Source organism: Aethalodelphis obliquidens, unplaced genomic scaffold (assembly GCF_003676395.1).
Source record: "Aethalodelphis obliquidens isolate GAN/ISIS:26980383/991018 unplaced genomic scaffold, ASM367639v1 scaffold72, whole genome shotgun sequence".
NCBI lineage: Eukaryota > Metazoa > Chordata > Mammalia > Artiodactyla > Delphinidae > Aethalodelphis > Aethalodelphis obliquidens.
Window position 1 is genome coordinate 1342542 of NW_020838016.1, and position 72089 is coordinate 1414630.

Genomic DNA, 72089 nt, shown 5'->3' on the forward strand with positions numbered 1-72089 from the left:
AAGGAAAGAGGAAAGGAGGGAAGTTAGAGGAAAAAGAGGAAAAGTTCAGAAGGAAGAAAATGAGAGTATTATCCTATTTTACAGATGAGGAAACTGAGGCCCAGAGGCCCAAGGTCACTTGTCCACTAACAGCTCCTCATGGGAACCAGACACTCTGGAAAGAGTGACATGGAAATGCACCTTGCTAGTGAAGTGGCACAGCACAGGGGAGCCATAGAGAGAGGCAGCCACCCGCCAGCCCTCACCAAACACTAACGCTGTTCTGGGACTCGTCAGCCTCCAGAACTGTGAGAACTAAATGCCTGCTGTTTAAGCCACCCAGTCCATGATATTTTGTTAGAGCAGCCCAAGAGCAGACTAAGACAGTTGGCAATTCTCTCTAAATGATGGAGAAATGGTGGAACTATTTTCCACGTGGCTGCACCATTTTCTATTCCCATAATTGATGTCTGAGGAGGGAGTACCAGTGTGGAGTCCCAGAGTCCCCAGCCCGAATCTTAGCTCTGCCACAGACTCAACTGGGTGACCTTGTTATGTAACCTCTTAGAGTCTCAATTTCCTCATTGTAAAATGGGGACAACAGGCTTGAGGGAAGATTACATAGGTGACATACAAAAAGCTCCTAGCACATGGTGCTCAGCAAATGTCAGGGGTTACCTGGTCAGTGTGGAGAGAATCACAACACCTCAGTGTGGGAGGGAGCCTGATAGGTACAGCACACAATGCTGCTTCCTGGGTTATCATAGCAGGGCCCCCTGTCCTGTGTCCTACCCAAATATCCCCATTGTTGCTCACCATAGGGCATCAGGGGAACAAGCTCCACAGCACATAGGGAGGCATTTCCCAGCATTTCTTGGAAACCTGGCTTTCACAGGACATAAAGGAGTGCTATAAGGTGGGGGTAGCGGGGAGGAATTCTGAGGTCAAATAACTGGGAAACACTGGGTTAAATAACATTGAAGCAGGTTTCTCTTCTGCAGGACTCCTCAGAGCATTGAGCAGAGTCATGCACTTTGAAATCCCCAATGAGGCATGGAGTCAACAGCGTTTCCTAAACCTCTCTGTCCTGGGAAAGGAAAATCTGCATCCAAACATAAGGCATCGTCCACACAGCAGGGAAACCACATACAATCACCAAGGTCAGCCTCAGCTGCGAGTTCTAAATATTCACTCCCAAACCTCTGCATTGTAGCAATTCTCGCCTTTCCTGCTTTATCCCAAATGGCAACTTAGAAACTGCAGCCACTGCTACTCTGCCATCTTCCTTAATGGCACCATTCATCCCTGCTGCATGAAGCCAATATCCAGGTTTAAGTTCAAGGTGTTAGATAATCTTCTGAGGCTGAATGAAGAGAGTCACCTTCTCAGGATTGAGGGAGTTTGCCCTCCCCACTCCCATGCTGAAGCAGGTCTTGAACACAAGTGGGCAGAATTAGGTATCCCTTCTCAACCAGGTTTCTCATCTGAGTTCAGTAAATTTCCAGAAAGCCAGCTTTCTTGGGTCCTGCAATTGCCCTTTTGTATGTTTATGCAGTTTTTTAAAAAGCCATGCTGTTTAGAGGCTGTAACTAAGAGATGTAAGAAAAGGTCAGGATCTAGGACAGAACAAAAGCCTTAGCAATTTTTTGAGGCCCTGGGGAAGGGGCTGAAGGGATTGTTCCAGAAGACCTGACCTCTAAAGTTCACAGTAAAGCAAATGCAAATAAGTTATACCCTTCTGTTGCTGCCACCTCCCAGAATGGCAAATAATTCCATCTCAGATGGTGATCAGATAAATGACTCTCACTTCACGTGCAAGCTTACCCTGAGTCCTTTATTCTCAAGGGCACTGAGGAAACTGAGGATTTTTCCTGAACTCTTTTAACTAGAATGAAGAAAACAGTCCCAAGATGACCACGAGACAGGAACAACTGGTGCCAATGAATCTTTATTAAGCACCTACTATGGGATGGATGCATATAGTCCAACAGCTGGAGAGAAGAGCCAACTGCACAAATGCATATGGCTGGGATAAATCCAACCCAGCCCTGGGACCACCACAAGCTCCTCCAGACTGTCTGCTCAGCTGGAGTTTGGGAAACTCAGCAATGTCTGTGTAAGGAATCTGATGCACCCAGCCCTATCAACCCTGTCTGAAGACTGCAGCTGCAGCAAGGCCCTTAGAACTACTTACTTAAGTATGAAGTTAGAAGTGGGTTCATCTTTCATCAACACACTTGAAGGCAGTAGGCACTGGAGACAGCAGAAGAAAGGCTGACCCAGCTCTATGGGTGGGTAAGGTGGACCGCTGCCTGGGAAGCAGGGGGCCTGGCTGCAAAAACTATGGCGTGGCAGGTAGCTCAGAACTTTGCACGTCCCTGGATCTTAGCTTTTTTGGTAGGGCCTGGGTGTGGGGGAGCAAGGATGTTGAGGAAGAGAGGCAGCCTGCTATGGCAGGCTGGGGGTCACCAGCCTTGTCTTTACCCCTGACAGGCTGGGTGACCTCACCAAGTCATTTCCTCTTTCTGACCTCAGCTTCCTTATCAGTAAAAAAAATGAGATGGTTGTTCTAGATCTGTTGATTGGGATCTTTTTTAATTGTTGTATTTTGTAAAATTCATATAACATAAAACTTGTCATTACTGACATTTAGTACATTCACAATGTTGTGTGACCATCACCACTATCTAGTTCCAGGACATTTTCATCACCTCAAAAAGAAGTCCTGCACCCATTAAGCAGTCACTCCCCATTATCCCCTCCCCCTTACCCCTGGCAACCACTAATCTGCTATCTGTCTCTGTCTCTGTGGATTTGCCTATTCTTAATATTTCATATAAATGGAATCATACAATTATGTGGTCTTTTGTGACTGGCTTCTTTCACTTAGCATAATGTTTTCAAGGTTCATCCATGTATCAATACTTCATTCTTTTTTCTGGCTAGATAATTTCATTGTAGAGATATACCACTTTTATCCATTCATCAGTTACCAATTATGGACATTTGAGTTGTTTCCACCTTTGGGCTATTGTAAAGAGTCAAACATTCAATGAACATATGTGTACAACAATCTATTTGAGTATCTGTTTCCAATTCTTTGGGGGTATATATCCAGGAGAAGAATGGCTGGGATATAGGGTGTTATGGACTGAATGTCTGCAACCTCCCAGATTCATGTGTTGAAGTCCTAACCTCCAATGTGATGGTATGTGGACGTGGGGCCTGTGAGAGGTAATTTAAGTTTAGATGAGGTCATGAGGGTGGGGCCCCCATGGTGGGATTAGTGTCCTTATAAGAAGAGAAAGAGACCAGCGATCTCCCTCCCAACCCCCTACTCCTGCCCACCCGTGTGAGGACACAGTGATCTGTAAGTCAGGAAGGGTGTCCTCACCAAGAACCTAACCCTGATCTTATACTCCCAGCCTCCAGAACTGTGAGAAATAAATGTCTGTTGTTTAAGTATGGTATGGTATTTTGTTACAGCAGCCTGAGCAGACTAAGACGTATGGTAATCTATGCTTAACTTATTACAGAACCACCACACTATTTTCCACAGTGGCTGCATCATTTTTCATTCTCACCACCAAGGTTTGAGGGTTCTATTTCCTCCTCATCCTCACCAAACTGATAATATCTTTAAGCAGGAAGGGAATTTAGTAGTAAAACCTTTTCTTCTAATGAAATCTTTCTTGGAAAGCTACTATAGTAAAACAGATCAAAGAGAAACTGCTGGGGTGGAGGTAATAGCACATCTGAGGAACCCCCTAGGGTTTGAAGAAACACAGTTTGAAGAAACACAGTTTGAAAACCATTTGCTCCAGGTGGGTTTGTTATATCCTTCCTGGCTTAGTATCTGAATATCCCATCTTGATCCCCTTCCAAGGTCCATCCTGGTCTCTGGAGGTTTGGCTTAGAGAGGACTCTCCCCATCTCTATTCTATACTTTTAGGAAAGGCCTGAGATTACAGTGCTCTTCAATGTGTGGTATAGGGCCAGCCACCAATGAAGGAATCAGCTGGTTCCTTTTATTTTTTGGCCGCGCTCCGCGGCATTTCAGATCTTAGTTCCCTGACCAGGGATTGAACCCACGCCCCCTGCATTGGCAGCTCGGAGTCGTGACCACTGGACTGCCAGGGAAGTCCCAGCTGGTTCTTGTTAAAATAAAAATTCTGGGATCCCACCCCACACTTGGAGAATGGGAATCTTTGGGGAAGAACTCGAGATTTTTGCATTTTTTTACATACTTCCTAGATGATTTTGATGCCCCCAAATCTGAGAACCACTGAACTGGAAGGGACTGAGAGGTGAGGGTTAGGAGAGTAAACACCTAAGATTGATAAGGCCACCGTCTTACTGAACTGTTGTGAGCTTCCTCCTCTGCTCTTTGAGTGGGAGAGAGAAGTTGGAGTTTACTTTGGGATCCAAGTGCCAACTGGGGCTACCCAAAGGTCATATTGGCACCACCTCTGGCCCACAGGACGGGGACGTTCCAAAAGATAAGGACACTCTTATGACCTCAGGAACTGCGCAGAGTGTTCAAGCATTTCCAAGTACTATTTTTTTTTAATGATGGTTATTATGGTTACTTTTTGAAATTTAAAAATATAACACATCAGTAATAAAGCAATGACTGTTTATGTGAGTTTTTGTAGCATTAAGCCATGCCTTCTTTGTGCTGAGAATCAACATTATTTACTTTGAGAATCTTTCTGTCAACTCATTTACACACAGTTTCTCCTCCCAGACTTGTGACTCAATGAAGTTTTCCCCATCTGGGGCAGGGAACAAGGAAAACTGTCATCTATAGACCCAGCTTAGTGCACTGAGTTTGTAAGGATCATCAAAGGCCCCCTACCCCAGTTACACCCCAAGAGGAGGAACCCCCTCTTCAGGCTCTACTGGGATTCATCCAAGAATGAGTAGCTCCTCACCTGCTTTGGTTACCCATTGCTACATAACAAATCTTACCAAAAGTCAGTGACTTGATACAAAAACTATTTTATTATTAGTTCTCACCAGTCTTTGGATTGGCTGAGCTCAGCTTAGCAGTTCTGCTACTTGTGATGTTGGTTGAGGCTGCAGCCAATTGGGGGCTCGACTGGGCTAAAGAGTTGGGCTGCAGGGTCCAAGCTGGCTCACTCACATGGCTGAGAGCTGATGCTGGCTGGCAGCTGGGAGCTCAGCTGGGGCTGTTGGCTGAAATGTCGACACATAGCCTCTTCATGTGTCTTGGGATTCCCACAATATGGCAGCTGGGCTAGGAGAGGGAGTATCCTAAGAACAAGTGTTCCAAGCACTGATTTGGCTCTAAGGTCTTGGATAAATTACTTAATCTCTTGGAGTCTAAGCTTCTCCATCTTCCAAATGAAGATAATACCTTCCCTATCCGATTACTGTGAAGACTAAATGAGACAATATATGTAAAGTCCTTCACACAGTGCCCCTAAACAAGAGTGGTTTATGATCATGGCCACACCAACACTTAATCCTGGAGCATCCTTGATAGTACATGCTGAGTGTCTCCATTCTTTCTCCCTGGTTCATACAAATTGCTGAGCTGTCACTCCTTACTTGAAGAAAAGGAGATTGCCTTCTTTATTGGGGTCCTGTAGGACTAGATGCAGAAATCAGAAACTATGACATGACTCCTTGGAATGTACCTTTTTTTAATAAATTTATTCATTTATTTTTGACCATGTTGGGTCTTCGTTGCTGTAAGCAGGCTTTCTCTAGTTGCTGCAAGCGGGGGCTACTCTTCATTGTGGTGCACGGGCTTCTCATTGCAGTGGCTTCTCTTGTGGAGCACAAGCTCTAGGTGCACGGGCTTCAGTAGTTATGGCACGAAGGCTCAGTAGTTGTGGCTCACAGGCTCTAGAGTGCAGGCTCAGTAGTTGTGGCACACTGGCTTAGTTGCTCTGTGGCCTGTGGGATCTTCCCCGAAAAGGGCTTGAACTGGTGTCCCTTGCGATGGCAGGCAGATTCTTAACCACTGTGCCACCAGGGAAGTCCTGGAATGTATCTTAAAGGGAAAAAAAATATCTTACAAGTATTCAAAGATATTTGAATGTTCTTTGCAGCAATGTGCATAACATCTTATCAATAGAAGCTTATCAACCTAAATATCTATCAATAAGGGATGGAATATGATACATCCATATTCTACTGGATATTTGTTGCTTTTAGAGTATCTAGCATCTGATCATCCTTCCTTTTAAGGGAAAATTCTAAAATAAGAAAGAAGCACCCCTGCTTTCCACTACAGAAGCAGGAAGAAGGCGGATATGCCTACTCCCTGCTCCCTGGAAGGCAAGGTACAAGTGTGTGAGCTGAGTGCCCAGTGTGATGCTCCTGCCTAAGGTTTTGCCCACAAAGACACAGGGACAGTTAGTGCCTTTCAAGATTGCCATGTTGGCAGTGGAGCCTAGATTCCAGCAACATAGAGGTAAGTGTCTGGTGGGGCAGAGCTGCCTCAATGAGCTAGACTACTCACCTTGGAACTGTTACGTGTGAGAGAAATAAACTTCTATATTCATTAACTCACTCTTAGTTGAGCTTTCTTTGTTATGGTATCTTAACTTATCCTAATTATGGTGATTTTAGAACATGGCCACAAATTCTCTGATACTCCTCCCATTGAGAAGTAGAGAGTATGTCCCCTCCTTTTGAATCTGGGCAGGCTTGTGACCACTTCAATCAATGGACCTTGGTGGAAGTGACTTCCAGGGCTAGGTCATGAAAGGCCATGCAGCTTCCTCGCTGCTTGCTAGGACACCAGCTCCTGGAGCACTGAGCCATCTTGTAAGAAGTCAGACTACCCAGAGGCCGCCACACTGGAGGAAGCCCAAGCCATGTAGAGAGACCTCATATAGGCACTCTGATCAAGAGTCCCACTCAGCTCATAGTCCAACTCATGTCATCCCAATCTCCAACATGTGCATGAAGAAGCCTCCAGATGATTCCACCCCCACCCCACCCCAGCCTTTCATTTCACTCCTAGTTTGAGTTTTCCCAGCTGAGGTCCCAGATACTGTGGCATCATCCCTGCTGTTCCCTATTGGAATTCCTCACCCACAGAATTTATAAATATATTAAAATGGTGATTCTTTTATTCCACTAAGTCTTATGGGTTGTTACACAACAATAGCTAATGGAACTCTAAACTGACATATCGTAGATTCTATGGGCTATCCAATACCCTTCAAAAAATTTCCTTTTTTGCTAATTAAGTTAACCATGGTTTGTTTCTGTTGTTGCCATCAACAGTCTCAGTTGGTAGATATACAATGAAACACTATGCAACCCTTAAGCTGAGTTAGCTCTATATTAACTGTCACAGAAAGATGTTCGCAATGTAGTTTTAAGAGAAAATGGCAGATTCAAAAATAGTAGGTACAGAATGGTTACAGTTCTGTAAAATAAAATTATTTTTCATAAATTTATTTATTTTATTTATTTATTTTTGGTTGCATTGGGTCTTCGCTGTTGTGTGCGGGCTTTCTCTAGTTGCGGTGAGCAGGGGTTACTCTTTGTTGCGGTGCACGTGCTTCTCATTGTGGTGGCTTCTCTTGTTGCGGAGCATGGGCTCTAGGCATGTGGGTTGCAGTAGTTGTGGCTTGCAGGCTCTAGAGCGCAGGCTGAGTAGTTGTGGCGCACGGGCTTAGTTGCTCCGCGGCATGTGGGATCTTCCCGGACCAGGAAGATCCCCTGAATTGGCAGGTGGATTCTCAACCACTGCACCACCAGGGAAGCCCCAAAATTGTTATTTTTGCATAGAATAAATTCTAAGATGCTATGTACCAAAATTATACAGTATTGTCTTTAGGGATAGGAATTGTAGGTTTTTTTCTTATGCTTACCTGTATTTTCTATTTATAATGAAGCTCATTACAGTTACATGTGTAATTTTTAAACTAAGAATATTAAAAAAAAATAAAGCCAGGGTTATAGATACAGAAATTTAAGAATGCCTGGAATACTTCTCCACCCCTGGGGATTTTGCACATTTGCCAATGAGAGGCCTTGCAGCACAATCTTTGGGGAGTGGTAGCCCCATTAGGCAGTGTAGTAGCCCCTAATAATTTCTCCCATTCCTATAAATGTATGCTGTTCCTCACATCAAGAAGTATGGTTTATTTCCCCTTTCCTTAATCTGGGCTGTCCCTGTGACTGCTTTGCCAGTGGAATGCAGCATAAGCTGTTGGAGGACTTCTGATCTCAAGTCTTAGAAGATTTGGCAGCTTCTGTTTCCTTGCTCTTACACACTTGTTCTTGGGATGTTCCCTCTCAGAACCTAGCCCAAGCCACGTGCAAAGGTCGCATGAAGCAGAACCAAGACGTTCCCATTGGCAGCCTTAGGTGAGCTCCTAGCCAACAGCCAGCACCAGCTGCCAGCCATGGGAATAAGTCATTTGGGATTCCAGCCCAGTTGAGCCCCGAAGACTGCAGGTCCAACAGACATCATGTGGGACAGAAGAAACACCCAGCTGAGCCCTGTTAACCCACAGACTCATGAGAGATATTAACATGGTGGTTGCTTTAAACCAATGAGTTTGGGGGCCTCCAAGATGGCTCCACTGATCCCCACCTCTTGATATTTACACCTTGTATAGTCACTTTGCACACTGTACCAGGGCTCGTCTGTGTGACCAATAGAATAGACCAGAAGTGATGTACACAGTAGGTTACTTCCAAGATTAGATGATGGAAGACCTCATGGCTCTTGTCTTGTCCACTCTCTCAGGTCACTCTTCATGTTCTGAGCAGCCCCTGGGAGACAGGTCCACACAGGATGACCAACTTGTCCCCAGGTTGCCCAGGACTGAAGTTTTAGACTGAAATTCTCACATCCTGAGAACGCCCTTAGTCCTGGGCAAACCAGGATGACTGGTCACCCTACGCCTATGTGGTGAGGAAGTGAGGCTTCTGGACAACAGGGAGCAAGAAACCAAGGTCTCCTACCAACAGCCACATGAGGGAGGCATCTCAGGAGCAAATCTACCAGCCCCAGTCAAGCCTTGGGCCAACTGCAGCCCCAGCCAACAGCTCAACTGCAACCTCGTGAAAGACCCTGATCCAGAGCCACCCAGGTAAGGTGACCCCCAGAGACTGTGAGACAATAAATATTGATTATTTTAAGCTGCTCAATGTGGGGTAGTTTTTTAAACAGCAATAGGTAACTTATGCAGGTGGTCTGATACCCCCTAATAGTTAACAGGAACAGGGGTGGCTAACAGATATTGATCTCCCCCTGTTTTAAACAGTTGTGATGGTCTTTCTGTTTGGGGATTTCTTTTCCTTTCCTGAAAATCAACCTGAGGGAATTCTGCTTCTAGAATTCCTGAAGAACAGTGCCTGGCAGGGCCCCTGGTTGCTGCTGCTTGAGCTCATTCCAACTCTTAATTGTTTTCCAAGCTTTAACAATGAATCTCTTGGGCTCACAAAGTCCTCCTGCCTCTCCATTTCTGAATGCTCTGTGAGGCTGTCCTGATTTCCCTGAAGGCCTGAGGTGCTTACCTGGGCTGCTTAAATCACCTTCTCTGCTAGAAAGTATCCCTTGATCTCTGGCAACATGGATATCTGTGTGCAGAGAGCAATGCACGGGGCACATGGTCTGTCAGATATGCAGATATCCTGTGGGGGCCTGAGGGGTCTTAAACTAAAATCTCTTCTAACCAGGCACCAAGGTTTCTGAGATTTCACCTTTCAAGTGTGATTAATTCATTTGGGAGGCACAAATTATCCACTAGCACCTTCTTCTGAATGAGTTTATTGAAGACATTCTGCCCTGCCCAGGATAGCATAAGAGTACAGTAGTTGGAACTTAATCCAGGGAATCACAAAAGGCAGGTGGGATCTTGAAAAGCTGACCTTGGTCCACTTCCTAATATGTTAGACTGACTCTATGTACAGTTAGGTTGCAGGGCTGCACGTGTGCAGAGCACCCAGCGTGCTCACTGGCAGGCTACCGTGTGCACCCAGAGAACCAGAGACACATTGCAGAGTAAATGAAGGTACATGTACCATTCACTGACCTATTAGATCCCCGGGGCCACCGTAGCAAAGTGCCACAAGCTGGGTGGCTGAAAACAACAGAAAGGTATTCTCTCATAGCCCTGGAGGCTAGATGTCCAAATTAAGGTGTCAGCAGGGCTAGTTCCTTCTGAGAGCTGTGAGGGTAAATCTGTTCCAACCTTCTACCCTAGCTTCTGGTGGTTTGCTGGCAATCGTTGGCATTGCTTGGCTTCTTGATGCATCACCCCGATCTCTTCCTTCAAGTTCAGATGGCACTCTCCCTTTGTGTCTGTCTCTGTGTCCAAATTTCTCACCCTAATTACCTCACCTTAACTTCATCATCTGCAAAAACCTTATTTCCAAATAAGGTCATATTCATAGGCACCATAGGACTTCAACATCTCCTGGAAGAATACACTTCAACCCATAACACTGAGCAGTTAGTAAAAAGTTAATATCCATGAAATGCCAGGCACTTGCCATGATAGTAATTTTATCTACATTATTTCTAATCCTCCCAAAGAGTTCCCAATTTTATACGCCAGGAACTGAGGAGCAGAAAGATTACAGGGCTTGTCCTAACTCACACAGCTGGAAAGAAAGTATAGGCTCTGGAATCAGATAGCCTGGTTTCACCACTTAGCTGGGAGGTCTTGGGTAAGTTACTTAATCCTTCTGTGCCTCAGTTTCCTCATTTGTAAAATGAGGATAACAACAATCATACCTCCATCCATATAGAGTTGTTGTAAGGATTTTAAAAGATGTACAGAGCCTGGTACATAGTAATTACTGAACTCATGGTAGCTGTTATCCTAGTTGTAGAGTCAAGTGAAATAAGACAGAAGGGGAAAAACAAAAGCCATGTGATATCACTCATATGTGGAATCTAAACAAAGAAAAAAAACAAAACAAAAACAGACTCACAGACTCAGAGAACAAATTAGTGGTTACCAGAGGGGAAGGTGTTTGGGGGGTGGGTGAAATAGGCGAGGGGGCGTCAATCGTATGGTGGTGGATGGTAACCAGACTTTTGGTGATGATTGCTTTGTAGTGAACACAGATGTCTTATCATAAGAAAAGTAGTGGAGTCAATATTTAAATCCACATCTCCTTAGCTCAATACCTTCATTTATTCCTCTGATTCAGCATAGCTGGGTGTCAGGTACTTCTGCATCCATGGTCTCACTGAATCCTCACAATACACGAGGAGGTGAACACTTGTGGTTATAACATTATAGATGAGGGAACTGAGACACAGAGAGGGGAGGTGACTGGACCAAGGTCACCCAGCAAATAAAACATTCTCATCTAGCTCTGCTGCTTCTAATATTTCTTCCACTATGTTATCTGTCATCCCAACGTATAGACATAATAGAGTAGAACATTTTCCTCTACGAAGGTTTGCTGATAACCTCAGGATGCAAGGTAATCAGCCAAGATTATGAGTTCGGTCAGTGGCCTCCCTCAAGTCTACGGCAGGCAAAGGGTTCTGTTTCCATAAAGGTCAGCTCCTGCCAGGTCCAGAAAGCCCAGCACAGAAGATCTGCTGTTAATTCTGAATTCTTCAGAAGCAAGAACTCTTACACACACACACACACACACACACACACACACACACACACAAATGCTTATGTGAGGCCTCACCCCAGGACATAGAAACAAACCACTGAAAGAGGATGGAATAAATAAGACTTTTTAGTGAGAAGGCCTGAAAAGTGAGAACCAGCTGCCAGGCCCAATCCAAAATTCCCTGGCAAACCAGCCCTAGGGTAGAGACGATTCCAAAAGACAAAACCAAAAACATATGCAAAAACTCTGGAGATGAATTCCCTCGGCTTTCTTCGGCAGGATAGAAAGAGAACAAAAGTAGCTAAGTTCTCTGGCTGTGTCATCCCCTGGTCTTCCCTCCACCCCCTCTGCCCCAGCCACCCTTCCAAACACAATTCAGCCCTACAAATATCCAAGGAGAGCCAACACCCACAGGCCTCATCTGGCCCATAGTTTTTACGTATTGTAGTGGTCAACATTTTAAAAGTGAGAAGTTTTGGGACTTCTCTCATGGTCCAGTGGGTAAGACTCCGTGATCCCAATGCAGGGGACCTGGGTTCGATCCCTGGTTGGGGAACTAGATCCCACATGCATGCCACAACTAAAGAGTTTGCATGCCGCAACTAAGTCCGCATGCCACAACTAAGAAGCCCATATGCCACAACTAAAAGATCCCGCATGCTGCAACTAAAGATCCTGTATGCCTCAAATAAAGATTCTGCATGCTGCAATGAAGATCCCATATGCTGCAACTAAGACCTGGCACAGTCTAAATATATATATATATATATATATATATATATATATATATATTTTTTTTTTTTTTTTTTAAGTGAGAAGTTTTCCCTAAGAATCTGGATTTTTTTTTAACTTCTTTTGAAAAATCAAAGGTTCTGGCCAAGTGGCTTCATATCCCTGAATGGTAACTATGACAAAGTTGAGTAGTGGCTGCCTCCAATTTGATTATTTTTATACCCAGACAATTTGACTCACTTATCATCCCTGCCTGACCCCTGTTGGAATCTTTTTCACTCAGGCCAGGTGAGACTTTCCCTCTGCCTATCAAGTGAAACAGATCTAATCTCACCCTGGCAGTCAAACACCCTTCACAGCACAGCTTACTGAGACTTACCCCTGTGACTATACCTCATTCCGAATCTATCTACTCCTTCATGCCCAAACAGGTCCCTTACCTTCCCACATTCACACATTTGCTGGTGCTTTTTTATTTCCTCTAAGATGCCTTCCGTCCCAACTGGACCTGGGGACTCTCCCACACCCTCAAAGGTCCATGTGAGGGCCTTTTCAGAATCTCTCACACAGATATAAGCTTTCTTTCATTTGAGGCTCCAAAGTACCATGTTATTTTGAAGTATGCACATACCTCATTTATTGTGCTTTACAAGTATTGTGATTTTTACAAATCAAAGGTTTGTGGCAACCATGCTTTGTCAGATGATGGTTAGCACTTTTTAACAGTAAAGACATAAAGCCATTGCACACTTAATAGATTACAGTATAGTGTAAACGTAAATTTTATATGCACTGGAAAACCAAAAAACTTCATGTGACTCACTTGATTGCAGTATTTGCAGTGGTCTGGATTGAACCCACAATATCTCCCAGGTCTGCCTGTACTTGCTCTGGACTTTCACAACTTCACACATTTGCATATTATAAGTTTTCCTCCTGTGATTCACTTCTGTCCTGGCCAATAGTCCGGCTGAGCCCAGCCTGCCAGTCATCTTCACCAAGGTGTTAACCGGTGAATGAGGAAGCTGTCTTAACCCTCCTGACCAGCCCAGTCACCAGATAAATACCATGGAGTGGCCTCAGTTAATGCCATGTGAAGCAGAAGAACTGCCTGGGTGAGATTTGCAGGAATTCCTGACTTTTGTGACAATTGTGTGATATGATAATAGTGAAACAGGAGGGAAGGGGACAGGGCACAACCTTTGAAAGAATGACATAGCCTGAGGACATGACATAAACTGATTAGAACCAAATGGGTCCAAGATGGTGGACAAGGAGACTTCCACTAGACCTTGAGCTTCCGTATATGTTCACTGTAACACATCAGCAAGCTAAATGACATACCCACAGGTGCCATGACAGTTCCAAGACCGACCATAAGGGTCAAAAAGTGGGTGGTGGCCCAATTCCTAGAAATCCCTGCCCCTTCCTGAAATAGCTGGAATACTCCTCCCACTCATTAGTCTATGAAATTACCCACCCCTATAAAAACTGACAACCCCATACCCTGGTGCCTTTCTCACCTTCTGAGATGGCCCACACTCTGTGGAGTGTTTCTCTCTAAATAAATCCACTTCTTACCTATCACTTTGTCTCTCACTGAATTACTTCTGTGAAGAGACATCAAGAACCTGAGCTTCATTAAGTCCTGAAACCAGGTGTGTGATCTCAGTTGGAAGACTGTGGGTTTTGGCCGGGTTCGAGTCCCGGCATGTGGGTTCAAGTCCCAATCTGAGGTGCACGGTTTCAATAAGGTTTTGTTTTAAGCCACTAGGTTGTAGGCTGCTTTGTCACACAGCAACAGATAACTGAAATGGTTCAGAAAATAAAAGTCTTTAATTTTGTTAATTATTTTCAAGTCTTTTTACAAAATTAAAAATATACACACACACAACTTAGAGAAGGGGAAGGGAACTAATATTTACTGAGCTCCTGTTTTGATTTCTGCCTGGCAATTTTATATGCATTATCTTATCTAACACTCAAGACAATCTAGCTTGTGTTACTATCTACATTTCTAAAAAAGAAGAAACCAAAGCCCAGAGAAGTTAACTTGCAGATGATCACACAGCTTGTGAGTGGGGAGAGTAGGGGCGATTGAATGGCCAGTCTTTATATCCAGCTAAAAAATCCATGTTTTTGTCGCCATCTCACATCCCTACACCACCTCTCTTGTCTCAGACTGTGACCTACATTCCACTTAATGTGACATAATATGCGCTTCTTCATGTCGCAGAGTCTTCAAAACCTTGCTTTTATTTTTTTAAATTTTATTTATTTATTTACTTTTGGCTGTGTTGGGTCTTCGTTGCTGCATGCGGTCTTTCTCTAGTTGCGGTGAGCGGGGGCTACTCTTCATTGTGGTGCGCGGGCTTCTCATTGAGGTGGCTTCTCTAGTTGCGGAGCATGGGCTCTCGGCATGAGGGCTTCAGTAGTTGTGGCACGTGGGCTCAGCAGCTGTGGCTCACGGGCTCTAGAGTGCGGGCTCAGTAGTTGTGGCGCATGGGCTTAGTTGCTCCGCAGCATGTGAGATCTTCTCGGACCAGGGCTTGAACCCATGTCCCTTGCACTGGCAGGTGGATTCTTAACCACTGTGCCACTAGGGAAATGGCCCAAAACCTTCCTTTTAAATGGCAGCATATTATTCCAACCATAGTTTACATACCATTCCCCTATTGTTGAGTATTTACATTCCTTCCAAATCTTTTTGCCATTAAAAGGAATTCTGACAGTTGCATAGTGTTGATATAGAGTAGGAATTTTAGAGGGAGGGGTGGGCCATTCTTTGGTATTACTAGGAATCTCATTTACAAGACTCCACCTCCAGCCCCCTCCACAGTCCTCTCCACCCTGACTGCCTTAATGAACCTTATCACCAGCAGTCACCTAAGGAGAGTGTCACAGGCAGAGCAGAGAAGGGGGCGGGAAAAAAAATTCCCTTGGAATTCATACCCATTCAAGCCAGATGAGTTAATCACCTTTTAACAATTTAATGCAGACCTCATAGATCTTAAATAGTTTTGACAGCTGGAAAATTAAGGTTGTGTCAGGATTCTTGTTGGTTTTGAAAAGATTATAAATCCTCTTATTTCAAAAGGGCCAGGTGAAAGGTTTTTAAATCCTGTTAAGAATTTTAGCTGGTATCCTGAGAGCAATGAGTAACCTTTGAATGGTTTTAAACAGGGGAGTGATAACCTGATCTGATTTTTTGATCCAAAAAAAAAAACACCCTGGTTTGGAGAGCAGGGTTTAGTGATTAATGGGATGGAGGTGAGGAACAAGGAGTACTCTAGCATGACCCTAGGGCTCTGCCCAGGGCAGCTGGGTGGGTAAGATGAGAAGCAGAAAAGGAAGGGAACGATAAGTAGCTCTTTCTTGGACCAGGTGAGCTAGGCGTGCCTGAGGGCAGGGCCTGGGGCAGGCTGTGATGGGGGCAGGCAAGCAGGCTGACTTCAGATGCTTATGCCCCAGGGCTCTGGCTGGCTGGCTACTTGGTCACAGGGACTGAAGCCCAGAAGGAGGGACCCATAGGCCAGGCCAGCTCATGGAATCAGAGGGTTCTAGGAAGGCACAGCTGGCCCAGCAGAAGAACTGAGGACACTGGGGAAGGCCCTGAGTCCATGAGGCCTTAGTAACCCAGAGACTGTTAATCCCCTCCTTTCTACCAAGGGACCAGGACTACCCCATCTTCAGGGACTGTTCGTGCTAGAGGTCATCAAGTCCCTGGAACTTTTCAGTTTGAAGATTCTGATTCTATACCTAAAGGAAAGCACCAGCTCAGATGTAGCCCCAGGAAGAAAATCCCCTGGGTCCCTGCCCTCCCAAAGATCTACAGCCAGCCAGTGACAAATACCAAGGTGACTAGCACAGGCTGGGATCAGTGCTTTAAGAGAGATACAAACCTGGGAAAGGCAGAGTTTAATTCCATCTGGACGCCTGGAAAGGTGAAGAAGTGATGGCGGCCCTAAAAAACAGGTTGACTTCCACAGGGAGACAGGAGAAGGCAGAACAGTCTAAGAGGCAATGGTCAATGAAAAAGTCCAAAGAGGGGAAATACAGGACTTGCGGGAGACAGAGAAACTTTGCAGTGGCATGATTCTTTCCAGATGCAAGGAGGCACAGCTGTTCATACAGCTCAGACTCACAAGACTGTGAGGGTCTGGGGCAACAATCCAAACTTGGCCCCCAAATCATCTTCATCATCAGTGGCTAAAATCAAAATTTCCTGTGACATCATCTGGGAAAAATGCTAGGCAGCTCGTTCTGAGCTTGCCCTGTCCCCACCTCCAAAAGCAACTTTCCAGAGCATTTGGATGTGCATTTGTTGTACTAGCTTCATCTCTCCCTGCCTTACTTTCCTACCTGTAGTTTTCCTTTTGCCTTCTTTCTATTTAAGCCTTTAGATGAGGAAATAAGGTATGTAAAAATAAACCTGTAAAACACTAAATCATATTTTTCAAAACCATTCCAATGTCCACCAAATCTCAAAGGGGCCATGAGTCTCATGGGTGGATCCAGACAGAGCAAGGGTCCAGGAGAGGACCCTAAATGAAGTGCAGGAAGGAGCAGGCTTAGGAAGGGGACTCTGGGGACAGTGCTTTGAGTGTCCTCAGGAACCTCGGAAGTCCGAGGAACACAGGAAGTCCTCAGGAACCTCGGAAGGTTATCAAAGTCGACATGCACCTGGAGTCAGCTTCCACCGAGGCTGGTCAGGTAAGACCAAATGCCAGGTCGTTTTCATCCAAATGTCACACTCAAGGGTAAAGGGAGGAGATTTTCAGTCTGCACATTTTCCACACCCAGGAAACGAGGTTCCCTTTTGTGTAGGCCATCCTGGGGAATGTGAGGACCCAGGGACCTGGGAATTGAGTTGGAATATGGTGATAAGCATTCTCGGAGCCATTGCAGATTTGTTGCAGTTTGGTGGAGCAGGACAAAGTAAGCTGGTATCAGAGCTTCTTTGTCATGGATGTGGGGCTAGGGGAGACGGAAGGGCACAGCATCACTAAGAACCTTTAATTAACTTTGCCATTTTACTGAGAACTTACAAGCAGCGGTATTCTTCATTGAGCTGCGTTTGGCAGCAGCTTTAATATATAAGCTTTGATTGTATCTTATTGATTTATATTATTTTACAATTGGTTACGTGACATGCTTTTTGTTCCTCCAGGGACAAGACCCACAGAGGCCCATAAGGAGGAGGTTTGCCAACAACAAGGGTGAAAGCTCCCAGCAGCCTCACAAAAAGTTTCCAGTTTCTACCCTCTGGCACTTCTCAGGCTGGGCATCCCACTACATGGAGATGTCTGCCTGAGGATGGGCCCGGGGGGTGGACGGGGGTGCGGTGCAGACCCCAGAATCATACCATCTTGGAGGAACTCCACACAGGAGGTTGGTCCAACTCATCAAAATACTTTCTTCCTCTGTGTAACCATTTGACTAGGGGCTAATCAATGATTCCTTGAGGCTACGCCAGGCACCTCCCTCAAACCCCAGACTGGGGAGTAGGCCAGCAAGTCGAATTCTGTTGGGCTGAGAGGGAGGGTGCCTCCTCATCTCAGAAGACTGAGCGGACGTCAGGTAGCACTGAGGTCCTCAGAGGAAGCCACGGGAGCTCTAGGCAGATGGGTACTTTGTGGTGGCTATTTGCGTCCAGCCATTTTGAGGTCACAGGTAATTTTGAGATTTGAGAGAAGAGGCCAATATACCAAGTGATTTCATATTTAGTAACTACAATTACGCAGCATAAAGATTTAATTTTTTTAATTGTCTTTTTAAAAATTTTATTTATTTTTTTATACAGCAGGTTCTTATTAGTTATCCATTTTATACACATCAGTGTATACATGTCAATCTCAATCGACCAATTCATCACACCACCACCCCCACGCCCCTGCCACTTTCCCCCCTTGGTGTCCATACGTTTGTTCTCTACATCTGTGTCTCAGTTAATGCCCTGCAAACTGGTTCATCTGTACCATTTTTCTAGGTTCCAATATATGCATTAATATATGATATTTGTTTTTCTCTTTCTGACTTACTTCACTCTGTGTGACAGTCTCTAGATCCAACCACGTCTCTACAAATGACCCAATTTCATTCCTTTTTATGGCTGAGTAATATTCCATTGTATATATGTACCACTTCTTCTTTATCCATTCGTCTGTCGATGGGCATTTGAGTGGCTTCCATGACCTGGCTATTGTACATATTGCCGCAATGAACATGTGTCTTTTTGAATTATGGTTTTCTCTGGGTATATGCCCAGTAGTGGGATTACTGGATCATATGGTAATTTTATTTTTAGTTTTTTAAGGAATCTCCATACTGTTCTCCACAGTGGCTGTATCAATTTACATTCCCACCAACAGTGCAGGAGGGTACCCTTTTCTCCACACCCTCTTCAGCATTTGTTGTTTGTAGATTTTCTGATGATGCCCATTTTAACTGGTGTGAGGTGATACCTCATTGTAGTTTTGATTTGCATTTCTCTAATAATTAGTGATGTTGAGCAACTTTTCATGTGCTTCTTGGCCATCTGTATGTCTTATTTGGAGAAATGTCTATTTAGGTCTTCTGCCCATTTATTGATTGGGTTGTTTGTTTTTTTAATATTGAGCTGCATGAGCTGTTTATATATTTTGGAGCTTAATCCTTTGTCTGTTGATTCGTTCGCAAATATTTTCACCCCTTCTGAGGGTTGTCTTTTTGTCTTGTTTGTAGTTTCCTTTGCTTTGCAAAAGCTTTTGTTTCATTAGGTCCCATTTGTTTTTTGTTTTTTTTTTTATTTCCATTACTCCAGGAGGTGGATCAAAAAAGATCTTGCTGTGATTTATGTCAAAGAGTGTTCTTCCTATGTTTTCCTCTAAGAATTTTATAGTGTCTGGTCTTACATTTAGTCTCTAATCCATTTTGAGTTTATTTTTGTGTATGGTGTTAGGGAGTGTCCTAATTTTATTCTTTTACATGTAGCTGTCCAGTTTTCCCAGCACCACTTTTTGAAGAGACGGTCTTTTCTCCATTGTATATCCTTGCCTCCTTTGTCATAGATTAGTTGACCATAGGTGCGCGGGGTTTATCTCTGGGCTTTCTATCCTGTTCCATTGATCTATATTTCTGTTTTTGTGCCAGTACCATATTGTCTTGATTACTGTAACTTTGTAGTATAGTCTGAAGTCAGGGAGTCTGATTCCTCCAGTTCCGTTTTTTTCCCTCAAGACTGCTTTGGCTATTTGGGGTCTTTTATGTCTCCATACAAATTTTAGGTTTTTTTCTTCTAGTTCTGAAAAAAAATGCCACTGGTAATTTGACAGGGATTGCATTGAATCTGTAGATTGCTTTGGGTAGCATAGTCATTTTCACAATACTGATTCTTCGAATCCAAGAACATGGTATATCTCTCCATCTGTTTGTGTCATCTTTGATTGCTTTCATCAATATCTTATAGTTTTCTGAGTACAGGTCTTTTACCTCCATAGGTAGGTTTATTCCTAAGTATTTTATTCTTTTTGTTGCAATGGTAAATGGGATTGTTTCCTTAATTTCTCTTTCTGATCTTTCATTGTTAGTGTATAGGAATGCAAGAGATTTATGTGCATTAATTTTGTAACGTGCAACATTACCAAATTCATTGATTAGCTCTAGTAGCTTTCTGGTGGCATCTTTAGGATTCTCTATGTATAGTATCATGTCATCTGCACACAGTGACAGTTTTACTTCTTCTTTTCCAATTTGTATTCATTTTATTTCTTTTTCTACTCTGATTGCCTTGGCTGGACTTCCAAAACTATGTTGAATAATAGTGGTGAGAGTGGACATCCTTGTCTTGTTCCTGATCTTAGAGGAAATGCTTTCAGGTTTTCACCATTGAGAATGATGTTTGCTGTGGGTTTGTCATATATGGCCTTTATTATATTGAGGTAGGTTCCCTCTATGCCCACTTTCTGGAGAATTTTTATCATAAATGTGTGTTGAATTTTTTCAAAAGTTTTTTTGCATCTATTGAGATGATCATATGGTTTTTATTCTTCAATTCGTTAATATGGTGTATCACATTAATTGACTTACGTATATTGAAGAATCCTTGCATACCTCAGATAAATCCCACTTGATCATGGTGTATGATCCTTTTAATGTGTTGTTGGATTCTGTTTGCTAGTATTGCGTTGAGGATTTTTGCATCTATATTCATCAGTGATATTGGTCTGTAATTTTCTTTTTTTGTAGTATCATTGTCTGATTTTGGTATCAGGATCATGGTGGCCTCATAGAATGAGTTTGGGAGTGTTCATTCCTCTGCAATTTTTTGGAAGAGTTTGAGAAGAATGGGTGTTAGCTCTTCTCTAAATGTTTGATAGAATTCACATGTGAAGCCATCCGGTCCTGGACTTTTGTTTGTTGGAAGATTTTAAATAAGTTTCAATTTTGTTACTTGTGATTGGTCTGTTCACATTTTCTATTTCTTCCTGGTTCAGTCTTGGAAGGTTATACCTTTCTAAGAATTTGTCCATTTCTTCCAGGTTGTCCATTTTTTTGGCATAGAGTCGCTTATAGTAGTCTCTTAGGGTGCTTTGTATATCTGTGGTGTCTGTTGTAACTTCTCCTTTTTCGTTTCTAATTTTATTGATTTGAGTCTCCTCCCTCTGTTTCTTGATGAGTCTGGCTAAAGGTTTATCAATTTTGTTTATCTTCTCAAAGAACCAGTTTTTCGTTTTATTGATTTTTGCTACTGTTTTTTGTTTCTATTTCATTTATTTCTTTTTGTTTGTTTGTTTTTATAAATTTATTTATTTTATTTTTGGCTGTGTTGGGTCTTCGTTACTGTATGTGGGCTTTTCTCTAGTTGCGGCGAGCAAGGGCTACTCTTTGTTGCAGTGCACAGGCTTTGCATTGCAGTGGCTTCTCTTGTTGTGGAGCCGGGCTCTAGGCGTGAGGGCTTCAGTAGTTGTGGCATGTGGGCCAGTAGTTGTGGCTCACAGGCCCTAGAGCGCAGGCTCAGTAGTTGTGGCGCACGGGCTTAGTTGCTCCGTGGCATGTGGGATCTTCCTGGACCAGGGCTTGAACCCATGTCCCCTGCATTGGCAGGCAGATTCTTAACCACTGTGCCACCAGGGAAGCCCCTATTTCATTTATTTCTGCTCTGATCTTTATGATTTCTTTCCTTCAGCTAACTTTGGGTTTTGTTTGTTCTTCTTTCTCTAGTTCCTTTTAGGTGTAAGACTAGATTGTTTATTTGAGATTTTTCTTATTTCTTGAGCTAGGCTTGTATTGCTATAAACTTCCCTCTTAGAACTGCTTTTGCTGCATCCCATAGGTTTTGGATTGTCCTGTTTTCATTGTAATTTGTTTCTAGGTATTTTTTGATTTCTTCTTTGATTTCTTCAGTGATCTCTTGGTTATTTAGTAACGTATTGTTTAGCCTCCATGTGTTTGTGTTTTTTATTTTTTTTTCCCCTGTAATTGATTTCTAATCTCATAACATTTTGGTTGGAAAAGATGTTTGATATGATTTCAATATTCTTAAATTTACTGAGGCTTGATTTGTGACCCAAGATGTGATCAATCCTGGAGAATATTCCATGTGCACTTGAGAAGGAAGTGTAATATGCTGTTTTTGGATGGAATGTCCTACAAATATCAATTAAATCTATCTGGTCTATTGTGTCATTTAAAGCTTCTCTTTCCTTATTAATTTTCTGTTTGGATGATCTGTCCATTGGTGTAAGTGTGGTGCTAAAGTCCCCCACTATGATTGTGTTACTGTCAATTTCCTCTTTTATAGCTGTTAGCAGTTGCCTTATGTATTGAGGTACTCCTATGTTGGGTGCATATATATTTATAATTGTTATATCTTCTTCTCAGATTGATCCTTTGATCATTATGTAGTGTCCTTCCTTGTCTCTGTAACTTTCTTTATTTTAAAGTCTATTTTATCTGATATGAGTATTGCTACTCCAGCTTTCTTTTGATTTCCATTTGCATGGAATATCTTTTTCCATCCCCTCAGTTTCAGTCTGTATGTGTCCATAGGTCTGAAGTGGGTCTCTTGTAGACTGCATATTTATGGGTCTTGTTTTTGTATCCATTCAGCAAGGTTGTGTCTTTTGGTTGGACAATTTAATCCATTCACGTTTAAGGTAACTATCCATATGTATGTTCCTATTCCATTTTCTTAATTGTTATGGGTTTGTTTTTGTAGGTCCTTTTCTTGTGTTCCCACTTAGAGAAGTTCCATTAGCATTTGTTTTAGAGCTGGTTTGTTGGTGCTGAATTCTCTTAGCTTTTGCTTGTCTGTAAAGCTTTTGATTTCTCCATGGAATCTGAATGAGATCCTTGCTGGGTAGAGTAATCTTGGTTGTAGGTTCTTCCCTTTCATCACTTTAAATATATCATTCCACTCTCTTCTGGCTTGTAGAGTTTCTACTGAGAAATCAGCTGTTAACCTTATGGGAGTTCCCTTGTATGTTATTTGTCACTTTTCCCTTGTTGCTTTCAGTAATTTTTCTTTGTCTTTAATTTTTGTCAATTTGATTACTATGTGTCTTGGCATGTTTCTCCTTGGGTTTATCCTGCCTTGGACTCTCTGTGTTTCCTGGACTTGGGTGGCTATTTCCTTTCCCATGTTAGGGAAGTTTTCAACTATAATCTCTTCAAATATTTTCTCGGTCCTTTCTCTCTCTCTTCTCCTTCTGGGACCCCTATAATGCGAATGTTGTTGTATTTAATGTTGTCCCAGAGGTCTCTTAGGCTGTCTTCATTTCTTTTCATTCTTTCTTCTTTACTCTGTTCCGGGGCAGTGAATTCCACCATTCTGTCTTCCATGTCACTTATCTGTTCTTCTGCCTCAGTTATTCTGCTATTGGTTCCTTCTAGTGTATTTTTCATTTCAGTTATTGTATTGTTCATCTATGTTTGTTTGTCCTTTAATTCTTTTAGGTCTTTGTTAAACAGTTCTTGAATCTTCTCAATCTTTGCCCCCGTTCATTTTCTGAGTTCCTAGATCATCTTCACTATCATTATTCTGAATTCTTTCTCTGCAAGGTTGCCCATATCCACTTTATTTAGTTTTTTGGGGGGGTTTATCTCATTCCTTCATCTGGTACAAAGTGCTCTGCCTTTTCATTTTGTCTGTCTTTCTGTCAATGTGGTTTTCCTTCCACAGGCTGCAGAATTGTAGTTCTTCTTGCTTCTGCTGTCTGCCCTCTGGTGGATGAGGCTATCTAAGAGGCTTCTGCAAGCTTCCTGATGGGAGGGACTGGTGGTGGGTAGACTGGGTATTGTTCTGGTGGGCAGAGCTCAGTAAAACTTTAATCTGCTTGCTTGCTGATGGGTGGGGCTGGGTTCTCTCCCTGTTGGTTGTTTGGCCTGAGGTGACCCAGCACTGAAGCCTACCTGGCTCTTTTGTGGGGCTAATGGCGGACTCCGGGAGGACTCATGTCAAGGAGGACTTCCCAGAACCTCTGCTACCAGTGTCCTTGTCCTCATGGTGAGGCACAGCCACCCCCCACCTCTGCAGGAGACTCTCCAACACCAGCAGGTAGGTCTAGTTCAGTCTCCTGTGGGGTTACTGCTCCTTCCCCTGGGTCCCAATGTGCACACTACTCTGTGTGTGCCCTCCAAGAGTACAGTCTCTGTTTCCCCCCGTCCTGTCAAAGTCCTCCAATCAGATCCTGCTAGCCTTCAAAGTCTGATCCTCTAGGAATTCCTCCTCCCATTGCCAGACCCCCAGGTTGGGAAGCCTGATGTGGGGCTCAGAACCTTCACTCCAGTGGGTGGACTTCTGTGGTATAAGTGTTCTCCGATTTGTGCATCACCCACCCAGCCATCATGGGATTTGATTTTATTGTGATTGCGCCCCTCCTACCATGTCATTATGGCTTCTCCTTTGTCTTTGGATGTGGGATATCTTTCTGGTGAGTTCCAGTGTCTTCTTGTCAATGATTGTTCAGCAGTTAGTCGTGATTCCATTGTCCTCGCAAGAGAGAGTGAGCGCACGTCCCTCTACTCTGCCATCCTCTTAAATTGTCTTTTTAATTATTTTTTTAATTGTCAGCAAATGTTTAGTTATTGTTTACTATGGGGCTGGCACCCACTCAGCAGGAAATGAAGACCCAGTAATGAGCCGCAGGGTCAGAGAGGACAGATAAAGGAACAGTCACCAAAAACCCCTATGCAACTATAAATCATGTTACATGCCTTAGTAATAACAAGAATACTATTAATAATAATAACTAACAGTAACTGGGATGACTCTGTGTCAGACACTGAGCTGGGTGGGCTTCAATTCCATCCTCTCATTGAGTCCTCACAGCTCCACAAGGCAGGTGTGTTTATCATCCTTAATTTACAGGTGAAAAAACCTGAGATGCAGAGAAGCTAAGTGACTTGCAAGGAAGAGGCAGAGCTGTGATTTGAGTCCAGGTCTGACTTTAGAAAACAGGTGCTTGGGGCTTTCCTGGTGGTGCAGTGGTTGAGAGTCCACCTGCCGATGCAGGGGACATGGTTCGTGCCTCAGTCCAGGAGGATCCCACATGCCGCGGAGCGGCTGGGCCCGTGAGCCATGGCCACTGGGCCTGCACGTCCGGAGCCTGTGCTCCGCAACGGGAGAGGCCACAACAGTGAGAGGCCCGTGTACTGCAAAAAAACAGGTGCTTGATCATGAAGTAAAGAGCAAGGTGCTTGTGAGAATGTAAAGGACTTGCCTTTAGTATGGGAAGCTCTCTCTAGGCTCCCTACACCCTCACCCTTTTCCTGCTTTTTTAGTCCAAGGAGGATGACAGTACTATTGACCTACTGACTTGGTAACCAAGACTGGGCTGGCTCTCATTCAGAAGCAGAAAATGTCAGACAATTTCACATTTACTTGTTGGGTCATGAAATGGGATTAGGACCGGAGTTAAGGTCAGGGATAGGATAATGGTACCTTGCCAACATAATTATATCCTTGCACTCTATGATCAAAACGATTGAGTCAGAAGGTTTTGCATTGTGCCAGAGTCATCTGACTGGCTCCCAAAGAGGCCACCCAGGGTAGTTTTACCTTGATCAATTTACCACAGAGCTGAAACTGTTTCACAGCCAAGTCAGTGTTCTGAGGTTTGTCTGCCTAGAGAAGACTGACTCCCAACAATCCAACGCATAGGAGGCTGAAGTATATAACCAGATGCCCATGTATTCATTAACAGTTGGTGTTAGTCCTCCAGTAACTGGCTGTCTCCTCCCTCAACCAGAGCACCCTTTTCCCAATATAAGCAATCCCTGGGAGCCAAATCAGTCATCAGCAGGCTGGTTGGTGAGTTAAGGGAGGCAGATGTAATAATCCAAGTCAGGGTGGGGTTTGGAGAGTCATCTCCGCCTCACAGCAGGGTATGGTGTGAGCTCCAATTTCATGTTGCTCTTTCCTGGACAGTGGTAGGTAATAAGTGCCAACTTCTAGCCTCTTGGCTTTACCCTACTTCTTTTTCCTTCCTCTTTCTATATGCCAGCCTCATTCTTTCTCTTTGTTTCATGCATTCTCCATAGAATACAATTGATTAGATTGCTGATTATTCAACTGCCATCACATTCCAGCCCTTCCACCCTAAGATTACATCAAGGACATCACCTTAATGGGTGGGTTGGTTGTTCCCAAGCTCTTCATTCATTTACATAATTTTTTTGTTTATTCTCAGATATATTAAGTTGAACCATATGGAACTGCTATTTTGGTAGGTTAAAAAACAGATAGCTGCAATTTCGTGTGGTTCAACAAACAGCAGACCTGATCCACTAGAGGTGGGCTTAATGAGTCCAACTCCCTTTTGCAAGCCTTGGTGGTAGGTTTATATATGGTGGGGGGGGGGGTGCAGGGTCATGCATGGCAACCCTTTACCTCTTTCTGGAAACAGGCTCTTCTGGGTAGCCACTGGTGTCTGGGACCTCATTCCTCTTGTTAACCATTTATCCTCCAACTAGAACCTTAATGTCAAGGACGAGCTAACGAGGGACTTGAGGTTGAGGAAGAAGGTCAAATTTTTGGCTACACATGACTGGCTATGTATTCTAAAGCCAACAAGGAAAGATGTTAAGGAACACTTAGATAGTCCATGGTTTGTGCAATCCCCTGTTAATGTGGAAAACTGGGGACTAGTGGAGACATTTTACAAACTTCGGTCAAATGCCTCTGTGACATAGGCTGTATGCCCAACACCATTCTTACCTTCAAGTGTTTTTGTCACTGAACACAAGGCCGTGTGTCCAATGCATAGTGAGGCGAAACAATACCAAAACATCAGAGTTTGGAGCAGAGAAAGGTTTATTGTGGGGCCACGCAAGGAGAGGGGTGGCTCATGCCTTAAAAACCCCAAACTCCCCAAAAGCTTTCAGCAAAGCCCTTTTCTAGGAAAGGTAAGACAGAGGCATGGTTAGTTGCTGCAAACTTCTTGGTGTCAGATCCTTTGTTCTTGAGGTCAGGTCACCATGTTCCTGTAAACCTCCACCAAAACAAATGTTATCCTCTGTTCTACCTAAAAGGGGCAAGGTTCCAAGGCTCAACTTTCGCCCTCCAAGGTCCAGGCCCTGGCTAAGGGGAGGGGGTCCTTGCATAGGCCGGTTACCCTGCCCAGGAGCATTAGTCCGGCACCCAGTCTGGGTCCTCCCTCCAGTGCCCAGGCCGGGCTGAAGAGGCAGATCTCAGCTGGTGGCGCCCTCAGGGCCAGGTCCCCAGACCCGCCCAGCCTTCATCACTGAGGGGGCAAGGTGCACAGGACCCCACAGGCCCTCATGTTCCTCAAGCCACCCAAACGGGGGCCAGGTCCTGCAGAAGACAGCCGCTGCCATTAGGTCACAGAAGTGGGGATGAGGGAGAGGTTCTCGGCTGTTTCAAGGCCTGGGCCTGGCCAATGGGTGCCTGTGGCGAGGACTCTGGAGCCCCGCAGGACACAGCCCTGTCCCCGGGCCCCCCAGCTCACCTGCTGGCCCCGAGGCCGGAGGGCCTGGAGGGTCCCAGGGAGAAAGCCGTGATCCCCCTCTCACCGCACTCTCTGCTGCAAGGACCACTGCAAGGATGTTGGTGGAGTGGACCTCTAACCCAGGCTCTAAGGGCTGCGCACCCACCCGGCCCCTATTACATTTTCAATGTGCTATAATTGTATGTATACGTGTGTGCTTCTGGCTACCAGTTTACCATACAGTAAGCTCTGTGAGGGAAGGGCCTATATCTGACTTATACTTAACTCCTAACATCAGGCCTGGCATACAGTAGGTACTCATTAAATAAATGTTTTACATAAATGAATGAGTTAATGAGTGGATGAATAGTTAAACAACAAATCATACAAATACCAGAAAAGCATCAAATACCCATGCCAAACAAAAGGTCTCTGGGCCTTTAAAGGTCAGGAACCAGGCTGCCTGTAGAAGTCAGTAGAGGTTTCACCAGAGGAAGTGACCTGAAAGTAGCTGCTCCCCAATTGGAAAAGGTCATCAGTGGAACAGGCCAGGCAGTAGCTCACAGATCTGAGAGAGGAAGCCACAAATGAAAAGTTACTCCCCATTTCCTGGCAAGTCTTTGGCCAGCATGAGCTGCATTCCTTTGAGCTGAGCGTGTGTAGAATTTCCAGCCTAGGTAGCAGAATGGAACTTGGAATGAATAGCTCAGCAAAAAAGAACCCAGGGATAATGGGGCTGGGCCCAGCTGCCCTGTGCCAGCTCTTGAGCTCATGGAATATTGGAGCTCAGTGGGCCTTGTCGAGGGAGATAAATGATGTCCTTTGGATTATACCACTTCAGAGGACTCAGAGAGAAATTTCCACATTCAGACAGCATTAGGATACTTAGAAGATGTGCTGAAATACCTGGTAATGTTCCGAGTGCTCGCCACTATTCAACTTTCCATCTACCGAGTACAAATGAAGGTCTGTTTTGCTTTAAAGATGGGGAAGGTCCAAATATCGAGAGAGCTGGATGATGCTTCATGATGAGGACGGGGTGAAGATGAGGATTCAGGGCTCTGTGTAACCCATCTGGAGGAGGGTAGCAAGGGAGATTTAAGAGGAAAACCTGGTAGGAATATATGCTGTCAGTTTCAGGTCAGGGGATTCAAAGTGGAGGAGACCAGCTCCATGCGGGAGACTATTAACTACAGATAATGACACAACCACAAAGACCCTTGTCTCTCTACTGGCCTGACCTGAGTTTTCTACATATGATCAAGTTTGGGGAGCATGCCATCAATCACACTGAAAGATGTAGTAGAGAATTTTACTGCATTAACCCTCAACTGCTGTACCTTCTCTGCTTTTTTCCCATCATTACTTCTTTCAAGACACGGATACATTGATGGGGACCTAAGAAAAGGAGGACTGAATTTCAGTTATTCATATCTAGATCTTTTCTAGATTATCTAGATTATTATCTAGATTATATCTAGATTATATCTAGATTATAACGGAGTTGAAGGCAGGAATGACAAATTACTCTGCCTGGAACAAAGGACATTGCCTTAAATATAGCTAAATAGGTCCTTCACAGATGATGAAAGAAAGAACAAAAGGAAGGAAGGGAACGAGGAAGGAGGAAAGCAAGGGAGGGAGAGAAAGGAAGAAAAAGAAATTGGATCAGAGATGTTAAGGAAGGTGGGGGAAGGGCAATACTGAACTTGGCCTGCATCACAAGAAGATACCTGGTGTCACAGAAGGAAGTTACCTAGAGACCCATCCCAGATGGTTGAGGGCAGTTTATGTTTGCGGAATTATACGTAAGCTTGCTGTTGGCCAAGGCCAGGCCCTTGATTTGCTTCTTTGACATATTCTAGGCTTAGTACGTTAATAGTGTAGGTGGAGGGGGCATGGGGGAGACAAACTTTAACGGAAAAACTGTAAAGGAAAAGACCAAGAAGTAGCTCCATTTATTGGCTGTGCTCTATCTACCCCACAAGGCTACTAACATAAGTCTGAGTCATTTCCTCAGTGGTTGTGACAGTTCTCTGTCTTTAGAAGGAGGAAGTGGAAAGTTTAATACCTTACATTAGAGGCCCTTTTTCATATGCAAGGATTCATTTCATTCTCAAGGCCAAAAAGGTACTTAAATGGCACAACCACGTATAGCATGGGCACATTTGGTCCCCATTACTATGGTATGCCATTCCCCTCCTCTTATCAGGGATAAAAAAAAAGATAGATTACAGTCATCTCCTCAGGGCAGGGGATACTATTTAAATGTAAAATCATTTATCGCATCCAATGTGTATTAAGCACTGCAACTAAGAGGTACTCTTTCCCCAAGTATCTTGCAAGAGCTAACATCTCCATTTTACAGATCAGGAGCTTGAGGGTCAGATTTAGCTTGACCTTGGTAGATAAATCAATATCTAGTAGAGTATAGATAAAACCAATAGATAAAACCAATCTCCTTTTAACTACCTACTGGCTTACTAAGATCTTTTAGTAAATGAGAACTAAACTTCAAGGCCACTGCTCCTCACTTTCATAACAATCATCCCCTATGATGAAAATGAATAGTTGCCAGACCAGAGAGGGTGAAAGTACAGAGGCCAGCATAGCGGGTGGTACCATCTTTAACATAGCTAGCTTAACACAGGGCCTTTCCGTCTCGCTAAAGTTCAAACGACTAAAAGGCCCCAGCTGGCCCCTGACGAGCAGACACACGTGTATCGTACGCATGCGCCCAGACGGGACCTACCCGCCCCTTCGACAGGACCTCTTTAGCCAAGTCACCAACCAGCCCTCTAAATGCCCGCCCCCAAGGCTAAACCTTCGACCAATCGGGAGGCAAGAGTCATCAGGCACGTCACATTTAGCATATACCCTCTCCCCGCCCCCAAGCCATGGCCCCGCCCCGTCCGAGACAGGGATGGTCGCCAAAGCACTTCGTTCTGGCATATGATTGGCTCCTTTTCCAGCCCCGCCTCCTTCTCCTCCCGCCGCCCTCCCCTCCACTCTCCCACACTGGCGGGCGGAGCTAAGTACGCAGGCGTGGGTGTTGCCTCTCTCTTCTGGGGGCCCGCCCGCCCTCCTCCCCCTCCCTCCCTCCCCAACCCCCTTCCCCTCCTATCTGGGCCTGCGTGCGCGCGTCTTCCTCCTTCACGCGCCGCCGCTAGCCTAGCACTCTCGCTGGAACCTCTGGCCCGAACGTTCCCTTTGCCCTCCGGCTGCGGAGCGGGCGGGATCCTGCACCGCTGTCGCTGCAGCCCGGGCGGGCGGGGCGGCGGCAGCGGCACGCGAGCCCGGAGGAGGCCCGTACCACCATTCGCCAGCACGCGGGGGGAGCCGCTCGCCCCGCCGCAAACGCCTCGGCGACCCCGCGGGGCTGAGGCGTCGCCGCGCCCGGGAGCTTGAGCGCCGAGCCGGCCTCGACCCCGAGCTCGGAGCCCCGCGGGCAGCGCCCGCCGCCGGCCCCACCCATCCGGGCCGAGGAGGCCGCGACCATGGCTGAGATGGAGGAGCGGAGCCTGGACAACTTCTTCGCCAAGAGAGACAAGAAGAAGAAGAAGGAGCGGAGCAACCGGGCGGCAAGCGCCGCGGGTTCGGCGGGCGTCGCCGGCGGGAGCAGCGGAGCCGCGGGCGCGGCGGGCGGTGGGGCGGGCGTGGGGACCCGGCCGGGCGACGGCGGGACCGCGGGCGCGGGGGCCACGGGCCCCGGGGCCGCCACCAAGGTTGTGACAAAGGTGAGGGGCCAGGGAGACTGGGAGTCGGGGCCCGGGCCGCGCGCTTGCGCCCATGTGCCCGCCCCCGCCCGCCTGCCTGCTTGCCTGCCCGGGGAAACGGCCGGGAGGGGCGGCCGGGGCCCGGCTGGCGGGCTGATGGGCGCGGAGGCTGCCACGTGACGCGGGCTTCCCACGGCGGGCCGCCTCGCGCTCCCCGCTGGACCCCCGGCACCCCGCTCCCGACCCGCGTCGCTTGGCTCGGGCGAGGACGCAAGCTGGCGGCGGCACCCTCCCGGGGAATCGGCCCGGGTCGGAAGTGCATCTATCGAATGACGTCTACTCTGAGTAATTTAGCGTTCTGATTTCAGACCAGTAGTCTGAGCTGAATTTTCTAACAATCACATTTGTGGCAGCTCTAACTGGCACGACTTGGTCCCGAAGTCCGTAAAAGAAAAGTCTCATGGCAAGATTGAGCTAGACGTTTAGTTGTGGGCTTCCTGTTGATTTCATCTGGCGTTTCCTGGTTGCTTTTAAAGTAACAGGTCTCATGAAGGAACGCGGTGGAAGTAAAGTTTACTCACGTTTGTCCTCCAGCCTAGTTGGCCTTGGGATTGAGCAAGGGCTTTGGCCAGAAAACGAGTCCACACTTTAGGTTCCAGCCGCTTCATCCCTTTTTCATAGTCTGATAGTTGTCTTAGTTGTGTTTTTACAAATAGCTTTAATTGACTAAGTGGTACCTGTTTTACAGGATGAAGATGAGTGGAAAGAATTTGAGCAAAAAGAGGTTGATTACAGCGGCCTAAGAGTTCAAGCAATGCAAATAAGGTATGGTCTGGTTACAGACGTGCTTAGATAACTCAAGGGATAGATATTGTATGTTTGGGGGTTTTTAGCCCCAAAACAGCATCACAGTACTCTTGTGCTTTAGATATGCTTATTAGGACTCTAATGGATTGTGCCTATTCCTCTGATGGCGGCCCTTCTATATGCTGATCAAATTAGCTGCCAGCTCTAAAATCCTGTGAGAGCTTGCCTGCTTCAAATCTTGGTTAGGCCTTTTTGAGACAGCTAAAATGGATTTTGTGGTTTCAAAATTTTTACTTTTAATATTGGTGGGTCGAAGTTAGTTTTTTTTTTTTGTTTCAAAAAATAACAGGGGTGGTTTTCAGATCCTCTGTGACAGACAAGTTATATATGTATTTGTAATTGAAGCATAGTTAGAGGGAAATAGCAGATTTTACAAACAAGTTATATATGTATTCGTAATTGAAGCATAGTTAGAGGGAAATAACAGATTTTACGTATTCACACAGTGAAACCAACTTGTGTAATTAGCACTGAGGTCAAGAAACTGAACATTACTGGTAGAGGAGAAAGCCCCCTCATAGTCACTGTTTTCACCCCTCAAATGACCACTAACCTAACACTAGATTAATTTTCCTAGAAACTTACAGAAATGGAATCATACTCTAAGTATATTTTTAAAGTTCAAGAAAACAGTAATTTCTGAAAATTGGATTGGTTGGCTTAGAGAATTTGAAATTAACGTATTTTATCAAGTCCAGTCTATGGTAGTCACATGGACTTTAGATTCATGTAAATAAATGTCATGTTTTTGAGGGTCTCATGAAGTAGAAAATCCATTGGTTTAGATTAAAAACCCTTTATTCTGTTTCAAGAAATAAGTGATCCCTGGAAATTCCCTGGCAGTCCAGTGGTTAGGACTCAGCACTCTCACTACCAGGGGCCTGGGGTCCATCCCTGGTCAAGGAGCTAAAGTCCCGCACGCCACACAGCACAGCCAAAAAAAGAAGTGAACCCGATGCACTGCCTTCCAGTTTGAAGTCTGTGATTTATATATGCCCGTGACTGCCTGGCACAGTGGAGGAAATACTTTTCCTTAACAAAATACTGTCTTTTGACCTCTCTAGATGGTAACATTTATGGTGTTAAATAACTTATTAAAAAACCAGGGCTAACTTTTATGACATTTGTTGGATACTTACCACAACTAGGCATTCATGTCCTAGGTTCTTTCACGTCGCTGTGTGAGCTTAAGCAAAGTGAAACCTGATTGATAGTGGGAAACTTTTAGGAAATGCAGCTTCCCCACATTTGAAATACCTTCCGTGGTGGTGTGAAGTAGAGGTGATTAGACTGGAGGTTTATTCCCAGCCACTTCTTGGCTTCCTTTGTGTGTTAGATGTTTTTTGTTTTTTCTTTTTTTGGTTGTGTTGGGTCTTTGTTGCTGCGCACGGGCTTTCTCTAGTTGCCGCGAGCGAGAACTACTCTTCATTGTGGTGTGCGGGTTTCTCATTGCCGTGGCTTCTTTTGTTGCAGGGCATGGGATCTAGGCACACAGGCTTCAGTAGTTGCGGCACACAGGCTTCAGTAGTTGCAGCACACAGGCTCAGTAGTGTGGTAAGCGGGCCCTAGAGTGCGTGGGCTTCAGTAGTTGCGGTGCACTGGCTTGGTTGCTCCGTGGCATGTGGGATCTTCCCGGACCAGGGATCAAACCCATGTCCCCTGAATTGGCAGGAGGATTCTTTTTTTTTTTTTTTTTTTTTTTTGCGGTACGTGGGCCTCTCACTGTTGTGGCTTCTCCCGTTGCGGAGCACAGACTCCGGACACGCAGGCTCAGCGGCCATGGCTCACGGGCCCAGCCGCTCCGTGGCATGTGGCATCTTCCCGGACTGGGGCACGAACCCATGTCCCCTGCATCAGCAGGCGGACTCTCAACCACTGCGCCACCAGGGAAGCCCAGACCAGCTTTTTTGTACTGCTTTTTTCATTATTTAGCATCTAGTCATTGCCCCTCAGTGGCCATCCAGAGATCTTTCTCTTACCTGCTAACATTGAGAAACATACCTTCTTCAGGAAGCTGCTTTTGTGGATTCTCAGTCACTGTGGAGTCTGGGGTCTGTCTCCGTTGCCTTCATAAATCAGCAGGGGAATCTAATCAACAGAGGGCTTCCAGGAAAGGCTTGAGAGTGAGAAGCCATCAGAGGGTTAATAATAATGACAAAAACTTTCACTTTATACAGCTGACGCTTGAACAACATGGGTTTGTACTGCATGGGTCCACTTATATGCAGATATTTTTCAATAGTAAATGCTGTATTACACGACCTGCGGTTGGTTGAATCTACCGATACGGAAGAACTGCAGATGAGGCATGTTAACACCCCTGTTGTTCAAGGGTCAACCATGTACTGAATATCTTTATAAACTTTGTATTAAATGTTCTTGACATTGACTCAGTAGGAGTGGGAGTCTACAAGGAAAGACACATTGGTTCAATAGAATGGGAAGTAGGTTACTCACACAAATAGGATATAGTTGATAATGTGGCAAAAACATGGACTTTAGGGAAAGACAGACCTGGGCTTGCATTTTAGCCCTGCTGCATATGTGTGACCTTGGGCGAGTTACTTTACTTGTGAATGTTATCTGCAAAATTGAGATGACTACTCAGGATTTTTGTGAGGATTTTGAACAGGATGTTCATAATATATCCACTTGGTTAATGTTAATCAACCTCTGTTTAGTGGGTAAATTAGAATGTCTTACTCTTGGGAATTTCTCTGCTATTTAACCATGAGGCACCTGCTTTATAATACCAATATTTGAGGAGAAGGGGTAATGGAGGCACATAATATTATCATGACTAAAGTCCTACTCTGGTGAGTCAGTTCACTATGGACTTAATAGGAGAACATGACATGTTCAGGTTGGCATTAGTATAACCATATAAAGAAAAATCCTTCTCAGAGTTGCTGGAGATCTTGAATGATTGTCTTTTATGACTTGGTCTTACCTTTTGTGCAGAAGCCCTCAGAAGGGGAGAGAAATGAGATCTCTCTCTTCTGTGGAATTGGAGGGGGGTGGTTATGCCTTTAGTTTGTTACCTTTTCTATCCATGAGAGAGACAGCCTTGCTATTTCAATATGAAACAAGGGAAAATGACACTTTGAAGTTGACTTAAAAATATCTTGAAATTCTCCATCTATAGTCTTAATTGTTTTTCTCCCAACTTATTGTGTTGAAAAATTACAAACCTCAGAAAAATTGCAAGAATAGTAGAATAAGTACCCTTATACTCTTGCTGGAGATGTACAAATCATTTTTGCCATACTTACTTTCTCTTTAGTTAGCTGCATACAGTCTTAAAAGTTTTTGACACTAGTCCTCGTAGTAAGTTAGCATGCTGGACGTTTGTTGAAGGTGAGTGTGCAATTGAAAGGGGGAGAGTTTTCAGCAGCAGCAAGCATACTGTATTAAAGTCCTAGCTCACATTTACCCATTAGCTCAAGATTTAAGGACCAAGAGTATTATGAGGTCATGTGTCAAGTTTTGTGTCTAGGTTAATCTTATTCAAGATCACATTGTTTACAGACAAGTTCTGAGAGGGAAGCCATTGAGATGGTGATAAAAGAAGGGGCCTAGCGCTTGAGCTTAGATTATTGGTTGATAGTAGGACCTATAGGCCTTTCCCATCTTTAAAATGGATTTGAGGAAGAAAGATTTCATTTACTACTTATTACTAAATGGTGAGCATGTGTCATGTGTCAATAAAAAATTGAGTCCTTGGATCCCAGTGGTTTTCTAGGAATCTTAAGAAATCTAGACTTTTAAACCCATTAGGTAGAGCTGGTTAATTTGTCCTTTGAAGAGAAGAAATTATTCCAGCATCCAAGCTGGATTCATAGTAGCAAATATTTGTGGGACTGCTTTGTCCTGGATATTGGGCATCAACTGCTGGGTCTTGGAGTTGTAAAAAAAAAACTCATGCTCTACTGAACACTAGTAGATCATTTCAGTGATGTGCAGGGGCCGTGGAGTCCAGGAGAGACGCTTAGGTCTACCATGAACGGGTCAAGAAAGAGTCCTTGGATGAAATACAGTGACATTTTAAGCTGCCAGCCATGGCTCATCAGGCCATTTCTATCCCCCCAGTTTACTGTTGTAACAGTGATTGGATAATAGGGTCAAATCAGTGGTGCTGCCCAGCATTCTGGCAAAAGTGCAGTCAAGTCTGGATTTTGTTTTAGCTGCTTTTGGGGAAGGGGGAGTTAGGATACATAAATTCTCCTGTAATGTCCCTTGAGATAAGGAGGTAAGAATGTTCTGTTCTTTATAGATACACCGCTGTAGAATGTGTGATCCTGATCAGTCTTACTAAAAAAAAGTGAATTTCTCAAATCTCAAAATAGGGAAAATTTTTGTTTCATATTTTAGAGCTATAAAGAGAGTGAAATGAAGTAATAGGCAACCTGAAAGAATATGGGCTCTGGAGTCCCACTGACTTGGCTCTGCTACATTGTAGCCCTGGTGAAGGTACTTAAGTATCTGAATATCAGTCTCCTCATATGTACAATGGGTCTTCTCCCCGCCTTAGTGTTCTTTCGATTTTTAACTTTGTAAAACGGGTACAACACTGCCTGGTATAGTAGATGCTCAGTAAATATTCCTTTTTGTAGCATTATCATTCCCAGTACCCCAAAATAGTGCCTTACAGACTAATGCATATTCAAGACAGTATACTTTGGATTGTGATAATGAATTTACAGTAACATTGTAGTTTTTATTTTTATTTTATTTACTTATTTTTTAAGCATTGTAGTTTTTAAAACATCAAATTTAGCTGATGAGACGTTGTATATTATATTTGGATCAGACGCCAAATTTTAGCCTAGTTGTCTTCTGTGGAAATAATTCTCTGCAACATGATTTTTGTTCTTTGGCATTTGGAGGTTTGACATTTTCTGGAATATGTAAATATGAAAGAGTAGTAGGCTATTTAAATTATTTCTATCCTGCCATTGTTACTATAGCACTTGGGCAAGGCTCTTAGCATCTCTGGGCCTTATTTCCCTCTGTTGGGTGAAGTGTCTTGACTAGACAATTTACAATGTTTAGTTTAGCTGATATTTCAGAATCTTATGAAGCAAAATACTAAGTTGTCTTGTGCCTATTATCAATATACAATCCCTCTAATTAAAACAGATCACTCTTATTTTCTAGTAATAGTTTGTAATCTAGAGGTATTTTAGATTTGTGATTTTTTAAATTCATTTCTTCACTTGTCTCTGAGGGTGAAAAGGTGATGAACACTAGACAGTAAAGGAATCTTCTTTTCTTTGAGACTCTCAGCATTCTATCAGACCAAATTGGAGTTTTTCTTCAAAGTTTATTTTTTTGCAGATTAGGAAAACAATGTTTTTGTTCTTTAGAACATTTGAAGAGTATAACAGCATAAAGAAATATACAAGAATTATTCATAATCCCTTCTGCTTAGGGATAATCAGTGTTAAAATTTTTTTGATTTTCAGTTTATTGCAAGCTGATAATTCTGGAGTTTAAATATTAAAATAATTTAAGGGAAAAGCTATTTTAATTCAGTGCATTGTTGAAATTAACCATTTCTAAATGTAACTGATCAAATGAAAGCTATCACAGTTTGGGTATATAAGAGTGTAAAAGTGCCATGAAGTCACTTAAATCTTTGTGGGGCTCTTATCACCCAGTCTGGCATGGATTGGGTTGCTGCGACATTGCTAACTACATAGTCAGTTATAGCTAGTCAGTTATACCTGTGCTTTTACTCATGGACCAAGCAAATTACATTTTAGTGTAATTACATAGGTGTGGCTTCAGAGGTGGGTAACTTTTTAAAAAAACTTCTTTTGGGACAATTTTGACATTTGGATACCACTGTTAGACTCCTGGATAAATTATGACTTTCATACTCTTACCTGATCATTCTACTTAAAAGCTTTAGGAAGCAAGATCATACTGCTTAGTGTCCATTTTAAAAGAACATGTTTTCATGTTGCTTTTTTTTTTTAATGAAAACTATGTTTTTTCTTATTATAAAGGTGGTATATGTGGTGCTTATATGAAAACCTAAATATGAAAATGCTGGAGAGGGTGTGGAGAAAAGGGAAACCTCTTGCACTGTTGGTGGGAATTAATACAGCCACTATGGAGAACAGTATGGAGGTTCCTTAAAAAATTAAAAATAGAACTACTGTATGACCCAGCAATCCCACTACTGGGCATATACCCTGAGAAAACCATAATTCAAAAAGAGGCATGTACCAGAATGTTCATTGCAGCTCTATTTACAGTAGCCAGGACATGGAAGCAACCTAAGTGTGCATCAACAGGTGAATGGATAAAGAAGATGTGGCACATATATACAATGGAATATTACTCAGCCATAAAAAGAAACGAAATTGAATTATTTGTAGTGAGGTGGATGGCCGTAGAGACTGTCACACAGAGTGAAGTAAGTCAGAAAGAGAAAAATAAATACTGTATGCTAACACATATATACGGAATCTAAAGAAAAAAAAAAAAAATGGTTCTGAAGACCCTAGGGGCAGGACAAGAATAAAGACACAGATGTAGAAAATGGACTTGAGAACACAGGGAGGGGGAAGGGTAAGCTGGGACGAAGTGAGAGAGTGGCATGGACATATATACACTACCAAATGTAAAATAGATAGCTAGTGGGAAGCAGCCGCATAGCACAGGGAGATCAGCTCGGTGGTTTGTGACCACCTAGAGGGGGGGGATAGGGGGGGGGGGAGGGAGACGCAAGAGGGAGGGGGGATATATGTATACATATAGCTGATTCACTTTGTTATAAAGCAGAAACTAACACCATTGTAAAGCAATTATACTCCAATAAAGATGTTAAAAAATAATAAATAAAAAGCATGTAATACCAAATGCTTACGGCACTTACCATGTGCCAAGCACTGTTATCAGTGCTTTGTGTCTGTTAATCTTCATAATGGGGCTGTTACCCCCTTTTTACACGAGAAGACTGAGGCATACAGAAGTTAGATGCCATACTTAGTCTTCCTGGCTAGTAAATGGCAGAGCCTGGGTGTATTGAACCAGCCAGTTTGGCTTTAAAATCTGCTCATAACTGCTTGCTCCATGAAGAAAATAAAGTCATGCATTCTAGCACCCACTTTTTAACATTTACCCAAGAAATCATTCTAATTGTCTTTCTATCTATATTAGGTGCATAGATTTTTAGTATTGATACGTTGTTGGTTTATGTGACATGATTATTACTTCCATGTTAGTGTAGACCTAACATTTTAAATGGCTCCATAGGATTCTATTATGTGTTAGCAAAAAGGAAGACTGAAGGCTGGCTTAGCCATACTCCCCACGCTTTTTTCCTCTCAAACTATAGTCTTTAGTAAAATCGTGCTCTAAATGCAGATTGAAGGTAAGTTTGTTCCCTTTCTCGCTTTCTGTTGCCACCCTAGGCCTCTAAATTCTGGAATCATCTCTGGTTGGTGGGCAATAAGTGATGGTACTATTATCTGAGTGTCTTTAAAGAAGGCCATTAGCTATTCAAGAAATTTGTCATATAGCCAGAACTTATTTTAATAGACATGGAAAGAAAGCACCCTTAGATGTCATTTTGCAGAAACCAGGATATGCCCTGATGTTCCCAAGGTCACAGTCAAGGTAGGAGTCATATATACGTTGTTATGGCCATTGTCATGGATCAGATATCAAAAGAAGAAAATGTCTGAAAGAGTGGAAGGCCAGGGACAGAGCTTTAGGCAGCAGCATGTAGCATTTTCTTTTTTCTTTTTGTTGCGTTGGGTCTTCACAGCCGCGCACGGGTTTTCTCTTTGTTGCGGTGCACAGGCTTCTCATTGCATTGGCTTCTCGTTGAGGAGCATGGGCTCTAGGCACACAGGCTTCAGTAGTTGCAGCATGCAGTCTCAGTAATTGCAGCACATGAGCCCTAGAGCATGGGGGCTTCAGTAGTTGAGGCACATAGGCTCAGTAGTTGCAGTGCGTGGCCTTCAGTAGTTATGGCACACGGGCTCTAGAGCACAGACTCAGTAGTTGTGGCACACGGGCTTAGTTCCTCCGCGGCATGTGGGATCTTCCTGGACCAGAGATCGAACCCATGTCCCCTGCATTGGCAGGCGGATTCTTAACCACTGCTCTACCAGGGAAGTCCCGCAGCCTGTTTTTTTTAATAGAGGAAAGGACAGTTAGATTGATGACAGAGTTTGATAAGCTGAAGACCTAGGAAACACCACCACTGTCATGGAAAGTAATCCAGGGAGAAGGTTGGTGGTCTGTGCCAGGTGCATCATCTGCAAGGGCAAAGAGTTGCAAAAAGGAAGTTTGATTTGGCAGTTATCTTTGTGCTGTCAAGCCAGCGGTATAGAGGCAAGATATATGTACTTGATAATTTAGCAAATTCAGGCTTACATAAAATAGTAATAAGTAATCCAACACAAGGAGAAATAAAGATACCTTGCAGAGATCACAGACTTCTGACTCAAGTCGATTCAAGAATAAAAAAATAGGGACTTGCCTGGCAGCCCAGGGGTTAAGAATTCGCCTTCCAATGCAGTGGGTGTGGGTTCAGTCCCTGGTCGGGCAGCCAAGATACCACATGCCTTATGGCCAAAAAACCAAGAAAACATAAAACAGAAGCAATATTGTAATTCAGTAAAGACATTAAAAATGGTCCACATCGAATCTTAAAAAAAAAAATTAAAAATAGGCATTAAATAGAACAGTTCAGTCAGTCTTAGAATGGTATGTCACCACCGAGGATATATTTTGCATTTATAATCACTAGTAAGCCAAAGACTGAGTTCTTGTATTCTCTTCTTTAAATGCGTGACACATCTCTGATGATAGGGACCAGTTCTATATATTTCCTATGTCTAGACAGTAGAGACTGACACTAATAAAGTATGAAGCACTGATGTAAATACTGAATGCTAACTTGTTTTCCTCTGTTGGAATGTGAATTAATTTTGAGAGTATTTTTTTACATGTACTAAAGGATTAGCAAATGAAATTATACAACTTTTAAAACCCACACATTTGATCACTAAAAATATGCTTACCATAAGTGCCTGTTTGTACACTTTGGTCCTAGAAAAAAATCAAGTAATTGTACTTTTAATCTTTCAAGTTGCCCTTTTCTCTACATTTCAGGTTAGATTGACCTCTCTTCCCTCCCTCAGTAGGGGCTGTTATAAATAATCAACACAGATTGTTGAAAGCCTGGCATGTCAGTACGTTAAATATTTCTAGATATTCTTGAGTGTATGGAGTTTGCAAAAAGGGAAATGGAGACTGTCAGACAGGTTTTCTCAACCTTTTTCTAGCGATGAATCCTTTTACATGAAGTCCTAATGCATAAAATAGATAAAATCCCCTAATTCTTCCTCTTTTTTTTTTTTTTTAAAAGCAAGTGAGGCATTTGGGCTTGAAGAGGTTAATAAGTACCTTCTCCAGAATCACAGATCATTATTGGTAGAATTAAGGATTTGGACTGACAGTTTTCCTGGTGTTTCTGTAATTGAATTCACTTGTTTATTTTCCAATAGTGAAAAGGAAGAAGATGAAAATGAAAAAAGAGAAGATCCAGGTGATAACTGGGAAGAAGGCGGAGGAGGTGGTGGTGGTGTAGAAAAATCTTCAGGTCCCTGGAATAAAACAGCTCCGGTACAAGCACCTCCTGCTCCAGTAGTTGGTAACCTTCATATTTCATTTTCATAAAGATGTCTATTTGTGTATAATTTTATATGCAGTCAGCTTTCAACTAAATGCATGCTTGCACTGGGTGAGTAGGGTCTTCTTTCCATTCCTAGGAGAGAGATTTGTGTCTGATCTAAAGACTTTCATATCCTCAATAAAGAAATTTGGAAGTTAAGGCTGTAGGCTGCTTAAATCTTACTGCAGCCCTATAGCTTGCCATATTTACATGTTTAAGCATTTTTTTTCAATGTTTGACGGCTGACTAAGGAATATTGGGTACCTGTGTCTTTTTTTTTTCCATTCCCCATTTTACTCTCTCTGAAGAATGAATTCTCAGACAGGTGGATTTTATCACTCCCAAGAGGATGAAAAGTGCTTCTTGGCTCGGGGGAGAGTGGGAATGGTAAAGAAATCTTAGATCTTACAGTGGTTTGTGGCCCATCAGAGGGCCAGAGTATGTAAACATATGTACAGTGTATCTGTGGTATTAACATTTTTTGCTTGGGGCATGGGGACAGTACTGTTTAGAAGAAAGTTGTCTAAAAAGGCTCTTTTAGGAAGGCAATAAAGAAAAAATGTTGAGAAATAATGCTCTGATGTATACCCATTTTATACAGAATAATATAAAGAATAACAAATCACCCCCAAATGTTACTGTCCAAAGATCACAGATTACTACCATGCATAGTTTTTCCCTGTTTCCTTCTAGCTGCATTACACTTGAGCTAATGAATGATGTAGAGATGTTCATTTGAAAGGAAGCTTTTGATAACTAGAAAACGTGTGTAAAACACTGAATTCATGTTTAGGTTGGGGGGCGGTGAATGGTATGTAAGAAAAGCTGAAAGGCTGTGTCCTCAAAATCTTGGTCATGGTACAAGACTTTGGGCTGCTTAATTTTTTCTCCTGTTTTACGAGAAAATAAAAAATTCATTGATGATGTAAAAGTGGTCATACTTTGAAAGGTAGTCCCTGATGAGACCTGTCTCCCAGGAACAGCAGATGCCTTTCCCTCTTCCAATAAGTTGACTTAATAGAACTCATTTACATAGATAATTAAAATTGTACATGGAAGAGAAATTGGAAGACTACTTTTACCCTAGAAAAATAGGCCTTTGCTTTTGGACATTTCCTCAGATAACTTTCCTTCTGTTGTTCAGAGACCCTTAATGTAAGTATTGTTTTTTTCCATAACTGTTAAAATGATCAGGAATTCAGGAGTAGCTTATTAAAACGCCAAGCACTTGAATAGTTTCTCTAAACTGTTTTGAAATGTTAGTTACAGAAACCCCAGAACCGACAATGACTAGTGGCGTGTATAGGCCTCCTGGGGCCAGGTTGACCACAACAAGGAAAGCACCCCAAGGACCACCAGAAATCTACAGTGATACACAGTTCCCATCCCTGCAGTCCACTGCCAAGCATGTAGAAAGCCGGAAGTAAGTATTCTCAATATTGTGTTTTGGAGCCCTATCCTTTGGCCAAGGAGTGGGGTTTTTGGGATTTGAAAACCCACCTGGGGTGTTGCAGTAAAGCCCAAGCTGCAGCTGAGAGGCAACTGAGAATTAAGGTGGGACTTATATGCCCAGGACTGGGGGGAGAAGAGGGGAAGGACCCGGTGGGGGGGGGCGAGGGGAAAGAGCACCAAAGACAAACTTCGTCTGCAAGTTTCCCTTATCCCTAGTTTATGTCATTCTGTAGCCATGACAAGTCTCATCTAGTGAGAATTCTTAATAAATATTAAGTACATTATTGCTGCTTCTGTGTTCCTTGTAATATAGAAACTAGAAAAGTCAGCAATACTTCATTATATTCCCAGTTAATGTGAGTAGATGAAAGATGTTGGCATTTATAAATCTAATATTAAAAATAATCTTATTTCAGCAGGTACTTAAAATGAATGCTACCTGGAGTTAAATGACCACATATGGCACATCCATATCTTATTTAGGGACATGAATTTTTTACAAAGTAAATAAAATGGGAAGAAATGTAAATGACATCAGATGGAAATTTTTCGGGGTGGCTTTTAAATTAAATCCCAGCGTTTTTGCCTCTTTGAGAGCACAGCTGGCTTGAATTTAAGCCTCCACTTGACTTGTTCCTCTGCTCTGTCCTCCACGAGAGGCAGTGATTCACCACACTCATCTTTATCTGACCCACTCCCATAAAGTAGATGTGTGGAGAGTTCTTTGAATAATGAGTAGAACTTTACTTGAATGAGGAAATTGTTGTTCTTACTTTATGCATAAAGAAAGAGATGTGTATTGTCTATTATTTGCTAAGAGTAACAATGAGTCTTAGAAGGAATCACCATGTCATTAGACAGCTTTTTAACTTTCCAGTTGTCTTGAAGTTGGTCCCAAAATAGGTTTTCAGTTAATAGTATTCAGTAGATTTGCTACCACAGAAAATAGGACCCTAGAGCTTCAGTACAGTATTCTATATTTTTTATTCATTTGAAGCCTTAAAAGTGGTTTTGGTAAGGATTTATATACCAGTTTCCCCCTCCTGTCCCTTCCTCAGGATTTTTCTAAGGGGTGGCTTTTTTTAAATTCAAGGAAGGATATTTTCAAAACAACCTAGTGAAGAAGAAATATTTACTGATTACATTTCTTTTCCCTTAGGGATAAAGAAATGGAGAAGAGCTTTGAAGTAGTAAGACACAAAACTAGAGGTAGGGATGAGGTTTCAAAAAACCAGGCCCTTAAACTTCAGCTAGACAACCAGTATGCTGTGCTTGAGAATCAGAAAAGCAGCCACACACAGTACAATTAAGGAATGGTGTTTGCTAACCCTTCTAAGGTAACTAGACCACAGCTAACCACCACGGACAGCCATCATCATCTGATCTCTGCTGGATCTACAACTGATGCAGACCACTCGGTATACGGGACCGGCCCTATTGCACTATGGAAGTTTAAAGTATCACAACTGCTCTTTATGTGTATTGGATTTAGGGGGATTTTCATTGTTATATAAGTGTGTCAACTAGATTCAGCAGTGTTCTTTCAGAGTTACTCTGCAAATACAAAATAATCAAAAACTGCAGCCAGTGGTCATTTCAAAATCTTTTTATGTTCAGATACTGAGCCTTCGTAAGGGTTGACTACCTCAGATTTGCTGCACTCATTGTGGACTTCATGTGGATCACAACTTCTGGATAAGAAGGTTACAGCTTTTAAGTGTCGATGTGAAACTTGAAACCAGCTCTACTGGATTCCTATCAGAAATCCTGCAGAAAGTCAGCCATCTTCTGGGTTCTGATCTGCTGTAAAAGATGAAGATTTAAGTGACCTTAATTAACCTGTCCTGTGCCCCATTCATAAGGAACACTCTGTAGTGGGTATTAGACTTCCTGGAACATGCCACTCTCTAAAGAACTGATGTGTTCGGATAATCTGTGTAGGGCTGTGATTTATAATTTAAACTTTGAGTTGTATTCTGAGGTAACCACAAATTAAAATCAACCAAACTCGGGTCACCACGTGGGAAAAGGGGTGTGTGGGGGGGAATAATCTTATTTTTTTAGTAATTTTTTATTTGGGTAGTACTTTTTCTGTGTTCCATATTAAGGCTTTTTTTTTTTTTTTTTTTTTTTTTTTTTTTTTTTTTTGCTTTGACTTGGAATAGTTCTTTGACAGAGCATATTGCTTGGCTAAGTAACCTGAAATATGCATTGGAATTGTGAAACGTCTCATGAATTTGCCAATCCCTAGAGCAGAACCAGATGGCCTTTGATACAAAGGGCAGTAGATGCAGGGGGCTCTACTTCAGGTGCTGCTAAAGCTTCCTCTAATCAGGTCTAAGTTGTATAGTAAACTGGTGGAAAGAGTATATTTTCTGCTCAGGCCAAGGGAGTCACAGATGTGTCCTTATAAATTCAAAGCAGTGAGAGCAGAACCTCAACCTAAAACCCACTGAAGTTTCATGGATCTTGCATGATCTCTGACAAGAATTCCAGATGCACTTGTGCCCAAACGTTTAAGGTATTAGACGCAGTGATTGTCTCAGCCTAGCTCTGTCATCAACCTCCTGGTGTGTCTTTTTACATTGTTCATTTGGAGAGTCAGGGGCGAAAGACAGGTGATGTAGCACTTCTGTTTTTAATGATTACAGCTTAAACTATCCAGTAATTTTTAGTCCTGGAAAAGGACATCAGGACGCTACCCAGGATTACTGAAAAGTCTTTCCATCTAATGAGATAGTCTGGTAATTTCCTAGTTTTGTATCTTCGGTTCAATAGAAATATTTCAAAGTGGCATGTGACCACTTGATGCAGAGTCTGGATTTCTCTGTAATAAAATCCCTTTGCCAAATGTAGGAGTTGCAGACTTGCTACTGGCAAGAGTGAAGCAAATGGGTGAGTAAAACTATCCTGATGTGGGAGCATTTTCCTCTAGGAGTTCAGTCTTGATAAGTGTCAGTGCAGGAATCGCACTCCTAGGAGTGTTACAGAGTCATCTGCTGTCAGATGCGAACCATATCTGGGCAATAATGTTGGCATTATTTGAAGTGGCAGGCAGGATGCCTACGTTCTGGTGTACTTGGGTGAGTAGCTGAGCCAGCCAAGGAGAGGTTGGATGAGTGAGAAACAAAGGATTCTTGGTTAATCTGAAGACTTCATTTGAGAACCAAAAATCTTTTAACAAATAACCTCTTGGACCTTGAGCCACATATTTCCCCTAAAAAGTATGCATTTTTTTCCAGCAAAATTTCGTTGGGGGTTATGTTATTGAGGAATGAACTGAGACGAATATGTGGAAATGTTACTTAATGGCATAGAAATCTGAAGACCTGCAGGAGATTTAAAATTCCAACCCTTCTTATAACTTTTTAAAAGATTGTGAAATTATCAAAATGCACATGAATCAAGTTTTAATATGCTGTATGATGGGTGGATGAGGCTGTCCATTGTACCATTTCTTTCTTTGAATTCTCAGGCATGGTTTGGCAGTGCAAAAACTCTGTAACATTAACAAATTCAATAAAAAGTAAATATGTAGATTTTGGAGTCTGGTGGTTTTTACTCTTAACTGGTAACTGATTATCTTTGAAAATGGAGAATTGATGACATTCCTCCTTTGCTCTAGGAGTCTGATAATGTCATCTCGAGTGACCTTTCCATTTGAGAAATGTTTGTAGAGTACTCTTAATGTTAAAACCAGACCTGGAATGAAACTGGCTGTGAACCTGTGATGGATATTATTTTCCAAAGATAAACATTGAAATGTATTCTTGTCTTCATTGCTGTATTAAATTGTGTTATCTTAGACCATGGTAGGGAAATCTACAGTCTCTACTATGTAAACTAAAGATTTCAGGGCTTGTCCTCTGAGAAGCTTACGAATTTCTCAAATGAGAGCCATTTTAAATTTCAGGATTTAGTCTGGATTATAGTCCCTAAATTTCTAAACTAGAGGAAGTATATTTTCAGTCATTTTTGGTTGGAGTGTGAAATTTTTGAAATATCAAAAATCAAATACAAGTGTTTTTTTAACTGAACTGTTCATTTTGGAATGTAAGTATATGTATTTTTTTCATACCTACAACTCCTTTATTTTGTAACTGGAAGTATGTACCTGTTAATGTTCCTCATCTATTTCACCCATCCCCACACACACCCCTCCCCTCTGGCATGTGTTGTTCTCAGTATCTATGACTGTTTCTTTGTTTTTGTTTTATAAATTCTATATATAAGTGAAATCACTATTTGTCTGAACTATTTCACTAAGCATAATACCCTCCAGGTCCATCCATGTTGCTAATGGCAAATTTTCATTCTCTTTTATGGCTGTTATTTCATTGTATCTATGTAACACATTTTCTTCATTAGGTTGCTTCCATATATTGGCTGTTGTAAATAATGCTGCATTGAACATAGGGATGTACATGTCTTTTCAAAATAATGATTTTACTTTGCTCGGATAAATACCCAGGAGTGGTATTGCTGGGTCGTATGGTAGATCTATTTTTAATTTTTTGAGGAGCCTCCATACTGTTTTCCATAGTGGCTGCACCAATTTACATTCCCACAAATAGTGCATGAGGGTTCCCCTTTCTCCACATGCTTGAGAACTCTTGTTATTTGTTGTCTTTTTGATAATAGCCATTCTGACAGGTGTGAGGTGATAACTGTGGTTTTGGTTTGCATTTCCCTGGTGATAGTGATGTTGAACATCTATCTGTATGACTTTTGTGGGAAAATGTCTTCTCAGGTCCTTCAGGTCCTCTGTCCATTTTTATTTTTATTTTTATTTTTATTTTTGGCTATGCCACGTGGCATGCAGGATCTTAGTTCCCTGACCAAGGATCGAACCCATGCCACCTGCAGTGGAAGTGTGGAGTCTTAACCACTGGACTACCAGTGACGTCCCTGTATGAGCTCTTTTTATATTTGGATATTAACCACTTACCTGATACATCCTTTGCAAATATCGTCTCCCATTTAGTAGTTGGCCTTTTTATTTTGTTGGTAGTTTCCTTCACTGTGCAAAAGCACAAAAGCTTTTTAGGTTTATGTAGTCCCATTTATTTATTTATTTTTTGTTTCTTTTACCTGAGAAGACATAAGAGATATATATATATATACACACACACACACACACAAAACTGAGACCAATGGTAAAGAGCATCCTCCGTATGTTTTTTCTTCTAGAAACTTTATGGTTTCAGGTCTTACATTTTGAGTTTATTTTTATATATGGTGTGAGAAAGTAGTCCAGTTTATTTTGCATGTAGCTGTCCAGTTTCCCAAATCATTTATTGAAGATGCTGTCTTTTCTGTTGTATATCCTTTATCATAGATTAATTGATGATAAAAGTATGAGTTTGTTTCTGGGCTCTCTATTCTGTTCCATTGATCTGTGTGTGTTTTTATGCCAGTACCATTCTGTTTTGATTACTATACCTTTGTAGTATACTTTGAAATCAGGGATCATGTTACCTCTAGCTTCGTTCTTTCTCAAGATTGTTTTGGCCTTTTGGGGTCTTTGGTGTTTCCATACAAATTTTAGAATTATTCTAGTTCTGTGAAAAATAGCATTGGTATTTTGATAGAGGTTGCATTGAATCTATAGATTGCCTTGGGGGGTATGGTCACTTTAACAATATTCTTCAATCCATGAGCACAGTACATCTTCACATTTGTTCGTGTCATCAATTTCTTTCATCAGTGAATACAGGTCTTTTACCTTCCTAGTCAGATTTATTCCTGGTATTCTTTTTGATGCAACTGTAAATGGAATTTCTCTTTCTGATAGTTGTTAGTGTATAGCAATGCAACAGATTTCTGTATATTAATTTTGTAACCTGCAACTTTACTGAATTCATTGATAAGTTCTAATAGTTTTTTGGTGGCATCTTTAAGATTATCTGTATACAGTATCATGTCATCTGCAGACAGTGAGAGCATTACTTCATCCTTTGAAATTTGAATTCCTCTTATTTTTTTTCTTGTCTGATTGTTGTGGCTAGGACCTACAATACTGTGTTGAATAAAAGTGGTGAGAGTGGACATCCTTGTTTTGTTCCTGATCTTAGAGGAAATGCTTTCAGTTTTTTACCATATGATGTTACCTGTAGACTTGTCACACATGGCTTTTATTATACTGAGGTATGTTCTCTTCTGTACCCACTTTGTCGATAATTTTTTAAAAATATTTTTGTATTTATTTTGGTGGCTCCAGGTCTTAGTTGTGGCATGCATGTGGGATCTAGTTCCCTGACCAAGGATCAAACCCGGGCCCCCTGCATTGGGAGCACAGAGTCTTACCCACTGGACCACCAGGGAAGTCCCTTTGTTGAGAATTTTTATCATAAATGGATTTTGAATTTTGTCAAAAGCTTTTCTGCATCTATTGAGATGATCATGATTTTTATTCTTCAGTTTGTTAATATGGTGTATCACATTGATCGATTTGGGGATAAATCATCCTTGCATCCCTGGGTTAAATCCCACTTTTATCATGTTGTATGATCCTTTTAATGTATTGTTGAATTTGATTTGCTAATGTTTTCTTGAGGATTTTTGCATCTGTGTTTATCAATGATATTGGCCTGTAATTTTCTTATTTTCTTAATATCTTTGGTTTGGGTATCAGGGTGATTGTGGCCTTGTAGAATGAATTTGGAAGTGTTTCTTCCTCTGCAATTTTTGGAATTTGAGAAGGGTAGATGTTAACTCAGTGTTTCGTAGAATCAGCTGTAAAGCTGTCTGGTATTAGACTTTTGTTGGAAGTTTTTGGGGTTTTTTCTTTGTTTTGTTTGTTTTTATTACTGATTCAATTTCCATTACTGTTAGTCTGTTCATGTTTTCTCCTTCCTGAATCAGTCTTGGGAGAGTGTACATTCCTAGGAATGTATCCATTTCTTCTAAGTTTTCCAGTTTATTGGCATATAAGTGTTCATAGTATTCTCATGATCTTATATTTCTGTGGCATTGGTTGCAACTTCTCTGTTTTCATTGCTGATTTTTACTTACTTGGGCCTTCTCTCTTTTCCTTGATGTATCTGGCTAAAAGTTTATAAATTTTATTTATCTTTTCGAAGAATCAGCTGTTTCATTCCTTTTTTTTTCTATTGTATTTTTAGTCTCTGTTTCATTTATTTCTGCTCTGATCTTTATTATTTCTTTCCTTCTACTTAACTTTGGGTTTTGTTTGTTCTTTTTCTACTTCCTTTAGGTATAAGGTTGTTTGGGTATAGGTATAAGATTTTTCTTGTTTTCTGAGGTTTACCTATAGGTATAGGTATACCTATAGGTATAGGTATAAGATTTTTCTTGTTTTCTGAGGTTTGTATTACTATAAACTTTCCTCTTAGAATGGCTTTTGCTGTGTCCCATGGATTTTGGATCATTGTGTTTTCATTTGTCACCAGGTTTCTTTTTATTTCCTCTTTGATTTTTTTCAGTGACCTATTGGTTGTTCAGTAGCATATTGTTTAGCCTCCATGTGTTTGTACTTTTTGCAGTTGTTTTTTTTCTTGTAATTAATTTCTAGTCTCATGGCATTATGGTTGGAAAAAATGCATCTGTTAAGTCCATCTGATCTAATGTGTCATTTAAGGCCAGTGTTTGTTGATTTTCTGTCTGGATGATCTGTCCATTGATGTAAGGAGAGAGGGGTGTTTAATTTAAAGTCCCCTACTATTGTGTTACTGTCAGTTTCTCCCTTTATGTCTGTTAAAATGTGCCATATATATTGAGGTGCTCCTATGTTGGGTGCATGTATACTTACAATTGTTATACATTTACAATTGTTATATCTTCTTGGATTTACAGTTGTTATATTTACAGTTATTATACCTTCTTGGATTGATCCCTTGATCATTATGTAATGTCTTTCTTTGATTCTTGTTACAGTCTTTGTTTTAAAGTCTGTTTCGTCTGATATAAGTATTTCTGCCCTGGCTTTCTATTCATTTCCATTTATATGGAATACCTTTTCCCATCCCCTCACTTTCAGTCTCTGTGTGTCTTTAGATCTAAAGTGAATCTCTTATAGGCAGCACATAAATTTGGGTCTTGTTTTCTGGTTGTTTTTGTAGTTCTTTTTGGTTCCTTTTTTTGTTCTCTTCCCTTGTGATTTGGTTGGCGTGTTATATTTGGCTTTTGTGTTATATTTGGCTTCCTCTCTTGTGTATCTATTATAGATTTTTGGTTTGTGGTTGCTGTGAGGTTTATACATAACTATATATATATATATATATGATTAAGTTGATTATCTCAAGTTTGAACACATTTTAACAGCCCTGCATTTTCACTCCCCCATGTTTAATGTTTTTGACACCATATTTTACATTTTCTTGTTTTATGTATCCCTTAACTACTTGTGGATATAGGTGATTTTACTACTTTTCCATATAACATTCCTAGTAGCTTCGTAAGTGATTGATCTACTACCTTGACTATATTTGCCTTTACCAATGAGATTTTTCTTTAGTAATTTTCACATTTCTAGTTGTGGTCTTTTCTTTTCCACTTAGAGAAGTACCTTTAACATTTCTTGTAGAACCAGTTTAGTGGTGCTGAACTCTTATCTTCAAATATGTTCCTTGCCTCTTTATTCTCCTGGGACCTCTATCATGAGAACGTTAATACACTTGATGTTGTCCCAGAGGTCTCTTAAACTGTCTTCACTTTTTTTTTTCTTTTTTCTGTTCAGCTTGGGTGATTTCCACTACTCTGACTTCCAGTTTGCTGGTCTGTTCCTTTGTATCATCTCGTCTCCTGTTGATTCCATCTAGTGTATTTTTTTTCAGTTACTGTATTCTTCAGATCTTTTTGAGTCGTCTTTATATTTTCTCTTTGTTAAACTTCTCACTGTGTTCATCCATTCTTCTGAGTTCATTGAGCATCTTTATTGTTACTACCTTGAACTCTTTACTGGGTAGATTATCTCCACTTCATTTATCTCTTCCTCTGAGGTTTTATCTTTTTCCTTGTTTGGAACATATTCCTCTATTTCCTCTTTGCCTGATTTGCTGTTTTTATTTCTATGTATTAGGTAGGTCTGTTATGTTTCCCGATCTTGGAGAAGTGGCCTTATGTAGGAGATGTCCTGTGTGTCCCAGCAGCACACTGCCCTCCGGTCACCAGACCTATATTCTCTAGGGGTGCCCGCTCTGTGAACTTCTGGGATTTTCTGTTGTGGTGGAGCAGACTGCCGTGGGCATGCTTGTAGTCATGACTGGCCCCTGGTCCAGTTGGTCACAAGGACCTGCTTGGTGCACAGGCCACCAGCCACTGGTGGGCAGGGCTGATTCATGGGCAGCTGGCTTCAGGAGGTGGGGGGGGCGGTTCTAGGGCTGGTGCCAGCTTGCTGGTGAGAAAGCTGAGTCCTGGGATGGTTGCTTGCAGGCCCAGGTGTCCCAGAGCTGGTGTTAGACTGCCAGTGGTTGGGGCCAGGGCCTAGGGCTAGTGCTGGCCCACTGGTATGTGAGGCCAGACCCCAGGCTGCTGGCTGAGGGGCCCAAGGTGTCTCGGAGCTGGTGTCCAACACTGGTGAGTGAGACCAGGTCCAGGGCTAGTGCTGGTCTCACTAAACCCCCACTAAAGGGTGGAGCTGGGTCCTGGGGTCTCTGGTAGGGGCTCAGGGTTCTGGAGCTGGTATCAGCCCACTGGTGGTCAGGGCCAGGTCCTGACATGGCTGGCTTACGGGCTTTGGGGGCCCCACGAGTGGGTGGGGCCAGCTCTTGGGTTCTATGTTATGAGGGGCCAGGTCAGGGACCTTGGGGGCCTCAGGCAGGCCCACATCTGCTGTTGGTCTCCTGATGGGTAAAGCTGTGTCCCCATGCAGATAGCTGCTTGGCTTGGGGGGGCCCAAGGACTGGTGCCGACAAACTGGTGTGTGGGGTGGGGTCCCGGTGCTAATAATCTAGAAGGAGGATTCCAAAATGGCACTTGCCAGCACCAGTGTCCTTGTGATAGAATGAGGTCCCCAGAATGGCTGCTGCCAGCCATTAATGTTAACGATTTACTATTTGGTCATTCTTTGTATTTGATTGAGATTATTCTCAAAGCCCTATTTAAAATAGAACACACACAAAAACACACTTCCTATCACTCTTCCCTCCTCTAAGTTCCTCCATGGATTTTTTAACCAACTTTTTTTTCTGAGATAAAAGTCACCATTTTAAATTGTACAATTAAGTAGTTTTCAATATATTCTCAAAGTTATGGAACTATCACTACTTTTAATTCTGGAATGTTTTCATTATCCCCAAAGAAACCCCATACTCATGAGCAGTCCTTTCCTACTTCCCTTCAAATCCCCAACGCTAGGTACCGACTATTATTTTTTCTCTATAGATTTCTCTATTCTGGACATTTCATATAAACTGGGCTTTATAATATGTGGTCTTTTTTGACTGGCTTCTTTCATTTGGCATGTTTGATTTTTTGTTTATTTATTTTTGGCTGTGTCGGGTCTTCATTGCAGCACATGTGCGTCTCTCTAGTTGCGGCACACGGGCTTCTCTCCAGTTGTGGCATGCAGGTTTTTTTCTCTATATATTTGTGGCTTGCGGGCTCCAGGGTGCATGGGCTCTGTAGTTGTGGTGTGTGGGCTCCAGAGTGCATGGGCTCTGTAGTTTGCGGCAGGTGGGCTCTCTCATTGAGACGCGTGAGCTCAGTAGTTGTGGCATAAGGGCTTAGTTGCCCCACAGCATGTGGGATCTTAGTTCCCCATCCAGGGATCGAACCCGCATCCCCTGCATTGGAAGGCAGATTCTTTACCATTGGACCACCAGGGTAGTCCCAGTACTTCATTCCTTTTGATTGCCAGACTTGTGTGGATATACCATATTTCATTTACCCGTTCATCATTTGATGAACATTTGGATTGTTTCCACTTTGTCCTTGTTATGAATAATGCTGCTATGAACTTACAAGTTTTTATGTCAACATGTTTTTCAATTCTCTTGGGTATATATCTAGGAATGAAATTGCTGGGTCACATGGTAACTTTTTTTGAGTAACTACCAAACTCTTTTCCAAAATGTCTGTGCAGTGTCTGAGGATTTTGATTTCCTCATAGCCTCATAATTACTTGTTACCTGACTTTTAATTCTAGTCATCCTAGTTGGCATGAAGTGATATCTCATGGTTTTGATTGCATTTCTGTAATGATTAATGATGTTGAATATCTGCTCATGTGCTTGTTGGCCATTGATATAACTTTGGAAAAATTCGTCTATGCAAATCCTTTGCTAATTTTTAAATTGACTTTTTGGCTTTTTATTATTGTTATAAGAGTTCTATATATATATATATATATATTCTGGATACTACTCCCTCATCAGATACATGATTTGCAAACATTTTCTCCCATCTTCACTTTCTTAATAGTGTCTTTTGAAGCACAAAAGTTTTTAATTTTGATGAAGCCCAATTTATCTTTTTTTTTTAATTGCTTATGTTTTGGGTGTATCTAAGAAATAACCTACCAAAATCACAAAGATACTTGTTCTAAGAGTTTTGCAATTTAGCTCTTTCATTTAGAACTTTGATCCATTTTGAGTTACTTTTGAATATGGTGTGAGGTAGGAGTCTAACTTCATTCTTTTACACGTGGATATTCAGTTGTCCAGCACCATTTGTTAAAAAGACTCCTCCATCATTAAGACTCCTCCATTATTTTGCACATTAAACATCTTGTTTATCTCCCTCCACTAGAATGTGAAATTGGAGTAGAAACATATGGGAAGTGATGTCAGGTTCGGAGTGTGGCATAGGATTTGGGGAGAGAGGTCAGGTGGAGGGTGGTAGACATGAAAGGATTGTAATCAGAATCTGTATTACAGGGACTTCCCTGGTGGCACAGTGGTTAAGAATCTGCCTGCAAATGCAGGGGACACGGGTTCAAGCTCTGGTCTGGGAAGATCCCACAAGCCGTGGAGCAGCTGAGCCCGAGGGCCACAACTACTGAGCCTGTGCTCTAGAGCCCGTGAGCCACAATTACTGAAGCCCACATGCCTAGAGCCTGTGCTCTGCAACAAGAGAAGCCACTGCAATGAGAATCCCACACACCATAACAAAGAATAGTCCCCACTCGCCGCAACTAGAGAAAGCCCGCACAAAGCAATGAAGACCCAACGCAGCCCCCCAAAAATGTTTTTAATAAAAAATTTTAAAAATTAAAGAAAAGAATCAGTATTACACAGTGGAGACAGAATTTAATGGGATAATCAGAGCTAGGAAGGAGAATCAAGGAAGTAGAGAATCATATACACAGATGCTCTAATAACCAGTGTCTTGAAACTGCAGGCGTATAATAGTTTTATCACCCAGCTACTTTGACAAGGCATAATGGGGCCTGCAGAATGCAGGCAAGTTATGAATTGCTTCTTTTGTTTGTTTGTTTTTTGGCCATGCTGTGCAGCTTGTGGGGTCTTAGTTCCCCAACCAGGGACTGAACCAAGCCCTGGCACTGAAAGCTCCAAGTCCTAACCATTGGACCACCAGGGAATTCTGATGAATTGTTTCTAGAGCTTGATATAAAGGTAAAGAATATTATGAAGAATAAATTAATCAAAAGACATAGATAACTGATCTAAATAAGTGTTTTTATTATCTAAAAATCAATGAGAAGGGATTATATCCACATCAAGGATTTAGAATATATATATATATATATATATAAAATCATTAAGGTATTTTAAGCCTTTTGAAATTATAACCCAAGTGAGAACTAGCATTTTAGACAATAACTGGATATAGTAATAGAAGATGCGTTGAACTTAAGTTGTCAACTATTATTTCACCTGCGAATATCCTCCCCACTGAACACCCTCCTGCAACTGCACTCCACAGGGATCCAGTCAGAGCAGGCAGCAAGAAACTTGTGTGTAAGAATAAGATCCTTTGTCTCCAAATAGATGGAAGATAGTGTGTAAGTATGAAGGAAGTGGCATCCATAGTCTGTCTTAATTGGTAATAGGCCTGAGCAGACAGCTTTAATATCAGGTGAAAACATCTAAGGAGGTGGCCACATTCTCCTTAAAAAGCATAGCAGATTCAACTGAGGGGATGATTTTAAAAATTTATTACAAATATTTAGGGACTTCCCTGGTAGCACAGTGGTTGAGAATCCATCTACCAACACAGGGGACACAGGTCTGATCCCTGGTCAGGGAGGATCCTGCATGCCATGGGTCAACTAGACCCGTGCACCACAACTACCTCTAGAGCCCACCAGTCACAACTACTGAAGCCCATGCACCTGGAGCCCATTCTCCATAACAGCAGAGGCCATCACAGTGAGAGGTTTGCACACCGCGGGCCCCCGGCAGCAACGAGGACCCAGCGCAGCCAATAATAAATAAATAAAAATAAATAAATAAATTTATTTTTAAAAAATTATTGCAAATATTTAGTATGATGTTCTACATATTTGCAGTGCCATTTTAGGAAACATGGTCTTCTGTTTTTGTTTTTCGTTAAACCTGAGAAGTTTTGACCGAAGCTCTCAGGTTTTAAATCTTAAACCAGGGTATTTACCTTTCCTTAGTTTGTTATGACAAAGTGGCAATAACTTTCTATACCATCTCTTAACTCCTGTTGTATAACTTAACCTTTTTTTCCCCGAAAAACTCAAACTTTGATTTTTTTAATCTTTTTTGTGTAAGGAGGCAAAATGTACAAAATAAACTATTGATAATTTTGAATGTGAGCGTATGGAAACACAGAACATTACCTCGGGACAGAGACTGTGTCCTGGATTTTCAACTCCAAAGTTCAGTCAGTGTATCATCCCTAAAAAGACTGCAGCTGAAGTTTTTATCCTGTAGCGACTTTCTTCTTAAGAAGTGAGGCAGCTCTATGGGTTACATCCATGGTTCTCAAACTGCTTCATTTTGGAAAGCCAGGAGATCTTTCTAAAAATACTGATGTCTGTAGGAGGAGGAGTTCAATCAAAGCAATGTATCAGAGGGCAGACAGCAGAAGCAAGAAGAACTACAATCCTGCACCTGTGAAACAAAAACCACATTCACAGAAAGATAGACAAGATGAAAAGGCAGAAGGCTATGTACCAGATGAAGGAACGAGATAAAACCCCAGAAAAACAACTAAATGAAGTGGAGATAGGCAACCTTCCAGAAAAAGAATTCAGAATAATGATAGTGAAGATGATCTAGGACCTCAGAAAAATAATGGATGCAAAGATTGAGAAGATGCAATGTTTAACGAAGACCTAGAAGAATTAAACAACAAACAAACAGAGATGAACAATACAATAAATGAAATGAAAATTACACTAGGAGGAATCAATAGAATAACTGAGGCAGAAGAACGGATAAGTAACCTGGAAGACAGAATAGTGGAATTCACTGCTACAGAACAGAATAAAGAAAAAAGAATAAAAAGAAGACAGCCTAAGAGACCTCTGGGACAACATTAAATGAAACATTCTCATTATAGGGGTCCCAGAAGGAGAAGAGACAGAGGAAGGACTAGAGAAAATATTTGAAGAGATTATAGTCGAAAACTTCCCTAACATGGGAAAGGAAATAGCCACCCAAGTCCAGGAAGCACAGAGAGTCCCATACAGGATAAACCCAAAGAGAAACACACTGAGACACATAGTAATCAAATTGGCAAAAATTAAAGACAAAGAAAAATTATTGAAAGCAGCAAGGGAAAAATGACAAATAACATACAAGGGAACTCTCATAAGGTTAACAGCTGATTTCTCAGCAGAACTCTACAAGCCAGAAGGGAGTGGCATAATATACTTAAAGTGATGAAAGGGAAGAACATACAACCAAGATTATTCTAACTGGCAAGGATCTCATCCAGATTCAATGGAGAAATCAAAAGTTTTACAGACAAGCAAAAGCTAAGAGAATTCTGCACCACCAACCAGCTCTACAAGAAATGCCAACAGAACTTCTCTAAGTGGGACACACAAGAGAAGAAAAGGACCTACAAAAACAAACCCAAACAATTAAGAAAATGGTAACAGGAACATACATATCGATAATTACCTTAAATGTGAATGGATTAAATGCTCCAAAGAAAAGACACAGGCTTGCTGAATGGATACAAAAACAAGACCCATATATATGCTGTCTACAGGAGACCCACTTCAGACCTAGGGACACATACAGACTGAAAGTGAGGGGAAGGAAAAAGATATTCCATGAAAATAGAAATCAAAAGAAAGCTGGAATAGCAATACTCATATCAGATAAAATAGACATTAAAATAAAGAATGTTACAAGAGACAAGGAAGGACACTACATAATGATCAAGGGATCAATCCAAGAAGAAGATATAACAATTATAAATATATATGCACACAACATAGGAGCACCTCAATACGTAAGGCAACTGCTAACAGATATAAAAGAGGAAATCGACAGTAACACAATAATACTGGGGGACTTTAACACCTCACTCCAATGGACATCATCCAAAATGAAAATTAATAAGGACACAGAAGCTTTAAATGACACAATAGACCAGATAGATTTAATTGATATTTATAGGACATTCCATCCAAAAACAGCAGATTAGGGCTTCCCTGGTGGCGCAGTGGTTGAGAGTCTGCCTGCCGATGCAGGGGACATGGGTTCGTGCCCCAGTCTGGGAGGATCCCACATGCCGCGGAGTGGCTGGGCCTGTGAGCCATGGCCACTGAGCCTGCGTGTCTGGAGCCTGTGCTCCGCAACGGGAGAGGCCACAGCTGTGAGAGGCCTGTGTACCACAAAAAACAAAAAACAGAAACAAAAACAAAAACAGCAGATTACACTTCCTTGTCAAGTGCACACGGAACATTCTCCAGGATAGATCACATCTTGGGTCACAAATCAAGCCTCAGTAAATTTAAGAAAATTAAAATCATATCAAAGCATCTTTTCTGACCACAACGCTATGAGATAGAAATGAATTACAGGGGAGAAAACGTAAAAAACACAAACACATGGAAGCTAAACAATACATTACTAAATAACCAAGAGATCACTGAAGATATCAAAGAAGACATCAAAAAATACCTAGAGACAAATGACAATGAAAACATGTCGATCCAAAACCTATGGGATGCAGCAAAAGCAGTTCTAAGAGGGAAGTTTATAGCTATACATGCCTACCTCAAGGAACAAGAAAAATCTCAAATAAACAATCTAACCTTACACCTAAAGGAACTAGAGAAAGAAGAACAAAGAAAACCTAAAGTTAGCTGAAGGAAAGAAATCATAAAGATCAGAGCAAAAATAAATGAAATAGAAACAAAGAAAACAATTAGCAAAGATCAATAAAACTAAAAGCTGGTTCTTTGAGAAGATAAACAAAATTGATAAACCATTTGCCAGACTCAACAAGAAAAAGAGGGAGAGAACTCAAATCAGTAAAATTAGAAATGAAAAAGGAGACATTACAACAGACACCGCAGAAATACAAAGCACCCTAAGACTCTACTAGAAGCAACTCTATGTCAATAAAATGGACAACCTGGAAGAAATGGACAAATTCTTAGAAAGGTATAACCTTCCGAGACTGAACCAGGAAGAAACAGAAAATATGAACAGACCAATCACAAGTAATGAAATTGAAGCTGTCATTAAAAATCTTCCAACAAACAAAAGTCCAGGACCAGATGGCTTCACAGGTGAATTCTATCAAACATTTAGAGAACAGCTAACACCCATCCTTCTCAAACTCTTCCAAAAAATTGCAGAGGAAGGAACACTTTCAAACTCATTCTATGAGGCCACCATCACCCTGATACCAAAACCAGACAAAGATACCACAAAAAAAGAAAATTACAGACCAATATCACTGATGAATATAGATGCAAAAATCCTCAACACAATACTAGCAAACAGAATCCAACAACACATTAAAAGGATCATACACCATGATCAAGTGGGATTTATCCGAGGTATGCAAGGATTCTTCAATATATGCAAATCAATCAATGTGATACACCATATTAAGAAGTTGAAGAATAAAAACCATATGATCATCTCAATAGTTGCAGAAAAAGCTTATAACAAAATTCAACACCCATTTATGATAACAACTCTCCAGAAAGTGGGCATAGTGAGAACCTACCTCAACATAATAAAGGCCATATGCGACAAACCCACAGCAAACATCATTCTCAACAGTGAAAAACTGAAAGCATTTCCTCTAAGATCAGGAACAAGACAAGGATGTCCACTCTCACCACTATTATTCAACATAGTTTTGGAAGTCCTAGTCATGGCAATCAGAGAAGAAAAAGAAATACAAATTGGAAAAGAAGAAGTAAAACTCTCACTGTTTACAGATGACATGATACTCTACATAGAGAATCCTAAAAATGCCACCAGAAAACTAGTAGAGCTGATCAATGAATTTGGTAAAGTTGCAGGATACAAAATTAATGCACAGAAATCTCTTGCTTTCCTATACACTAATGATGAAAAATCAGAACAAGAAATTAAGGAAACATTCCCATTTACCATTGCAGGAAAAAGAATAAAATACCTAGGAATAAACCTACCTAGGGAGAAAAAAGACCTGTATACAGAAAACTATAAGACACTGATGAAAGAAATTAAAGATGATACCAACAGATGGAGAGATATACCATGTTCTTGGATTGGAAGAATCAGTATTGTGAAAATGACTATACTACCCAAAGCAATCTACAGATTCAATGCAATGCCTATCAAATTACCAATGGCATTTTTTACGGAACTAGAACAAAAAATCTTAAAATTTGTATGGAGACACAAAAGGCCCTGAATAGCCAAAACAGTCTTGAGGGGAAAAAACAGAGCTGGAGGAATCAGACTCCCTGACTTCAGACTATACTACAAAGCTACAGTAATCAAGACAATATGATACTGGCACAAAAACAGAAACATAGATGAATGGAACAAGAAAGAAAGCTCAGAGATAAACCCACGCACCTATGGTCAACTAATCTATGACAAAGAAGGCAAGGATATACAATGGAGAAAAGATCGTCTCTTCAATAAATGGTGCTGGGAAAACTGGACAGCTACATGCAAAAGAATGAAATTAGAACACTCCCTAACACTATACAGAAAAGTAAACTCAAAATGGATTTAAGACCTAAATGTAAGACCGGACACTATAAAACTCTTAGAGGAAAACATAGGAAAAACACTCTTTGACATAAATCACATAAATCACAGCAGAATCTTTTACCTCCTAAAGTAATGGAAATAAAAACAAAAATAAACAGATGGAACCTAATGAAACTTAAAAGCTTTTGCACAGCAAAGGAAACCATAAACAATATGGAAAGACAACGCTCAGAATGGGAGAAAATATTTGCAAACGAATCAATGGACAAAGGATTAATCTCCAAAATATATAAACAGCTCATGCAGCTCAATATTAAAAAAACAAACAACCCAATCCAAAAATGGGCAGAAGTCCTAAATAGACATTTCTCCAAAGAAGACATACAGATGGCCAAGAAGCAAATGAAAAGCTGCTTAATATCACTAATTATTAGAGAAATGCAAATCAAAACTACAATGAGGTATCACCTCACACCAGTTAGAATGGGCATCACCAGAAAATCTACAAACAACAAATGCTGGAGAGGGTGTGGAGAAAAGGGAACCTTCTTGCACTGTTGGTGGGAATGTAAATTGGTACAGCCACTATGGAGAACAGTATGGAGGTTCCCTAAAAAACTAAAAATAGAATTACCATATGATCCAGCAATTTGACCACTGGGCATATACCCAGAGAAAACCATAATTCAAAAAGACAAATGCACCCCAATGTTCATTGCAGCACTATTTACAATAGCCAGATCATGGAAGCAACCTAAATGCCCATTGACAGATGAATGGATAAAGAAGATGTAGTACATATATACAATGGAATATTACTCATCCATAAGAAGGAACGAAATTGGGTCACATGTTGAGACGTGGTTGGATCTAGAGACTCATACAGAGTGAAGTAAGTCAGAAAGAGAAAAACAAATATCGTATATTAATGCATGTATGTGGAAACTAGAAAAATGGTACAGATGAACCGTTTGCAGGGCAGAAGTTGAGACACAGATGTAGAGAACAAACATATGGACACCAAGGGGGGAAAGCTGTGGCAGGGTGTGGATGGTGGTATGATGAATTAGGTAATTGGGATTGACATGTATACACTGATGTGTATAAAATTGATGACTAATTAGAATGTGTTGTATAAAAAAAATAAATTAAAAAAATTTAAAAAACAAAACAAAAAAGTACTGATGTCTGACTCCCACTCCCAGGCATTCTGATTTAATTGGTTTGGGGTGTGACCTGCACACAGGGATATTTTTTCTCTTCAGTTAATTCTAATGTGTGGCAAATTATGGGAACCACTGGGCTATGTCAAAGTAAGAGACAAATGGTCTCTCTGTGACTGAGTGGGAAAACATTCACAGAGATCATTAGACTATGTAGGAAATTCTTTCTACTGTATTCTTAGCCCAGAAAAGATTATCATATTTCTAAATGCATTATTGGAGACTGTGAAATGGGAGGAAATGGATACTGAAATGGGAAGGGGGAAGACCTGTAAGCTGAAATACTAAGTTTTTTTGATTTTTCCATACACCTTTTTATAGTTCAGTAATTATCAGCATAAAGGCTATGTTAAATATTTCCCAGAAAACTGCCTCACCATCAATATAATTACCGTAGCTACTTTGTTTTCCTTCTCATACAGTAATTTGTTTGACTTGTGTCTTGACAATAAGTCTGACCATTCCAGAAGTTACTCACTGTACATGTTAATCTGCCTTACACTGACTACTTTTAATTTGTCCTTCCATTATGTTGCCCAGTGACACCACCTCTAGGTTTTAAGGGTTTCTTTGTAATTCTGAGTTCTCCCTGGTGACTATGAAATGAACATGATTAAATTTACCAGAGACAGGCTTTAGCAACTGCACTATCCTACGGCTTACCTACTCAGCCCTGGAACCTCAGACGCTTTACTGCCCACACTCCTGGCCGGTGGTTTACTTCAGTCACCTTCTAGGGGTTTTTGGGTTGCACTGAAGCATCCTTTTGAATGGCGTGTGGGCACAGAGAGGAATCCTCTTAGGCTTGTCTTTGGCTTTAGATGGCTGGAACTAATGCAGTTGTCTTCCTGGGTTTCTCTGATTTTAGAGTTCAGATGTATGCCTTTAATTAGGACCTGAATTAAACTTGCATGTCAGGGACTCCCAACCTCAGTTAACACCACGTTAGTGTAATGGGGATGAAAGCAGATTGCAGCTTCTGTTATGTTCCTGTGTCCTTTTCTGACACTCCCTTCTTCCTTCTCTTTTTTAAACCTTAGCTCTAGTCTGGCAAGGGTGTTAAATAGCAAATCATTTGTTAGAATTTTTTTTTAGAGAATTATTTTTTTTAATTAATTAATTTATTTAGGCTGCACCAGGTCTTAGTTGCAGCACATGGAATCTTCGTTGTGGCATGTGGGATTTTTAGTTGCAGCATGTGGACTTCTTAGTTGTGGCATGCATGTGGGATCTACTTCCCTGACCAGGGATCGAACCCGGGCCCCCTGCATTGGGAGCATGGAGTCTTACTGGACCACCAGGGAAGTCCCCATTTGTTAGAATTTTTAAAAATTACTCATATAGTATTTAACCTTGGGCCAGGCACTCTTCAAAACAGGTAACAAATGTTACTCATTTAATTCCTGGCAGTCCCTTAAAGATGGGAAAATAGGTTCTGAAAAATTAGGTAAACTTGCCTGAATCACAGAGCAGGTGATAAAGGAGCCAGGATTCCACCCCAGGTGTTTTGGCCCTGGCGTGTTCTTAACCATGAGGCTTTACTTCCACTCCACTTGCTAGATTTAAGGCTAGAGAAGGAAAGTGGGAAACTAATGTTTCTTCGAATTTGGCTTGAAAATGCCTTTTGCCATATTCCCATCCCAAGGTCGGTATGAATGTCCTAGAGGCTGGTTTCCTTACAGTCTCCCTCTCAAAGTAGCAGAAGATAGAGTTCCTGATACTGAGGTGAGGTGTACTACCTTTAATTTTTTTTCTGGGTGTGGGATTTTATTTTTTAGGATGTTTTATGATTCAAATACACTAGTACAGAGAATAGTATAATAGATGTCCTCAAACCCATAGCCCAGCTTCAACAATTACCAATCTGTGGGCCACTCTTATTTCACCTGCAAACACCCTCCCCATTTCCCGGATTAATTTAAACTAATCCCAGACTTAGTTCATCTATAAATGTTTCACCTAGGGATAAAGATCCCTAACCATAACACCATTATCACACATAAACAACTAACATTTTCTTTCTTTTTTAAAAATTAATTTTATTTTATTTATTTTTGGCTGCATTGGGTTTTCTTTGCTGCACGTGGGTTTTCTCTAGATGTGGCAAGTGGGGTCTACTGTTCATGGCGGTACGTAGGCTTCTCATTGCAGTGGCTTCTCTTGTTGTGGAGCACGGGCTCTAGGCACACAGGCTTCAGTAGTTGTGGTGCGTGGGCTCAGTAGTTGTGGCTCGTGGGCTCTAGAGCACAGGCTCAGTAGTTGTGGCGCACAGGCTTGACAACTAACATTTTCTTAATATCAAATATCCTATTGGTGTTAAAATTACTCTGATTTCTCCTGGTGCTTTACAGTTGGTTTGTATGAAACAATCCAGACAAGGATGACCCATTGCATTTAGTCTTTAAGGCTCCTATAATTTTCCCACTGTATTCTTACCACAATTCTGGTCATTTGGCTTGTAGAATTGTCCACATTCTGAACTTAGCAGGTTACTTTCCTATGTCTCCTATAAATGAGTCGTGTGCCCGTTATTAATTGATAGCCTTATTTTGTGGTTCAAGAACTCTGGACCCTGTACACATCTGTGCTTTGCCAACAGAGGGCGCCAGAGGAACACTGCAGAGTTAGCAAGAGGACCGTGTCTTTCTTCAGGTCCTCTGGGAGGATTGGCATGTGGAGCCTGGGATGTTCACCTCAGCAGCCCTCGCGGTTCAGCCACCCTCCAGAAGTTACTTCAGCCCATATTCCCCAGCAAGTTTCTCTGCCACTGGCAGGTTGGCTGTTGCAGTGGCAGCCATGCTCTCCCCTCACAGGTTTGAACCTCAGCCTTGGGAGGGACCCTTGCCTTTAAGTTTCTAAGTTCCTTTCTTGTTCACTCTTCCTCAGCTCTAGGACTAGTGGCTGCTTTCTGTAGTTGCTACTGCTGTACCCCTAAGCACACTCTTTTACCCTTTTTAATTGTTAACCACTTTAACTAGTTAATAATTCTTTATATTTTTCCTGTCTAAATTACCGGTTTAATTTGTTTCCTGACTGAATGCTGGCTGATGAAATGGTACCAGGAATGGTCTCAGGAGACAAATCTTCAAAGATTGGATTTGGGGATTGGTTTGGTGGTACCTTTGGACTCAAGCAAAATGATGAGCTCCTTGCCAGTGGGAAATGGGATACTCATAATCCACGACATGCATTACAGTTCAGCTACCACCTCTGTTTGTGATGAAGTGTCTGCTGAAGCAAGTGCTTTGGGAGCCCCTGGGACTTGGGCTGCACTTGAGTTTTATGGCAGTAATGATGCCTACAAGGGCTAGTGTGGGGCTGGTTCTCCATGCACTGGAGTGCTTACAAGAAGAAATGACAAGCTCAGGTCCTGAAACTCTCAGCTCAAGTCACCGTCCAAGGACCAGAGAGCATCCATGGCAGCCCTAAGAGAATCATTTCACAGAGCCAGGGAGCTGATGTTGCTGAAAATCAAACAAGACTTAATTGTGCAGGTTGTAGAATTATGACATCAGTTGAATTCACAACCTCATTAACTTGCTCATGTGAAATTTAGGATATTGACTGGGAGAGATGGAGGAACTTGGAATGGCAAATTCTGGTTGGACTCAGGCTAAACTGAGAGTGTTAAAAAGTCAAGTCTCTCTGAGCCTTCCTTGTCAGTGGACATAGTTTGCCCTCCTGTGTTAGCTGAGGAGGCGAACATTTTCTTGAAAATCCTGAGATTCTTCACTTGGGTCAGAGTGCCTTGCAAAGACATGCTCATTCTCAAGAACTTCTTTGATGCCAGTAATTGTGTCTGACAGGCTCTAGAGTGCAGGCTCAGTAGTTGTGGCGCATGGGTTTAGTTGCTCCGTGGCATGTGGAATCTTCCCGGACCAGGGATCAAACCCGTGTCCCCTGCACTGGCAGGTGGATTCTTAACCACTGTGCCACAAGGGGAGTCCCTTCTGCCCATTTTTTAATCAGATTGGTTTTTTGCTATTGAGTTGCATGGATTCTTATACAATTTGGATATTAACCTTTTATCAGTTATATGGTTTACAAATATTTTCTCCCATTCAGTAGGTTGCCTTTTCATTTTGTGGATGGTTTTCTTTGCTGTGCAGAAGTATTTAGTTCCACTTGTTTATTTTTGCTTTTGGTGTCAAATCCAAAGTATCATCACCAAGACCTATGTCAAGGAGATCACTGCTATGTTTTCTTCCAGGAGTTTTATGGTTTTAGGTCTTACGTTCAGGACTTTAATCCATTTTGAGTATATTTTTGTGTATGGAATAAGATAGCGGTCCAGTTTCATTGTTTTGCATGTGGTTGCTCAGTTTTCCCATCACTATTTATTTATTTATTTACTTATTTATTTATTTATTTTGCGGTACGCGGGCCTCTCACTGTTGTGGCCTCTCCCGTTGCGGAGCACAGGCTCCGGACGCACAGGCTCAGTGACCATGGATCACGGGCCTAGCCGCTCCGCGGCACCTGGGATCTTCCCGGACCGGGGCACAAACCCATGTCCCCTGCATCGGCAGGCGGACTCTCAACCACTGCGCCACCAGGGAAGCCCCTTCCTATCACCATTTATTGAAGAGATTATCTTTCCCCCATTGTATATCCTTAACACCTTTTTTGTAAGTTAATTGACTATGTATGTGTGGGCTTATTCTGTTCCATTGATCTATGTGTCTGTTTTTAATGTCCGCACCATACTATTTTTTAAAATAAATTTATTTATTTTTGGCTGTGTTGGGTCTTCGTTGCTGTGCGCGGGCTTTCTCTAGTTGTGGCAAGCAGGGGCTACTCTTCATTGAGGTACTCAGGCTTCTTATTGTGGTGGCTTCTTTTACTGTGGAGCACAGGCTCTAGTCACATGGGTTTCAGTAGTTGTGGTGTGCAGGTTCAGTAGCTGTGGCCCACGGGCTCAGCTGCCCCACCGCATGTGGGATCTTCCCAGACCAGGGCTTGAACCCGTGTTCCCTGCATTGACAGGCAGATTCTTAACCACTGAGCCACCAGGGAAGCCCCGCACCATACTATTTTGATGAATATATCTTTGTAATATAGTTTGAAATCAGGAACCATGATGCTTCCAGCTGTGTTATTCTTTCTCAAGTTGCTTTGGCTATTCAGGTCTTTTGTGATTCCATACAAATTTTATGACTACTATATATATGTATAAAATATATATTATATATATAATATATATTATTCTTTAATCATCAAATTATATATATAATTACATATATATTTTATTGAAATATAGTTGATTTACAATGTTGTGTTAGTTTAAGGGTAGAGCACAGTGATTCAGTCATATAGCTATATATATAGATATATGACAATATATTCTTTTTCAGATTATTTTCCCTTATAAGTTATTACAGCATATTGAGTATATTTTTCTGTGCTATATAGTAGGTCCTTGTTGGTCATCTATTTTATATATAGTAGTGTGTATATATTAATCCCAACTTCCTAATTTATCCCTCCACCACCCCTTTTCCCTTTGGAAATAAGTTTGTTTTCTATGTTTGTGGGTCTATTTCTATTTTGTAAATAAGTTCATTTGTATCTTTTTTTAAAAAAAGATTCCACATATAAGCAATATCATATGATATTTGTCTTTGTCTGGCTTACTTCACTTAGTATGACAATCTCTAGGTCCATCCACATTGCTGCAAATGGCATTATTTTACTCTTTTTTATGGCTGAGTAATATTCCATTGTATACATATAACACACACACACACACACACACACACACACACACACACACACATCTTCTTTACCCATTCATCTGTTCACGGATATTTGTGTGGTTTCCGTATCTTGGCTATTGTAAATAGTGCTGCTATGATAAGTGGGGTGCATGTATCTTTTTGAATTAGAGTTTTTGTCTTTTCTGGATATATGCCTAGGAGTGGGATTGCTGGATCATATGGTAACTCTATTTTTAGTTATTTAAGGAGCCACCATACTGTTTCTCATAGTGGTTGCATCAATTTACATTCCCACCAACAGTGTAAGAGGGTTCCTATTTCTTCACACCCTCTCCAGCATTTATTACTTGTAGACTTCTTCTTTTTTTTTCTTTTTTTGGTCATGTTGCGCAGCATGTGGGATCTTAGTTCCCTTACCAGGGATCAAACCCGCACCCCCTGCATTAGAAGCATGGAGTCTTAACCATTGGACCACCAGGGAATTCTATTTGTAGATTTTTGATGATAGGCATTCTGACTGATGTGAGGTGATAGCTCACTGTGGTTTTGATTTGCATTTCTCCAATAATTAGTGATGTTGGGCATCTTTTCATGTGCTTGTTGGCCATCTGTATGTCTTCTTTGGAGAAATGTCTATTTAGGTCTTCTGCCCTTTTTTGATTGAGTTGTTTGGCTTTTTTTTTTATATGAAGTTGTATGAGCTGTTTATATATTTTGGAAATTAACCCCTTGGCATTATATCATTTGCAAATATTTTCTCCCATTCTGTAAGTTGTCTTTTCATTTTGTTTATGGTTTCTTTTGTTGTGCAAAAGCTTGTAAGTTTGATTAGCTCCCATTAGTTTATTTTTGCTTGTATTTTTTTGCCTGGGGAGACTGATCTAAGAATATATTTCTACGATTTATGTCGGGGGATGTTTTGCCTATGTTTTCTAGGAGTTTTATGGTGTCATGTCTTTTTTTTTTAAATAAATTTATTTATTTTTGGCTGCGTTGGGTCTTTGTTGCTACATGCGGGCTTTCTCTAGTTTCGGCAAGGAGGGGCTACTCTTCGTTGTGGTGCACAGGCTTCTCATTGTGGTGTCTTCTCTTGTTGCAGAGCACGGGCTATGGGCATGTGGGCTTCAGTAGTTGTGGCACTCAGGCTCAGTAGTTGTGGCTGGCAGGCTCTAGAACGCAGGCTCAGTAGTTGTGGTGTGTGGGCTTAGTTGCTCCGAGGCGTGTGGGATCTTCCTGGACCAGAGCTCGAACCCATGTCCCCTGCATTGGCAGGCAGATTCTTAACCACTGCGCCACCAGGGAAGTCCAGTGTCATGTCTTATATTTAAGTCTTTAAACCTTCTTGAGTTTATTTTTGTATATGGTATGAAGGAATGTTCTTTTTTTAAAAAAAATAAATTTATTTATTTATTTTTGGCTCCATTAGGTCTTCATTGCTGCACGTGGGCTTTCTGTAGTTGCGGTGAGCGGGGGCTACTCTTCATTGTGATGCGTGAGCTTCTCATTGCAGTGGCTTCTCTTTGTTGTAGAGCATGGATTCTAGGCACACAGGCTTCGGTAGTTGTAGCACACGGGCTCAGTAATTGTGGTTGGTGGGCTCTAGAGCGCAGGCTCAGTAGTTGTGGCGCATGAGCTTAATTGCTCCACGGCATGTGGAATCTTCCTGGACCAGGGATTGAACCTGTGTCCCAAATAATTTTAGGATTATTTGTTCTAGCTTTGTGAAAAATGTCATGGGTAATTTGATAGGAATTGCATTAAATCTGTAGATTGCTTTGGATAGTAGGACCATTATAACAACATTAATTTTTCCAATCCAAGAGCATGGGATCTCTTTCCATTTCTTTGAATCATCTTCAATTTCCTTTATCAATGTTTTATGGTTATCAGCGTATAGGTCTAGGATTGTTTTCTTAATTTCACTTTCTGATAGTTCATTATTAGTGTACAGAAATGCAATTTATTTTTGCATATTGATTTTATGTCCTGCTTCATTACTGAATTCATTATTTAATTCTAACAGTTTTTTGGTGGAGTCTTTAGGGTTTTCTTGCTATAATACCATGTCATCTGCAAACAGTAACAGTTTCACTTCTTCCTTTTCAATTTAGATGCCTTTTATTTCTTTTTCTTGCCTCATTGCTCTGGCTAAGGCTTCCAATACTATGATGAATAAAAGTGGCAAGAGTGGGCCTTTGTCTTGTTCCTGATCTTAGAGGAAAAGCTTTCAGCTATTCACTGTTGAGTATGATGTTGGCTGTTGGCTGGTCATGCATGGCTTTTATTATGTTGGGGTGCATTCTCTCTATAACCACTTTTCTGAGAGTTTCTAAAATGGATGTTGAATTTTGTGAAAAGCTTTTTCAGCATCTATTGAGATGATCATAGGATTTTTATTCTTCATTTTAATATGGTGTATCACATTGACTGATTGTGGATATCGAACCACCCCATCCCTTGCATCCCTGGAATAAATCCCATTTAATCATGGTTTCTGATCCTTTTAATGTATTGTTGAATTCAGTTTGCAAATATTCTGTTGAGGATTTTTGCATCTATGTTCATTGTTGGCCTGTAATTTTCTTTTCTTCTAGTGTCTTTGGTTTTGGTATCAGGGTAATGCTGGCCTCATAAAATTGGTTTGGAAGTGTTCCCTCCTCTTTTGTTTTTTTGAAAGAGTTTGAGAAGGATTGGTATTCTTTAAATGTTTGCTAGAACTTACCAGTAGAATCATCTGGTCCTGGACTTTTGTTTGTTAAGAAGTTTTGGATTACTGATTCAATCTCCTTACTAGTAATCACTGTAATCAAATTTTTTATTTCCTAGATACACCAGAAATACATCTACACGTGGAACAACTCATACAGAGCACCTACTGAACGCTGGCAGAAGACCTCAGACCTCCCAAAAGGCAAGAAACCCCCCACGTACCTGGTTAGGGCAAAAGAAAAAAATAAACAGAGACAAAAGGATAGGGACGGGTCCTGCACCAGCGGGAGGGAGCTGTGAAGGAGGAAAAGTGTCCACACACTAGCAAGCCCCTTCGCGGGCGGAGACTGCGGGTGGTGGAGTTAGGGGAGCTTCGGAGCCGCGGAGGAGAGCACAGCAACAGGGTGCGGAGGGCAAAGCGGAGAGATTCCAGCGCGGAGGATCAGGGCCGACCGGCACTCACCAGCCGAGAGGCTTGTCTGCTCACCCGCCGGGGCGGGAGGGGCTGGGAGCTGAGGCTCCGGCTTCAGTCGGAGCGCCGGGAGAGGACTGGGTTTGGCGGCGTGAACACAGCCTGCAGGGCATTAGTGCACCGCGGCTAGCCGGGAGGGAGTCCGGGGAAAAGTCTGGACCTGCCGAAATGGCAAGAGACTTTTTCTTCCCTCTTTATTTCCTGGTGCGCGAGGAGAGGGGATTAAGAACGCTGCTTAAAGGAGATCCAGAGACGGGCGCGAGCCGCGGCTAAAAGTGCGGACCCCAGAGCAGACATGAGACGCTAAGGCCGCTGCTGCCGCCACCAAGAAGCCTGTGTGCGAACACAGGTCACTATCCACACACCCCCTTCCGGGGAGCCTGTGCAGCCCGCCACTGCCAGGGTCCCGGGATCCAGGGACAACTCCCCCGGGAGACCGCACGGCGCACCTCAGGCTGGCAACGTCACGCCGGCCTCTGCCGCCGCAGGCCTGCCGTGCACTCTGTGACCCTCCATACCCCCCGGCCTGAGTGAGCCAGAGCCTCTGAATCAGCGGCTCCTTTAACCCCGTCCTGTCTGAGCGAAGAACAGACGCCCTCCGGCGACCTACACTCAGAAGCGGGGCCAAATCCAAAGCTGAGCCCCTGGGAGCTGTGAGAACAAAGAAGAGAAAGGGAAATCTCTCCCAGCAGCCTCAGAAGCAGTGGATTAAAGCTCCACAATCAACTTGATGTACCCTGCATCTGTGGAATACCTGAATAGACAATGAATCATCCCAAATTAAGGAGCCGTGTGGATGAAAGGCTCTTGGTGCTGCAGCCAGGAGTTAGTGCTGTGCCTCTGAGGTGGGAGAGCCAACTTCAGGACACAGGTCCACAAGAGGCCTCCCAGCTGCACATAATATCAAATGGCGAATATCTCCCACAGATCTCCATCTC

The 72089-nt window shown here is 42.0% G+C and overlaps 1 protein-coding gene and 2 long non-coding RNA genes across 7 annotated transcripts; 2 read left to right on the top strand and 1 right to left on the bottom strand.

The window, feature by feature from the left end:
• The first annotated feature begins 5820 nt into the window (after nt 1-5820).
• On the top strand, nt 5821-15579 carry LOC113612106 (uncharacterized). Its single transcript, XR_003429722.1, has 3 exons — nt 5821-5997; nt 12479-12485; nt 15565-15579. It is a non-coding gene; the product is annotated as an uncharacterized LOC113612106 (long non-coding RNA).
• A 10990-nt stretch (nt 15580-26569) lies between these two features.
• Nucleotides 26570-28668, bottom strand: LOC113612119 (uncharacterized). The gene is made up of 2 exons (XR_003429730.1): nt 28128-28668; nt 26570-27789 (listed from the first exon to the last, which is right to left on the bottom strand). It is a non-coding gene; the product is annotated as an uncharacterized LOC113612119 (long non-coding RNA).
• Nucleotides 28669-30317: 1649 nt separating this feature from the next.
• On the top strand, nt 30318-46492 carry CDV3 (CDV3 homolog). 5 transcript variants are annotated; one of them, XM_027091726.1, is made up of 6 exons: nt 30329-30958; nt 31686-31762; nt 41335-41480; nt 42765-42924; nt 43370-43372; nt 44291-46492. In XM_027091726.1, exons 1-6 carry the CDS (start codon nt 30719-30721, stop codon nt 44292-44294), a joined length of 630 nt encoding a protein of 209 aa, XP_026947527.1. In that variant the 5' UTR covers nt 30329-30718; the 3' UTR covers nt 44295-46492. The 5 variants fall into 5 exon arrangements, with proteins under 5 accessions (XP_026947525.1, XP_026947527.1, XP_026947528.1 ...); XM_027091724.1 differs by lacking the exon at nt 43370-43372 and having other exon boundaries at nt 30318-30958; nt 42771-42924; nt 44113-46492; XM_027091727.1 differs by lacking the exon at nt 43370-43372.
• Nucleotides 46493-72089: the final 25597 nt, after the last annotated feature.

What these genes read in the sequence shown, in the direction of transcription:
- CDV3 (XM_027091723.1), top strand. Translation starts at nt 30,719, where the DNA reads ATGGCTGAGATGGAGGAGCGGAGCCTGGACAACTTCTTCGCCAAGAGA. An exon ending in CCACCAAGGTTGTGACAAAG is followed by an intron (nt 30,959 to 31,685) that starts GTGAGGGGCCAG and finishes CCTGTTTTACAG; the next exon opens with GATGAAGATGAGTGGAAAGA. An exon ending in GTTCAAGCAATGCAAATAAG is followed by an intron (nt 31,763 to 41,334) that starts GTATGGTCTGGT and finishes ATTTTCCAATAG; the next exon opens with TGAAAAGGAAGAAGATGAAA.